The 70,435-nt window shown below is 34.4% G+C and overlaps 2 protein-coding genes and 2 long non-coding RNA genes across 8 annotated transcripts; 1 reads left to right on the top strand and 3 right to left on the bottom strand.

Moving 5' to 3' along the window:
- Nucleotides 1-14,095: 14,095 nt before the first annotated feature.
- On the bottom strand, nucleotides 14,096-15,035 carry LOC114423865. The gene is made up of 3 exons (XR_003668944.1): nucleotides 14,897-15,035; nucleotides 14,676-14,730; nucleotides 14,096-14,604 (listed from the first exon to the last, which is right to left on the bottom strand). It is a non-coding gene; the product is annotated as an uncharacterized LOC114423865 (long non-coding RNA).
- Nucleotides 15,036-15,192: 157 nt separating this feature from the next.
- LOC114421962 lies at nucleotides 15,193-16,995 on the bottom strand. Its single transcript, XR_003668594.1, has 3 exons — nucleotides 16,742-16,995; nucleotides 16,410-16,593; nucleotides 15,193-15,598 (listed from the first exon to the last, which is right to left on the bottom strand). It is a non-coding gene; the product is annotated as an uncharacterized LOC114421962 (long non-coding RNA).
- Nucleotides 16,996-22,582: 5,587 nt separating this feature from the next.
- LOC114423044 (methylmalonate-semialdehyde dehydrogenase [acylating], mitochondrial-like) lies at nucleotides 22,583-52,036 on the bottom strand. Of its 5 annotated transcripts, none has more exons than XM_028389647.1 (21): nucleotides 51,889-52,036; nucleotides 51,562-51,635; nucleotides 49,388-49,943; nucleotides 48,588-48,682; nucleotides 48,390-48,464; nucleotides 48,132-48,293; nucleotides 47,959-48,037; nucleotides 47,689-47,840; nucleotides 45,040-45,103; nucleotides 30,891-30,970; nucleotides 27,118-27,183; nucleotides 26,893-26,937; nucleotides 26,621-26,772; nucleotides 25,996-26,086; nucleotides 25,398-25,478; nucleotides 25,192-25,269; nucleotides 25,035-25,070; nucleotides 24,908-24,951; nucleotides 24,604-24,682; nucleotides 24,035-24,119; nucleotides 22,583-23,952 (listed from the first exon to the last, which is right to left on the bottom strand). In XM_028389647.1, exons 3-21 carry the CDS (start codon nucleotides 49,920-49,922, stop codon nucleotides 22,943-22,945), a joined length of 3,009 nt encoding a protein of 1,002 aa, XP_028245448.1. In that variant the 5' UTR covers nucleotides 49,923-49,943; nucleotides 51,562-51,635; nucleotides 51,889-52,036; the 3' UTR covers nucleotides 22,583-22,942. The 5 variants fall into 5 exon arrangements, with proteins under 5 accessions (XP_028245448.1, XP_028245447.1, XP_028245449.1 ...); XM_028389646.1 differs by having other exon boundaries at nucleotides 47,689-47,843; nucleotides 51,889-52,035; XM_028389648.1 differs by having other exon boundaries at nucleotides 47,689-47,843; nucleotides 49,388-49,900; nucleotides 51,889-52,035.
- A 2,457-nt stretch (nucleotides 52,037-54,493) lies between these two features.
- On the top strand, nucleotides 54,494-56,160 carry LOC114424134 (protein MAIN-LIKE 1-like). The gene is made up of 6 exons (XM_028390995.1): nucleotides 54,494-54,522; nucleotides 54,736-55,222; nucleotides 55,307-55,504; nucleotides 55,730-55,861; nucleotides 55,981-56,015; nucleotides 56,100-56,160. Exons 1-6 carry the CDS (start codon nucleotides 54,494-54,496, stop codon nucleotides 56,158-56,160), a joined length of 942 nt encoding a protein of 313 aa, XP_028246796.1.
- Nucleotides 56,161-70,435: the final 14,275 nt, after the last annotated feature.

Below are 70,435 nucleotides of genomic sequence, written 5' to 3'. Positions count from 1 at the left end.
AAGGGTATGTCAACTTCCATGATTCGATCGACGAAAGGGTGCCAAAGAGTAGTCTACCCTGCATGACGATGCATGTGGGAGAAACTTGGATCATCTTGAGTGTTGATTGTGCGTTAGGAGTGTGATTCCCCTTGGGTGCGCTCAGATAATGTATGAGCAGAGTGTTCGTCACCATAGGGGCGTTTGACACGAGCCTCCAACTGATCGTGGTCAGTCTTCGACTTTTTAAGCTCCTCCTCATGGTGTCACTCCATCTCCACAATGCAGTTTTGGAGTTGTTGGAGAATGTCAATATCCATCATGGTTGTTGGAGGAGGATTGGAGTCTTTGAAAGGGGTCTCGCGTCTGAGGCTAGACTGCATGCTAACCATGGGTGAAAAAGGGAAATTGCGGGGTATGTTTTACCGTGGCCCTACGGTGGACACCAAATGTACCTACCAAAGTTCAGAGTTGGCACACGTAAGGGTAGATGTGGCTAAGGTGGGCTCCTAGACTTCGAGCGTTGGACTGAGAGTAGCCTTTGTTAAGAGGACAAAAGAAGGGACCTGCAAAACAAAGGACATTGACACTCAGGTAAGTATGTGAGTTAGGAGAGTATGAGTGAGCATGAAAAGAATATGAGGGAACCTGGTACTTATAGTGTAGAGTGGAAGTTACGGGTCCTTGTTTGTAAGGGCTGTTACAGTGACATAACAACCCTTGCAGATAGTTTTTGACTTGTAGATAATAGCCAGTAGATAATGGTGGCTTATATATAATGTTATAGATAATGTGTAGCTTAGAGATAATTATTTACCTGCCACGTGATAAGAAGATGACAATATATTCAAATAATAAGAGATTAAAGATAACCTGTCAGTTAAGAGTTTGACAACTAAGGGTAGGATGTTCGTGCTCATGTGCCAGGGCTGACATGAAGGACTAACGTGTGTAAGAGAGTGTCATGTAGCTTGACATATGTATTTTGTGGACCCTAGACAATACAAGAGTATAATTTTATTTTGAACTTTAGTTTTATTGTCTACTAATGTCATGTGATTGAATGTCTCAAGGACCTTATAACAATCTTATCCCACTAGGACATGGACCCTTATACAAGTTATTTGATTGTTAACATTTGTGTTATTGATATACATTTTGTGACCATGAATTTGTACTTGTGTTATGGCCATCATGCTAAATGAATTAGGAGGGGACATATAGACAACATGTAATAAAATCTTTACAACATGAGATATATACAACATTTGATAAAATATTTAAAAAACATGTTAATAATATTTATTCATATTTAATGATATTTTTTAAATATTTAAAAAAAAATTAGCAACATTTTTACTAAGTATTAGATAAAAAAAATATTACTAAAAATCACATGTGTAATAATCTTACTAACCAAACTCTAGAAGCACCATACAACTAGCAACAAAAAAAAAAAGGATTGTAGAGCAAATAAAAGAATGTCTCAAGGTGTGTGAGATTCACTGAAAAAATGACGGGAAGATAAACAAATAAAAGAATGTGACATGTTAGCTTAGATAATTTTTTTACATAATAGTAAATAGAAGTCATAAATATATTAGGACAAAATATATTTTTAATCCTTCAATTATTTAAGGTTCTTTTGTTAATAGTCTCTCAACTAAATGCTTATTAGTCTTGGTCTCTTAATTATTTTTCCGTTTGAATTTTGTCCCTTCCTTCAAATTTTTCCGTTAAATAATTACATGATAATAGATTTGCGATGAATTTTTTTCCTAGCCGATGTTAGCCTCCAGAAATTGTTCGGTGTAAACACTAAAATGTGCTAAATCATCAATCATGTTCCACTAAACCAAGTCCTTCTCAAGCATTTTAACATAAAAACTCCAAGCAAACTCGACCCCTTCTTCCCACCTCACATACCCTTCACTTATCGAATTCCAAGTAATCAAATTTCTCTCCTCTATCAAACACTTGGCGTGCAAGTTCAACACACCCATATCTCACAAAAAATCCAATCAAACTATTTTGCAAAAGCACATCAAACCCAAAATTCATCTTCCACAACAACCCATGAACCTGCATTCCCTTCCTCACCAAATCCACTCTAGCACAACCCTTCAGAACCAACACAAATGAGTACCCATCCAAACGCACCCCATTTTCGAGCATCAAGCAGAGCAGCGCCAAAAAAATGATGGTTTTGGAGGACAAAGGTTACCAAAACCTCATCATGCCTTGCCACCCTCTGCGGCGGTGATGACTCCATCTTTGCAATCTTCTCTGGTGGAACACGCATCTGTGGGGCTGACGCAGTGCGTAGGGACTTAACTTGGAGAAGATCCCCGTGGCACGAAGGTGATGGTGTGGTTGAGCACCGCAAGACACAGCGACAAGTTTGAGAGCGTGCAACCCTTCTCGCTTTCTTCGTAAACCCTTATTTCCCCCCTTTTTCTCCATCACTCAAAAATTCGGAAATTCCTCATATGGAACAGAGATCTGAATGTGTTAGAGTCAAATCTGCTCGTAGGTAAGGTGCCATAGGTGGCGGTGATGAGTGAGAGCCCACAGTGGTGGTGCCAGCTCAAGCCTCTTCTTAACCTAGTTTTTCACCTTCAAATCAAAAAACCTATTGCGTACTTTTTCTTTTTTCAATTTCTATTTTTGATGTTTGTTGTCTTTTGTTATGATCCTTGTAATGAACTTGGAAATTCATTTAAATTCTTGTTCCCTGTTAGATTTCTTATCATTTTGATTGTATTTGGTTGTTGTTAATTCTTCTAGTAGATATACTTTTATCCTTGATATTAAAGTATAAAAAAAGAGACAATTTCTGACGGTTTTTATGATTAATTTATGAATAATTATGCAAAATAATTTTTGGCGACTTTTGCACTTCTAGTAAAACATGCCGCAAACAAACTATCACGACATCATTTAATAGAGAACTTTAATGACATAAACCAAAAAAACAAACGAAACAAAGTTTAAAGACTAAGACCAACCAACATTTTAGTTGAGACTAAAAACAAAAACTTTGAATAATTGAGGAACTAAAAACATATTTTACCTAATATATTATAATACCTTCTATCAAGAACACTAGGAAAAAATATTGATTAGATCTAGAACTTATTTAAAAATTAAAATTAGAATTTAATATAACCATTGAATCTCTAAAAGATTCATTAAACAAATCGCGTCCTAACATATCTCAATTATCATCAACCCATCATCATCATCATGATTGTCACCACCTCCGCTAGCATGATCATCGTCACCGTCGTTACTGTCACCACCTCTACCGCCATGACTGTCATTACTATCATTGTTGTCACCATCATAGCCGACGACATATATATCTAACATATTATTTAAAAAATTAACATGTCTAAATATGTAATTTACGTATATGTATATATATAGGGTTTGCTAAGATACTCTCACGTTAGGGTATTTTAGCAAGCTACACCATATTATTTGGATAAAAAATTCAACTACTTCTTTTATACTAAATTTATGTAGGAACAATATCACAATTTAATGTTTATATTTTTAAAACTTATTTATTTCTCTCTCCTATCCCTTGTCTCACATAATTTAATGTTTATATAATTTTTAAATTTAAATTAAAAAAATATCCTGGGAGAGGAGAGAGAATGAGTCGGAAAGAGAAATAAATGAGTTAAAAAATACTAAATTATCATATTTTTCCTAAATAAATTTATTATGACAAAAGAAGTAGTTGAATTTTTGGTCCAAATAATTTGATGTAAGTTAGCAACTCCCCACACATTTAATCCTACCAAAGATCATTACATAATACTCATTTATTTTTTATGATATCAGAAAGTCAATACATTTATTTATAATTAATTAATATTTTATTTTCTAAATTATTTTTAAAAAATTATCAAGAAAATTCATAGTGAGAAAATTAAATTATATTTATGCAGTTAATATGTTCAAATCAAATTAGCATTTAAATTATAGTATTTGTTTTTGGTTACAAAATACTATTTTGTTTAGCGTAATATATTTTTTTAACAGACACAATGGGGGAGTATTTCTTTTAATTTTACTTATTGTAATAATATGTTTCAGAAAATTTAGTTAATAAAAAATTAATTTGTGTAAGGGGGTATTGGATTAGGATTTTAAAATACTATTTTTGCATAAAAAAGTCATGTGGATTTTGAAGATTATATAAAAATATTATGACTTATCATATTTTTTTACAAGACTTTTATCATAATTTGGATTTTAATGAGTTTATATCATAAAAATTTAAAGAATTTGAAAGGATTTTGTAGATTCATTAGATTTGAAAGGATTTTGTAAAATTTTTAAAATACATTCAAAATTACAAGAGTTGATAAAAAAATAATAAGAAATTATGATTAGTTTTTTTTTAATCTTTTAATAGCTAAATTAATTCTAGCTTTATGTCTTTCTATACTAACCATTCTTGCAATAATATTTTCTCATTCTTACTTTTGGATTTGAGCAACAGATTTAAAATTATACATTGGTTTTTTTATTTATTTTAAACAATTAGAATTATTGTATGATAAATCCAATGACATGTTTAAATAAGATAGAATGGAATGGTGAAGGTGAAAGTTTTGTAGGAGGATTATTTAGTTATGGGGATGATGAAATAAAGAGGAACAGTCACAAAAATATTGCGTCGAGCAGGTAATGCGCATAGTTAGTATAAAGAAATCATGGTTAGTCTTAGCACATAAGACAAACATTAATTTAGAAAATAAATGGGAAAGTGCAAAGGGGAGGAGTATATTTGATATTTTTTTCTAAGAGAATACAAGAAACATATATGACATACTCATCCTAAAGAATATTAAAGAAAAGAGGGTATACATGATAAGAGAAAAGAAAGTTTGGTAACCAATATAAAAAGAAAGAAAAGAGTCTAATAAAATCTCAATGGTTTGAGTAAGATTGTTTGATAGATGTTTTATACTAAAAAATCTTATGAAATCTATCAAAATTTGTATATTTTTTAATACCCAAAGATTTTTTATAAGTTATAAAAAACCTTGATAAAATACTACCATTAAAAAATTTTAAGTCTTAATTGAATATCACAAAACTTATTTATATCATTTAAAAATCTTGATTGAATATCATACCACTCTTTTCTCATTTAAAAAAAAATCTTTTAAAATCCTTTAAATACACCTCCGTAAATATTTAATCTATTTATTATTAGACAAATGCTAGCCTTAGAATATTATTTAAGGAACTAAAAAGAAAAAATATTTTATTTGGAATGTACTAAATTACATTACACATTTTTTTACCCTTTATGTGATTTTCATAATAAATATTTTTTCATTTTAGTTCTTTAATCAAAAGCACTAGTTAGTAAAACGTAACTCTTATTATTATACTATACTGAGATTAATTACTGGATTTCATCAACGAAATTTCAATTTAAATCTAGATAGTACTATTAAATTCATTATCTTTGTATAATATCTTCAGTCATAAATATAAATATATTATAATATCTTTTGTCAAGAAGACTAAAAAATAAATATGATTAGATCTAGAAATTGGATTTCACCCTTAATTTTATAAATGAAACTCCTCTTTCAGAAAAGAACTTCACAGATTTTTTTTCAACCATATATTGTGTTTCACACAAAGATAAGCATATTTTGATTTTAGGTATTATAAAATATATAATTAAAACATAGTCTCGTATCGGGCTCCCTGACCTATTTTGACCCTATACATTTCAAACAATATATTTTTATTCATTGATCTTTGATGACCTTATATATTAAAAATTATTAAGCTTATTCGTATTTATATTTTACTTGACAAAAATATTATTAAAAGACTTGGCAAGAATTATTACAAAAAGTCAAATGGAAATGATATAAAATTATTCTTTTGGAATAAATACATTTAAATCTTGATAGGATTTTCACATTAATTATTGTTAGCAAACTAAGTCATTATTTTTTAAGGATGCAATCTAAAAAGATTATTTCTTTTATAGTTAACACAAAGGAGCATTACAACTTGTTTCCAACCATTGTGTTGTTTCACACAAAAATATAAATATTTATATTTATATTTTAATTATTATAATATATGTAATCTTATTAAAACAATTCACATGTATAATTATTTAATTTAGTCATTCAAACTTTTATCGGTCAAAGATGAAATATATTATATTTAATTAATTATTAATTAGTTTTATAAAAAAAAAAGTGTTTACAAACCAATGGTCAAGGCCATATATATACAATGTATTTCTTGTCGGTTAAAGATGAAAATATATTAAATAGGGGTAGAAGAGGTACCTCAACCCTTATAAAAAGGTACACACTCTATTGTGTACATAGCTCCTACTCAAAAAAACCCATCATCCATCATACAAACACATATGAGGATCCTGCCAAAATTTTAGATTTGTCCACACAAGGTAGCGAAGTCCAAGTAATTGATTTGCTTAAAAAAAATCATTTGTTCTAGTGACACATCAAGGTGTTAGGGTTTCACGTTATTCCATTTTTTATTTTTTTTGTGACTTCTTTGCTCTTATTTTTATCAGACTATATTTTTATAATATCTATGTATGTGTGTGTTGAGAGAGAGAGAAACTCTGATCAACTTATGAGTCTCATCTTGGGGCACACCATATCAAAGTACATTATTCAATTATGAATGAATAATTAGATAGGTAAAATCAAATACAGTTTATAGAAGTTTGATTTTGATACAATTCATTGCTGTTTAGTTTGAGATCAATCTTATCTTGGATTAGATCTTTTAATTCACACCCCGAAGTTTACTTTCTATATATGTGAGTACGTACAGATATATTATTAAATTTTGAGAGAGAATAGGTCCAATTTAACCATTTATTTGTCTCCGTTACATTAATGTAGGAGGAATTTCAAATTCAACAAATATGACTCGTTCAAGAATGAATGATGATGAAGCAATTCATGCAATTCCAATATCATTTTGCATTCCTGATAACTATTATATTGATTGGGATGATGACATTGATAGTCCAACAAAAGAGGTATATATATTTAATTTCTAAATTATCTTTTTACAAAAGTATTCAATTATCCCATTATAAACTTCTTATCATATATTTTTCACATTTTATAAGAAAAAAGTGTATTTCAAATGTCAAATCACCTCAATTTTAATTTATCTGACTAATATATGGACATATTTGGTCAAATTAAGATGTTTGTTAAACATGTTTATTTTACTGTCTTCTAGGCTAATTAGCTTATAAATTTTAAACAAACTAATCAATTTATAATTCTCAAACATATATATATATATATATATATATATATATATATATATATATATATATATATATATATATGAGTTTTAGGATTACTAGACTATGATACATTAAATTTGTTTTAGACAAATTCCATTTCTTCCAAAAATTCATTTGAAAATGTCATTTAATTTGTTTAATAATGCATGTAAAACACCTCGTCATATATTTTCACACTTTAAATTTTTGTGCTGATTTTCATGAATATCTTTTCAGGCATGTATATTTTATATAACCTTCAATTGTGTATTCTCTTCAATTCATAGATTTATCAGGAAAAACAAAATACATCTCATTTTACTGTGCCAGAAGTCTCGCATCAAACAACGGTATGATTCTTGAAATACTAAAAGGAAATGACATTGTTGCACACTTTAAATTTATGTTTTCATTTTTATCAATATGTGTACCTTATACTTTTTTTTGTATTATTATTAGATTGAAACCCCACATGGGACACAAGCTTCAGGGTCAAAAAGAGAAAGACCCCCGAAACCACAGCCTGAATGTATTAATCAAAATTGGGACGTTGAAAAAAAGAAAGAGAAAAAATAGTGAAAGGATTGATACGATATGCAGTCCAATTCAAAATAAAAATTTGATGTTAATTTGTTTTCTTCCTTATTATATATATCAAGGTAGAATGGTTATTTATAGGTATATTTTCTTAATCCACAATCTTTGGTATGAAACATTTTGAGTGAGAAAGTTAACAAACTTTTGAGTATATAGTTGGAAATTGGAATTATAGATAAATAATATTCATAATGGACATAGTGATTTGTTTCTGAAATATGTTTCTTAGAGTAACTAGTTAGTTTGACCGTATAGTTACGTTGAAGTGTTTCTAATATTTGTAATAAAAAATTATGATCTATCTTGTATTTAAAATATATAATAATAATAATAAATAAATAAATAAAGCAAAATAGATTTTTATATTTGGATGAGCGTTCCTGAAGTAACAAATTTTTTCAGATTATATGTGTATTCACACGGAGATCTATCAACTCTTGAATGAGTGAAACTCTACAAAAAAAAACAAACTCTCTTACTACTTTTCAAGTCTAAAACTAGGCTTGAATTTTTATAGTTTGTACACCTGGTACACTATACCTCATGTAGATGCTTTAAAGAGATATGAATTTGGATTTTTTTTTAAAAGAAAAAAAGGAAAGATTTTATTTAAAATAATTTCATATCTCTTTATCTTTATATAAATAAAATCATCTCATATCTTTAATTCAAGAAGTTTCTTCATATAAGACAAAGATAATTCACATGACTAATTATGATAACTAATCACATGATCTTGATACGTAGCAATAAAATATTATTCTTATTTTATAGACCACTTTCACATTTATAAAATAACATTCTTTGTTTATATTAATTATATTCTTGGTGCTAACAGAGAATATAATAATATTATACTAAAATACTTATTTGATTAAATTAAATTCTCTAATTTAATGATCAAATAAATTATTTTTTTTTGTAAAAATTAAAATATTCGTTTATGTGTGACCCCGTAGGTTAAATATTTAGTAATTAATCATAATTAATTTATTAATCAAGGTAGGTATCTAGCAACACTCCTTAATGTCAGGATGACATGAAATTACATCTTTTACATTCAAGAGCTAATAGAAGAATCATATAATATTTTCTTCCATCATTTACAGCTAAAGGTTAACGCTAGAGTGTAGTATTATTGTCAAACTCTAATAAGTTAACACAATATATTTAATCAATGAATGACTTAAAAAACTATTTTCTTCTTTCATTTAATTGTTGTGACCAAGGTCTTAATTCTAATATAGAGCTCAAACTCATTACTTAGATTTGATAAATTTCTTCTTGATTAATCATTAATTCTACAAGTATTTAATCATATACAATATTCATTCAACTAATGCCCTAAGACATTAGGTATCCGAAATTAAAATATAACAAATAACTTGTTAATTACTATGATAATTTCAAGTCAAAACAAATTATTATATTTCTTCTTGAGAACTTCTCAGTGACATGTCAAAGTAATATTAACTATTAGGAATTCTCAATTGAGTTACTTCAATGATGACATCCACATATACATAATTTATATATGTAATTTAATAAAGGAGATCTATTAATCTTTATCTAATAAACATTATTACATATAGATTGATATATTCAGATTATTGATGTCATATTCACAATAATTCTACTATTAAGAATAATTTAGATTAAAATTATAAAGGACTTGTTTCTCATTATCATAATCTCTATCATGATAACAAGTCTCTAATTTTAATCAATGACTTGTCAAAGTAACAATTTAATAAAACAATAAATATGATAATAAAATAAAAAATAATTATTTACTAAAACTGATAACATGATAGATTGGATCTTGGACGTATATATTTATCCCTCGCATATATGTTGCACATTTACAAAGTAGTTTTTTTCAAATCAGGATGAATAATTTTTATACGAGATTCTTCAAGTAAAAAAAATTATATATTATTCAATAAATTCATGGAGTATACATGTCTTTTTATTCAAAGCACTAAGCTTGTACTATATAAAAGAATTCCATTTAATATATAGTTGAAATTAAATTAGTTTTCATTATAATAGTCTATATATAACAAAAATTAAAATGTTAGTATAAACAATGTGACTTTACACAAAAATTATGATACTCTTATAGATAATATATCTTCATGGTATAAAGAATTTATGTATGTTATCATAAATCAATAGTTAATAAAATGCATCATACTTTTAAGTATAGATCAATAATATCTACTCTAATAATTTAATTTGTTAGACAATGACTTTATCATAAAAGGATAAAGTTGATATATTTTGTGCTTAATAAATGACAAATTATTTTGGTTGTAAACTAATATAACCAAAAAAAAATTATCTAAGAGCAAAGCATTTGATGGACACAAGTTATTAATATCCATGTGGCTATCCAAAATTCACTTGATACACATCTTCCTTCAAGGTGATCTCTTAGTGCCAAAAACTAATTAATTAATAGTATTATTTTAAGAAGCAAAAGAAATTATTGTTGATAGAAAATACAAGGGATACTCAACCTGGAATACAACATAAAGACCAAAGGTTTCTCCTATATATGAAAAAAAACAATTAGAAAATATACTTTAACTTGCTCTACAAATAGAATATGACATAGAAATAGCCTATTTAGACCAAGTAGCAATATGTGCATGAGGGTTAATACACACAATAAGACAAAAAGAGTTCATGCTTCACTTGGCCAAAATCCATCTTACAAGTAGTAACCTAAATTTATATGATAAATTAAGTGCCTATTTGTTCGACTGGACAAAGTGTCATATATTACATTGGTTAGAGTATATGCAAATTAAATCTTTGTTGGTTTGAGGAGGTAGTGGGTAAAATTCATTAGGATGAAAAGTTGTGGAATAGAAAATGACATAGGAACTTATAATGTACTGATTGAGGAATATGAAAGACACAACAATATGTTGAGGTCAGAAAAAATTCTTTGATAACATCAAAGCGACACAAATTTATCCTAATGATCTAACTTACTCAACATTGATTAAATATTTACTAAAGGTAGAATGATGCTGAGGCTATGGATGTTTGTAAACCAAAAGGAAGTAAGACAAGTATTGTGAGTGACTTACAACTCTATTATTGATGTCGACTTTGTAGGGTTGATACTTTTTTATTTGCTGCAATTTTGTGATTTTATTTTCACTAGTTACTAGATAGGTACATCGATCAGTTTTCTTGTCTACTAAATCGATTTTGATTTAGTTTTTGTAAAATTGACTTGAATAATTTTTATAATACTGGATAACTATCAATTATTAATTTAATTTCATAACATTTTCGATCATGTTTACATGGAAAGTTGAATGCAGTTTCTCAACTAAATTTGTTTTAAAACCAACAAACCTAGTGACTATTTAATGTTCATTGTATAAACTATACTTTGATGTGGTAAGAGTCTTTATAAATTACTTACTCCCTATTTCACCTTTCTGAAACCCTAATTACTAAGGACCCCAATGTCCTAAAAGGAGTGTGGTGAAAAATTCTAAGCTACTATATTCATAATCTCATAATCATACCCACTTACCCATTCATTTCTCATTTTGTATTTTCCTATTTGACATGCTATGAATGAAGGAATTGCAACATCAACAGTTTTAACACACGTGCTCTCATCTTTTCTTTTTTATATGATACTAATTTTACTAAAACAACTTGTTTTGTAGTTTTATTATCATAAAGAGAAAGACTTTCAATGCCGATCGTTAATAGAAGTTAAAAGATATGAGAAGCACCAAATTCGTACTCGATGTTACAAAGTGAAATTACAAGGCAAAGAAGAAAGCACAAAAATGAAACAAAAGTGAGTACACTTATTTTTATAAAAATAGAGTAATAGCAACATACTCTCCAACACCTTCTTTCTAATACATGTTTTACTATTGGTTAAAGTTTAATTAGAATAAATTCCAATCAATAACAAAGAGTGTGTTAAAGATGTTGGTGCTAGAATATCTATTTTCAAAATCACAAAAATTTAATTCTCTTTTATTTCTTGAGTACATGTAAAGATTGACACTTTAAATTACAATTCCTTGTTATAATTTAAATTGTACCATCAATATTTTGGAGAAAAAATCTCTCGTTGATGTTTTACATATTCTTTTTAATTTAACTACTAGGATTTTTGGAAAATGATAACTACAATGACTAATGAATGTGCTTATTTTGGGTGTCTGGTATCTTTTTCTTCATTACTTTCAAAATTTTGTTTTAAATATTTCTAATTTTTTGTAAAAAAAATTATGGCTAACAATGAAGTATAAAGCCATGCGAACATACATACTTTGGACATTTTGTATTTTTATTTATTATTCAAGATGTTGTTTTAAAACATTACTAATATTTTTTAGGAAATGATCGTGGCTAAAGAGAAAAACAAAGAAGAAAAAGCTGAAGTGAGTAAACATATTTTTTTAATATTTTTATTTTCTCATTATAATTTAAAATTTTGTTTAAAATATTGCTACCATTTTTTTTGGAAATGATCCTAGCTAATAAGAAAAACAAAGCAAAAACGTGAGTGTATTCATTTTGGAATTTTTTTTCTATTTTTCATTAATTTTAAAAATGTTTTTTCCTCTTAAATATTGCTAAAATTATAAGAATCATTTTATAATAAAAAGAAACAAAAAAAGTGGAAAATGGAGCTTTTTTAAAAGTTTAGTGTATTGTATAGCTATTTAACATGAAAAAATATTTTTTACCGTCAAAGTTACCAGTAAATAGTGTTGTTGAAAAAAAAAGAGTACAAATTGGAAATTAACACAATATTCATCAATATACATGTTTCATGCTTTACTATGAAATTTTTCAGAAAATGTTTGTCTCTCAAAGAAAATCAAAAGCAGAGGATATACGAGCCATTGTTGAAGAGTTTCTTTTGAAAGTATATTAAAATCAGCTTCACATGTTCAATCGATAAATAAAAATTGACTTATTTATATATGGAATGTTCAAACTAAATGAAATTTCATACTTAATTTATTTAATACCTATGTTGACAACCTCCATATGATTTAAGATTTTGATATGATTTTATTTTGACTTTCTATGTTAGATGAGATCGATGAGTTTTAAATTTGGTCTTAATTTTATATATATATATATATATATATATATATATATATATATATATATATATATATATATATATATATATATATATATATATATATATATATATATATATATATATATATGAATGTTATCATTGAGAACAATTATTTTTTCCCATCCTCTTACTTGTCATTATCATTATTTTTTAAAATTTTATGGCATCTAGATTTCCCTTTCTACTTTCTCCCTTATTTTTCTCATCAATGCTTACTACTCCTAATCTTTGTTGGAATTTTGACACCTCTTGTTTGGTCCTTGTTTCTTTGTAGAAATTAAATTAAATATAATAGTGTTAAAATATTATGTCGACATCTAAAAAATATGATAAAATAATTAACTTTTATAATATTTACTTTAACAATTATATTTAAAATAATTTTTTATAAGAAACTTTATTAATCGAAGTGAGTACAAGGGATACTCTAACCCTAATGCAGAGAGTTTTTACATATAATTTTTTTTAAAAAAAAAAGAAAAGAAAAGGCAAGCTACACGATCCAAACAACAATTATAGAAAGAACAATAAACATTGTTCCTCTTGGTCAAACCATGTCCACAATCTAACCTTTATCAAGTTCACAATAGCACTTAAGTCAAAATGAATGCCTTGAAACAAGAATTTTAAGGCATTATCCATAGACCAAACCACATATGTTGGAAAAAGATGATAAGTTGGAACTTTTTCTTATAAAAGAGAGAATCAAACTGAATAAAATGATAAAAAAAGATATAATTAAGTAAAAGTATTGAGTAACCAGGCGGTCCAGGGCAAGCTTTGTAACAATCCAATTTTCACCTTATAGAAATTTATCTTTTATGTTGCCTGGTGTATTTTAAGAGGTTTAATCATTTTAATATTTTTAATAAAATTGAAATTATAATTTTTTTAAAATAAGATTGTTTGGTATGAGGAAATTAAAATGCATGCAATTGTGGTTAGTTTTGTTTGATATTTTAAGCATACTAACTTTTGATGTGATTGCAAAAAATTATACATATCTTCGTCCTTAAATATAACATTATTTTAATTTGGTTTGTCTTTTTTTATAAAAGTCTTTTTAAGTTGTCTTTTGCATTAATTTTTTTACCCAGATATCCTTAGTTATTTTATAGTACATGTTATGTACTAGTGAAAAGATAAATGTATAATATCTCATCACTACTAAAAAAAAGATCTTTTACATCGGTTCTAATGACCTTTCTACATCGGTTATGACGCGTAGTGATAACATAATATCGTTGAATAACAACATTGGTTGAAGGACCGTCTTTGAAGGGCGACTGTTCTACATCGATTGTGTAGTTATAACCGATGTAGAATGCGAGTTTTCTACATCGGTTCTAATGGCTAGGCTCAAGCTAGTGGGCCTCGAGAGTGTAAAATAAATACTATAGATTACTATAATAGCATGTTTGAAATAAATAAGAAAGATATTGCTAAAAAAAATCAACAATGGCATAAAAAATGAAAAATTGAAGAATTGGAAGCATACCTCATGCATGTGCCACAAGGAAGCATGCCAAAGAGCTTTATGAGCCCATCTTGCCTAAAATTCCATAGCCACGTGAAAATTAGACATACCCAATTGAATTCAAGAGGTACAATTAAATTATATACCCGTTATGTTCTGGTACAACACGTTCTTGATTTGGATTGCGGATTTCTTCGAGGGCTACACCAAAAAATCATTAGATACCATAGTGGCAATTAATGGATTAATAAGACTAATTAATGTTACAAATTAATGGATTCTTTAATTTTCTTTTTAGCACATATACAAACCATAGGGGCAATTAATAAGACTAATTGAATTATAAAGTTTAAAATTAATTAATTACCTGTCATGTCTTGATTCTAACTCCATTTTTAGTTCCAAAAATCTTGGCTCTATTCACTCGTATTCCTAAAACAAATTCCTCGGATTTTCCGGACCCTAAGCTTCCAATACTGAAATAAATCATCAATCCAAAGAAAATTCACATACAATAATCAATACAAAATAACATATGGAAAGTTTTTAACAGTATTATAATAATAACAACAAAAATAAAAAAAATAATAATAATAAAAGAATGAAGAAGAAATATTAACTTTAGGTGCAATAGCGTGTGAACCAGATTAATAATAACTTCAGTGTAATCAGACAATTAATCTCTTTCATGAACTTTTCCTCTATCTAGTTTTCCAATTACAATGAGAGCTCTTCATTTCCCCTGGTTTTTGTATTAAAAATCACTTTTATTTTGAAAAGGAAAATCAAAATCTAAAATAATTCATTTTCTACACAACCTTAATCTATTTTCTCAAAAGCTTAAAAAAAAAACAGCCCCTAAATTTCAGTAATCGTCTACGAATCTTGAAGCAACTAGAGAAGTCAATGAATCTTGAAGAAGACAGGTTTGGTTGAATAAATCCCACTAGTACAGGGATCCTTTTCTTGTCACCAGCAGTAATGTCCAGCATTCATCACAGTCTACAAATGTTGTTGCATAACCCATCATCATGGTAGGCATTGCTCGTCTCCCACACTTTGTGTAAATCTTCTCAAAAGCAAGCAAAAGTCAAAAAACAGAGATTTCAAAAGCATAAGACCTACATCTTGCCCAATTCCCATATGTTTAACTAGTTTATGCCCATAGTTTTACAAACTTAAAAATAGTTTGAACCATGTATCTCACACTACATACAAATTAGTCATTTGTCACATAGTACTTAAGCACTTATCTCCTAATTAAAACTTAATAATTTTTCTGAAATTTGAATACCAAAAGATTATTAGCTAAGTTTGATATTGGGGTAAAGTAGTAACATAGATAGTTTTCTTCAATCAATTAGTTTACATGGTAAATTATTAGGTGACAAATGACAAGCAGTAAAGTATTAACATAGATAGCTTTCTTCAATCAATTAGTTTACAGTTACAAACAATGTGTTGAATTTATGGGATATTTTAAGTGTAAGGATGTAAGCAACTTTTCTAATGAATTATTAGTTATACAACTACAATGTTTAAGTTTATGCCAGTGGTATGTATACAAAGAATGAACACATTAACTCGAATGGACTTGATCGATGCACAAGAGATGTTACCAAGATACCAAAAGGTAGAAAACATGTGAGAAAGGTATAGAAGAAATAAATTTTCATAACATTCAAACATGAGGATAAAAGTCTTAAGGAAAACACAACAAAGCTCAATAATACCACGAAAAAAATATTATAAAGGATGTTGGGTACAACTACTACAACTCAACATAGAATCATAACCCATGTCCCACAATATATCAGAAATGTCAACAAAAAAGAGTACTGAAAGAAAACAATGCATATACATGTAGAAAAGCAATTTACCTGCAGACATCCATCTTCACATCCAACTGCCCAAAAATTTCCATTACCAGCTAAAATAGTGACTTTTCCTGATATCCTAGCAGACCAAAGTGTTTGAGGGCCCTTAGAGCACACAATTTCTGTTTCTTGCACTGTTATTTCTCTCTAAAGGGAGGGAAAGAGGACACGGTGGATGCCAAAAACTCTATATGCAATGCCAAAAATAGGTTTTTCTATTAAGGTTTTTGGATTAGCAATATCATTGTCAAGTGTTACAAATAATAAGGCAGGTGGTTGTTTGAAAGAATTGCAAAAGGTAAACAGAGGAAAAAGCCCTATCCTATTAGACATACCTTGGGATCGAAGTGCATTTGCGAAACTTCAACTTCAGAGGGAGGAGCCTTGAGTGTTGCAATGGTGGCGTTGGAATTGACATTGAGGACGCGGACGGAGTTACCAAGGGAGGAGGAGGCGGTGACGAAGGGGGTTGGCGGTGACAGAGACGACACCGAGGCCATGACTAATGTTTCTTCTCTCTCCCTCTCTCTCTCTCTCTATGACGGCAGAAATGAGAATGGAAGAATGAGGGAGCGTAGAAGAAACGCTGAGATTTAGGGTAAGCTAGCTAGTCCAATTAAAACATGCCACCTCATCATGAGAGAGTGGAAAAACACATGCTTTCGAAGGCGGTTTTTAAAAACCAATGTAGTAAAGTATTTTTAAAGTCGTTTTTTCAGAAAACCGCCTTTAAAAGATTATAATTATTTACAAAAATGTCATCGCATTAGATACTACATCGGTTTTTTATAACCGTCGTAAAACTAGTGTCGTAAAAAGCTTTTATTGTAGTAGTGCATATAAGGATCAAATAAAAAGATTAACACACATTGATTAATTAGGTCAAAAATTAATTAAGTAGAAAGAGAGAAATTATGAATCACAATAATTTTAGACAAAATTTTGACAAAATAATACAAATTGTTAACAAATTTAATATTACTAATTATATTAACCAACTTTTTTAAAACGTCTGAATTAGTTAAAAAAAATTATATTTAAGAATGAAAGTCTATGATTTTATGTGGTTGATGTTTCAATAGATTGAATGTCAAACATGAGCGTATTGTTGGACCTTGTTAATAAAATGTTAGTTAGAATTGAAGGAAAGATTAATCGGGCCTTAGTTAAAATAAAATAAAATGTGTCTTGCATGACGAGTTGTATAGAGTAAAACGGATCCTGTAAATAGTAACAGCGAGTTACCTTATGAGTTGGACATCAGTTAGTCAAACAAAGGGGCAATTTTTTTGTGCACTCAGCATTTTTTTTACATCCAATATTTTTTTTTGTTTTTCTCAAAAGTACCCTTGCTAATAAACGGATTTGTAATCCTTAAGAGTAAGCTTACGGATTCGTAATTCATATACAGATTGACAATCCGTATGTACAGACTACAAAAAAATTTTAAAGCTCTAACCAACCGAGCTAATAGATCAATTATATTATGAAATAATTAATGTCATTATATATAATACTAAAATTTCTAATGTATATTTAATGCACATGTAAATTTACATAATAAATTTTGTGACAATTAATTTTGATCAAATAATTAATTTATTTACATATACAAATTTTTTATGAAACTTGTGTGATTTTTATTTAAATTTTGTATTTTTGGCCTTATTACAATTAATTTTGATCTAACAATGTATTTTTTACATATATAAATTTTAAATAAAAATCATAGGTTTCATAAAAATTTATATATGTGAACAAATTAATTATTAGATCAAAATTGATTGTCACAAAATTTATTATGTAAATTTACATGTGCATTAATATACATTAGAAATTTTAGTGTAATATATAGCGGCATTAATTATTTTATAACGTAATTCGCCTATTAGCTTAGTTGGTTAGAGTGTATTGCTAATAATATGAAAGCCATAGGTTTTGAATCTTGCATTAGCCATTAATTTTAAATTAATTAGTAAAACATTTTTAGTTTTTTTTTTAAAAAATGTACATACGGATTGTCAATCCGTATACGAATTACAAGTAAGCCTCTTACGAATTATGAATCTGTAAACTTACTCTTACGGATTACAAATTCATGAGTCTCTTATGGATTATGAATCTATTTATTAGCGGGGTAATTTTGAAAAAAAGATGGATGCACAAAGAAATTCCCAACAAAGGATGTATCTAGTCATGGATTTTTCTTCCTGCACCAGCCCAATCTTAAATACACCTAGCAAAAAGAGTAAAAAACCAAAATTACCCTTCACTTAAAATCTCAAATACGGATTGTCAATCTATCTCTGCTCTCACACCATTAACCTACAATGACAATTGCATTGTGTCGCTGTTGCGAGTCTCTCTTCCTCTTCTCTTCAATCCGTTCATCAATCCCTCCTTCATCTCATCAATCCCTGCTTCCTCAACCCCTCCATCTCATCGTCCCGTTGTCGTCGTCCTCTGTGTGTTTTTCTTTACTGTGTTAAACTCATACGGATTTACAATCCATATGTTTGTTAATTTTAAATATTTTATTTATTTAATAAATATTTTATTTATTATGTAGTTTATTTAAAAATCAATGTATAAACTATGTTTTATTTAATTATTTTATAAATAATTATTTTAATATTTTTGTATATTTAAAATATTTATATATAAAATAATTAAATAACAAAAATTCCAAATTTTTATAATGTATTTATTTTAAAATTTATTTAAACAAAAATAGGTAATATTGTATAAGAAAAATGTTTTTTATTAATATATTTATATAAATATTATTACATTAATACTATTATGTATTTTTATAAATAATGATTTGAAGTATAAAATATAAAAACGAATTTCTTCATTCATTTATAAATATACAAAAGTATTAAAATAGTTATTTATAAAATAATTAAATAGTTATTTATAAAAAATTAAAAATAAAATTATACTTTGATTTTTATCATATATTTTAGTTGGCTAGAAATAGTGATTTGAATTATAATTTTTTTTTTAAAAAATGAATATGTAGATTGATTTATGAATATATAAAGTATTAAAATAATTATTTATAAAATAAGTAAATACTTATTTATGAATTGTTAAATAGTAATTTATAAAATATTTAAAATAAAATTATAGTTTGATTTTGATGATATATTTTAGTTTGCTAGATTAGTAATTTAAAGTTAATTTAAATTTTATTTATTACATTTGTTAAAATATACTACATTTAACAATACATTAGAGTTTCAGAAGATTTATTAGTTACTTTTTTAGTTAGTTTTTTAGTAACAGAATGAAAACATTTTTGTTATGAAATATGAAACTCAACTATTATTTGAACAATGACATTAATTGATATTACTGTTTAAATTTTTATATTATGGTTAAAACCAAAAGATTGTGTTGAACTTTAGGCAGAGTTTTAGGAAGAGCTTTAAGTAGACAGGTTTATGTTGATGAGGATGTTGAGAATGTGGATAATGTTGTTGACGAGCCTCATGAGGAGCCTCAGGATCCAATTACGGAGGATGTAGGAGGTGATTCATAGGATTTTTCAGGCGGGTCCCAAGATACATTAGTGTTGATGTCATATGCCAATCATGTGGCAACCAAAGTGTAGGCAAGAGAGGTAGTTATTTGTTTAATTAAAACTTATTTAAATAAGTATTTTTTATTTAATTTATGTAAATAATTTTAATTATTTTCAGGAACGTACTGAGTTGAAATTAGTCTCTCATGGGAGGAAGGTGAATAAATTTGGAAGGATTACTCTTGAGATTGAATGCATAGTGGCTGCTATAGGATCACGTTCAGTATGCATATCTTGCATTGTAGATTGCTTCATTATTCTACAATTATTGGCATTGTGCTCCTTCAAAGTGAGAAGAATATTCTTTGGTTTGACCATTGATTTTGTCATATCACCAATAATAATTTTCTCATCCTCGGTTAGTTGATCAGCATATGGATGTCTAATGAACGACTTAACCAATGCATGATTATGAGGACCATATATTAAATTGACCATCCTCCCTTCACCTCCCAAGATTGGTTTCGCTCGTAGCTTAAAGGGATACCTACATTTTCTAGTGCTAGTCACCGTTCATATTAAATTTTTCTTGTATGCTCTATATTTTTCACTCCTCTCACAACTAATTAAAATAAATGAGATTCTTTCTCTCTTTCCAATTGATGTGTCTGGCCTCATTATCACAACTACAAAACCAATATCATACGCAATAATAGGAGTCCATTGCAATGAGTTATCACAAGTAGCAAACACCTACAAAAAGGGTAATACATGTTTAGTCTTCTTAGGACATTCATTTACTTACTTTAACCTAGTACAAAATCATATCAATACCTGAGAAGTATTGAAAGTATCAAAACAATCAATATATTCAAACACAACAGGTTCCTCTCCATTGTCTTTATTCATATTAATTTCTTCAGACATAATGCTCTCATATACGCACTCATCTCCATTCATCTTAACAACACATTAAAAAAAATTCAATGACAAACTAACAACAACTAATGAAATTTCATACATATAGCCTATGCAGATTGACATATAATAATTCATACCTCTATATAAATATAATAATAATTTATCTTTTAATAAAATATATGAATTGTTATTACTTTTAATTAATTCTAAGTATTTATAAATAAATCTATTTATTTTAAAAAAATATTCTATACTTGACAAAAACTATTAATGTAACAATCAAAGATACTACTCTAACATTTATGTAGATATATCAATAAATATGTTTTTTAACATATAGTATGACACAATTTTATTATTTTTTTACTACATATACTAATATATTACATTGAAATTGATAAGCATATATATAATGATATATATTTAAATTTTCATATTTTATACACTTGAATAAACTATTTAATGTAATAATATTTATACATATATTAATAAATATAACTAAATTTATATAAAAAAATACATTAAATTTTTTTTTAAACTTATACGGATTGTCAATCCTTATAAACCTTAACGGATTGCCAATCCGCATAGATCATACAGATTGACAATCTATATGATTCATATAGATTGTCAATCTGTATGTTTCTTACGGATTACCAATCTGTATACGGATTCGTCGCAGAAGTAAAAAGCTTACTTTTTCTCTATTGTTTTCATCAAAACACCCACCACGACGACAACCACAACCTCAATGCAACAGTTAACCAACCACCCTGACAATGCACATTGACATAACCAACCACAACGAAATGATGACCTCAACCTCCAATAAGTCAGTGAAGGGTGTAACAATAAAACGAAACAAGAACGAACAAATAAGAAAAAAAAAGATAAACTGGAAATTAATAAAAAAAATAGTTTATGTAGAAGAAATTCACCTGATATAGGAAGGAAAGTCTCACTTTATGGAATTTTGGTGTGTTTAGGCCCTATACACTTAAAACAGAACAAGAAAACAAGTTCAAACATAGTCACCTAACACTATGCCATTGAGAACTTTCTTGAATAAGTTATACAAAGTATATCATAATAACACATGCCACAATTAAAGATAATACATATGAAATGGTAAAAGAGAAACTATGACAATCTCACTCCCTATTGGACTATATAACTAAGATATCCTAATCCTAATTCACTACAGTTGGGAGACCTTTGAAGGATCCTATTGTCCCTCCTCTGGGCTAGGGACACGAACAAGAAGAGATCAAATGTAACACCCTCTATTTTATGATAGAAATTATATTTCTCTGTTGCTATTATCGATTTATTAATATTATTATATTGTTATTGTTTGACATCTGGAATGATTCAAAGTCTAGAAGATATTTGGACTTTCTGAGTATAGTTAACTCAATAACAAATAAAGTATGAATTTTTAATCTTAGTAGGTTTAGTGGTAGTTTAAGTATCTCTTTAACATGGGATAAAGAGAAATAAATAAATAACAAGAAACTATGAATTGGAATTTAATACTTATTGTATAAAAATGAACCTACAGTTCTTAGAAGAAAAATGAATTGATTAGAATAATAAAATAACTTAAAAAGAGACAATAAATGGAAATAATTAATAAATTTTTTTTAAAACATTAGAGAATCATGTATATAAAATATTTCTAAATTGTTGGAATAATTTGCCATTATTTGAAGAGTAAAGCAAAACAGAAGAAAAAATAAATCCCATTTTGCATCATTCAAAGAAGCATAATTAGATCAATAGTGTGTTTAATCAACACATTACTGAATAAGAACAATATTGTTTTGTTACCTCAAGGCTCTCTCTAATAGTATCCCCATTTCACACTTCATGTTTTCCTAGTTACCCTAGAAACGTCCACCAGCTTTGGTGTCCAACAAGATGAGGGCTAAAAAGATTTGTGATGAAATTACTATGTCAAAGCTTTTAAAAACAAATAGTATAACATGGTACAATATCCTATATCCTTTGAGACGATGACAAAGCTTGGCTGGGAAATTCATCCAATGAAATTATTGGGTTTTGATTATACATCCTTCGAGAATTTTTAGGAATATATAACCTCTCTGAAGTTGGTGGTATATTCTGGTACTATAGGAGGCATAAAGACCCTCTCAGAAGTAGGAGCCAAAGTATCATCATCAAGCTGACAAGCTGGACTAATGCTTTTATTTATATGAGATGCTGCAGGGATATAAATTCTCTCTGTAGTTGGAATATCAGTCCTTTGAGATGTTGAGCCAATTTGGTCATTCATGTGCGATGACGTTGAAGGCATGTATATTCTCTCAGAAGTTGGAAACATAGGGTCTGTTCTTTCAAATGTTTGACCAACACTTTTATTCAAATGAGATGCTGCCAGTATGTATGCCTTGTCAGAGTTTGAATGCACAGTAGTATCCATTCTATGAGACCCTGGAGTGATGTTATCACTACTCTCTTGTGATGCTTGAGCAATGCTATCAGTTTTATGTGACGTACACATGTATATCCCCTCTGGTTTCAAAGCTGTAGCAGTATCAGTCGTATGGGGGATAAATAAGTTTCCATTCATCTGAGATGCAGACACAAGACTCCTCTCTGAAGTTGGTAGAATAATTTCACTTCTTTTTGATGTTGCTGGCGAATTTTCATTCCACTGAGATGTTTCAGAGACATACATCCTCTCTGATGACTGTGATGTGGCAACAGATACTCCTTGGCTAGGTAAATTGCTTTGCAATGCAGGTGATAATACCAGTGAAATATCCCGATCTGACATATCCCTCTCAGATGCTGAAGGCAGCAATAGGGAAACATCCTGGCTTCTGTGATCCTTATCAGTTGATGTAGATGCAGATGACATGGTTGTGTTCGGTATATCCACATCAGTGATGGCCACTTGTACTTCATAGGTTGGTGAATCACTTTCAGATTCTACAGGCATGGCTTGTGACAATTGCCTAGGTGAATCTCTCTCAGATGGACATGTAGCAGGGAATAGTGCTTGTCTAGGGAAATCCTTCCATTGGTGAACCACTGTTTTGATTTGGGTATAAAACTGTACTCCAGCTTTTCCTGCAATTCAACAGAGGACAAGTAATATCAAAAACATACTCAATGACTAAGGAAGGTACAAGGAAGGGGGCACAAACAATACCAGAAAAACTATCACCAGCAAATGATGATTTTGACCCATTGGAGGAAAACGGTAATGGAACAGGTACTGGCACATTGATCCCAACCTGTGCAGAAGATTTAATACAGATTATCCTTCAGAGCAAAAATTTCCTACAGTGCATCTATTATATGCTGATCCTCTTTAGCTCTAACAGGCTCAGGAAGTCCAGAAACAAAAATGAGGAGGAAATAAGTAAATAACCCCCACGTGCAAATAAATGAATAATCTACCAATAAATACAACATACAGGAAAAAAAAAAGTGATCTTAAAAAAGATGCAGCTTATTAAGCATTATAGAAGTAGGTTTCAAAACATTAACATATCTGATGTGTCCACATTCTAGCATAGGTTTCAAAGCATTACGGTTCTTGAATAGATTTCAAAACATTAACACATCTGATGTCGACATTCTTGCGTAGGTTTCAAACGTTAATATATCTGATGTGTCCATATAAAAAGGATCAAAGACATCAGAAGAATGTAGCATAAGAAAGCATGCCTGTTTCTAAAAAATTTATGGTTATTTATAAAATAACATAATGCTTACCAGTCCTGCCTCAACTTCATTCTGGAACCTCCTAGCAGCTATACCAGATGTGGTGAATATAGAAGCTCCATTTCTATATCTGTAGAAATAAAGTCTTACATTATAACCAAACACATGCTTTCAAAACTAATGCAAAATGTTGAAGAAAAATCTACACAAGTTTCAACATAATGCAAAATGTACGGCACAAAAGAATCCAAATTCTTGTATGAAGTTTTTGAGAAACTGAAACATTAGTAAATATTATATTGACACACAACACTAAGGATCGTTGGAATAAAGGAGCACAATGTAAAATAAATACCTGTTTTTATTTATTATTGACATAGCCCCATCTATGTTGTCGGCCTATAAATAAACAAGAACATTGGCCCTTTAATATCAACAAGGTGAAAAGGTTAAAAGCAAGACAAGTATTGACTAAACAGCACCTGCATGCAAAGCAGAACTGGTCCAAAACTTTCTTCCTGTCAAAAGAAAAGATAGCAAGGTCACTTTGACTGAGACAGTATCACTAAAATGCCTGTCAATGAGAGAGAGAGAGAGAGAGAGAGAGAGAGAGAATCTGAAACTTGAAATAAGATAAACCTTGTAACATTCCATGCAGGTTGTAACATCACATAAGATAGTAGGACCAACAAAGTTCCCATTTTCATATCCCGGTACCTGTCAAGAAGCTCAGAAAACTCAGTTTCTTCTTCCAAAAGTAAAGTTTAACACCTTTAAAAATAACAGGGAAAATATTTCATTTTGGAACAGTGAACATCAAAGAAATTTGTCAAACAATTTAGTACCACAATATCTCTTCCATCAAGTAGAAGTCTAGCCCCATTTTCAACACTGCTCTGAACTAGTCTACATATCCTCTCCTTTGCCTGTAGTTCAAGAAGACGATTATGATATAAAATAACAAAACCTTAACAAATTATATCCCAGTTCATATATTATCAAAGATGTAATATCTTATAAAGATCATTGATAGGACCAGGAGTATGGGCTTTGACTTAGAGGGAAGGCCCAAGGTCAGGAGGGTGTATGTTAGGAGGAATTGTGGTGAGAAGAGTAAGGGTGAGGTGGCAGCGGGTGTAACAGAATTGCCAAACGAGTGATTAGGGAATTGGGGTATATAGGGAATGTTGAGGAGAGAAAGAGGATCATCTTTGATATTGTGAATTCTGTTATGGGCAGAGGGAAGTAGCCTCTCTGTAGGAGCGTAGCTCTGTGGCAGTTGGATTCATTCCTTCTGTATTTTCCTTTTCATCTGCAAATAATACAAGTCATTCCCTGTTCTGCATTTTCATTTCCATCCTTGTTTTTTGGTCTCTAACAATCATCAAGAAGTGGCATTAAATGAATTTAACACCATGGGAAAACTGAGATAAATGTTTGCACCTCTTTGCTAATAACTGGACCAATGTCTGCACTAGGATTTGTTCCTGCATTTACTCTAAGTAGTTTGGCACGCTGCACTAGTTTTTCCTCCCTGGAAATAGATAAATGCAACAGACTTGATCATGAAGAGCACCTAATATTCTTCCTTGATGGCCAAGTTCATTAAGACTTAACTATTGGTAAATAACAAGTTAGTTTGTAACCTGTAACTGAAACATGATAGATAGGACTCAATAATAATCAATGATTGGTAGAGGTCACAAACGTAAAAATCTTGGAGAGATTTAACGGAGGAAAGGGAAAAAAATGAAAGAGGCATACAAGAACTACTTTCTATGTAAATCTTCGAACGATCCAACTTTCCATTAACTTTTAAAGCTTCTCCTATTCAATTCAAATATTTAACAATTTAGGTTGAAGTTAAACTTAAGATCTGAAAAACTCATCATTATAGTTTCACTGGGTAACACATTAGTACTGAACGGTAGGTATAGGTTCAACTCCTTTAGTACCTACAAAAGACACCAATAAAAAAAAGTAGACTTCTTGAGAATTATACAAGGAATAATCAAACAGAACTCAACAAATAATGAGGTAAATAATAATGCTAAATTGGAGGGAATACCATTGCATTGAACCTCCAACAAAAATAGCTATGCTTGAAGTCATGCACCTCTCTCCTGCAGCACCAAAGCCAGCAGGAACAAGGGCATCTAAAGTCGCATCCAAGCCAGCATCGGGCATTACAAGTACATGATTTGTGCCACCTGCATTTGACTAATGTAGATAATAACCAATTAGCCAGCCAGTACACATCCATATACAAATTCCAACCCAATGGTCAATGCATTTAGAGTGAAGCAAGAACCAAGAGACATAAATATAATAGCAAATAACCTGAACTCGTTTCCCTCTAGCAGAAGCTGTGGCATATATTCCAGCCTTAAAAATAAGTGAACAAGTAAAGGTTTTAAGTAAATATAAAAGTAGCATTTTAATAAAAGTGCAGTGTGCGCACAAAGTACAAAATCACTCTTTAAAATTTACGAAACAGCTATCAATCTGCCAAGACAAAATTGCAAAAATCAGGCAAAAAATAAATAAATTAAAGCACCAACTTACTGTAATTGGACCAACAAACGATACAGCTTTTATATCTTCATCATTGCATATGTAATTAACAATATCCTGATCAAATAAATTCCAAAAGCATGCGTTAATTTTTAATGATCTACACCTAATTTTTTAGTGTTTTGATTGTGATTGCCTAAAATGAGAGAGAAGAGAGGCATCAGCCACAAAAACCATGTCTCAACTATATGAAATTATGAAATATAATAAATACAAAGATGTAATTTTCCTAATTATGATATATATATATATATATATATATTCTAAGTTCTAACCTCCATGTTTGTCACAGATAAACAATCCAAGGACATCTTAAAATATGGTGAAAAGATCAGCAAGTTTATCACTTTGATTGTCAAAACTAGTGGCCATTGTTATGATGTTTCATGCTGTGATACCCACCATTTTGAATGTTTAATTAGTTATTTAGAAATTTTAATCATAAGAATTCTGGTGAGCAAGTGGAACACTGGGTCTCACAAACATGATTTAAGAAAACTAAACTAACATACCTCAATGCTCGGAGGGTCCTCGCTATGCGAAGGTATGGAAGAGGGTCATTGTATGCAGTTTTATCCTAGCAAAGGCAAAGAGGTTGTTTCTAGATTTGAATCTATTGGGAAAAATCCAAGTCCCACATTGGCTAGAGATAAGGCCAACATAAAGTATCTAAGTAGGAGGCAACCCTCACCCTATGAACTAGCTCTTGGGGTTGAGTTAGGCCCAAACCCACATTCTAAGAGAACCCATGACCAACCGGTCACCAAGACACAATTTTACCGTTGTGCCAGGACTCGCCCTCACAAACATGATTTAAATCCATGAAATTTAAGTTTTGGATAAATATTAGAGAAAAAAAAAAGTGTTGCAATCCTAAGAAAGTGTAATTTTGAAAATCAGAACATTGCTAATTTATTAGCATAAGTGCTAATCAACTAGATGATTTAGAAGGACATAAACTGGGTTTACAGAAGGTTCCCAATTGACTAGAAGCACGCTGCTAGTGCTAATCAGTTGGCTAATTTCCAAAGGCTAGGAAATCAATTAGGAAGAGTCTACTAATCAATCAAAAGGATTCAAGTCTAATTGATTGGGTAATTTCTAATCTATTAAGTGTTTCTTAGATGCATGATTCTAACCCGAAAAGCTAGCTTAAGAGATGAGGATTGTCTCCCAACATATGTACACTCTTTGGGATATCTGAGTGGTTGGGTAACAGTTTGATATTGGGTGGCCCAATCGACACAACAACAATCATTAAAATAGACTCTAATATATATACAGAGAAGGGATCAAGTTACTCCAAGAGTAACTCTTTTAAGATTAACTAATGGTTAAGATTAACTACTCATTACAACCATTAAATTTCAAGAAAATGAATGATGAAAATAAGGTGTAACTCGATCCCTCCTTTTATATATATATATATAATACAATCTCTAATCTTCTTTTATAGGGTAAAATACTAAACCCATTAAGAGAAATAGGGAAACTAATATAAAAAGTATAAAAAGGAAAATAGAAAATTATCAAAATGATACATTGAGATATTTACTACACTTCCCTTCAAGTTGGTAAATGGATATTAATATGATGCAATCAAGTTAAGGGACTCCTTTCGAGTAGGAGTAACTCCAGGGGAAAAAAAAAAGGTAAGGAAACAGAGTGTTATTTGGGTGAGTGATATTTTTCATGCCTTTTCATTACTCAATCACAATATTTGTAGTGTGATACAATCCTGAAAATACGGATCTGATGCCAAGTGTAATACTATCATTGGTTCTCAGTCTAACAGAAAATATTCCCTAGTAACAGAATGGAAGTAAACTATTATGAGAATTTGCTTATTTGCCACTAAACGGTTACATGCCTTCAGCGAGGAACTGCTTGTAATCCTTCCACCAATTTGGCCTTTTCTTCACATGTGCAGGTCTTGCCATTTTGGGCCCAACTTCACTTCATGGCCCAAACTCTGCTAACGGGTTCCTTCCTTCTGACTGGGTCACATCACAATCATTCATAACTTGCTAGAAAGTTCTTGGAATCTTGTTGTAGGGAGTTCCTTCGTGAGGTGAATACATCTGCCAATTGGACCTATGAAGGGATATAGTTTGTGACTATAAGACCATTGTTCAATTTCTCTTTGACGAAATGTCTGCCAATCTCTATATGCTTGGTTCTATCAAGTTGTACAGGGCTCTGTCATGAGGAGTTTCCCTAGCATGAAGCCTAATTGATGCTTAAGAAAAAATAGTCAACCAAAGATGATTTTATTGTTAGATTTCAACTTAAAACCAATTGGCACTAAGTGAAGTTGTCCAACAGATATATAAGCTGCACCCCAAGAACTGAGGCAGGCGATGTGGGACTTCCTAACACCCCCCTCCACATATGCCTGCCAATACAGGCGAGCCTACTAGAATAGGCAAGAACTAAGATGGGCTATAGGTTCTGATACGCTAGATTTCAACTTAAAACCAATTGGCACTGAGTGAAGTTGTCCAACAGATATATATAAGCTGCACCCCAAGAACTGAGGCAGGCAATGTGGGACTTCCTAACATTTATATTGTTAGATACTTAGATCGGTCATTCTATCCAAGTACACTTACCCTTGCAAACAACATCATTGCCTCCTCCTTATAAAGCTAGAACATACCTGCCAAATCAGGACATCAAATAACTTTTGATTCCATTGAATTCATTTCAGGTCAAATTCTCATCCTTCTAACCTATCATCAAGGAAGAACCTAACTGCATTATATTTCCCCCTCTCCAGTTTGATTGTGCAAATTTTCTAGACTCTTTCAACCTTTCCTTAATACCTCCCTTAGTAGTTGGACGCAATCATATTTATGCCCCATGGAGTATTGCATAAAATAATAAATAATTAGGCATCATTTAGGATTTGATGGACATTTCATATGAAGTATACCTTTTTTGAGAAGTAATAGTATCTAGGAATGTCCCATTTAGGAAATGGTGCTTTAGGTTTTTCTTACTTTGTTTTGCGGATTTTGACTCTGCTCAAGAGTTAAGACAACCTTGCTAGAAGAACCCAGATAGCTTTGAAAATGAAAATCATCAGCAGGCTTTAGCATTACAATTTAGGTTTATTTCTACATCAGATTCAAGGAATGCTAATTTTTCCTCTCCAAATATCAATCAACTATATCATGGACCATCTATCTTCAATAAATAATCTAGAAAACCATAAAGCATGCACATCAACTCTTTTATGTTGAAGTTGGAAAACATTGTTCATGGATTCTGTTCATAACCCATATAGAAGTCCCTTATTTTATCGATCACCACTAAATCCTATTCCTCTAGTGTGTGAAAAGTATACCATAATCCAAATATTTCTGTTGCTTCTCTCCTCATCTAGGAAACATGAATATGAGGTAAATTCTAACTATTGGGAGCATCCCAAACACATAGTGTTAAATGGCAGTGCCATGGCTGCAATGGCATGTTTATATATGTTTATATGGAGGAATTTTGGCCTTTCGCTATCCGTCATTGATAACACTGCCCCAACTAAACAAATGAAATATCTTGACTTTATCAAAAAATATGGTTAACAAGAGAAGTTGCCAGAAACACCTTTTCTAAGAGCATATGCAAAGATAAAGAATGAGACACTTATAAATATGGCAAACCCAAGCCACAATTCAAAGCATATGATTTACACTAAGCTACAATTACAATCACAATAATGTTAAAGAAAAGATAAGTCCTCACTCTTGAGTAGTATAACATACATGGGTACCATGAACAATATTTAATACACCATCTGGCAAACCAGCTTCTTTTGCTAGTGCTGCAAGTATCGTTGAAACCCCTGAAATTTAATGGAAAACAATATTGTCAACACCTATTCAAGGGAAAAAGGGAAGAATAGAAAGAAAAAGAGGGAGAAACTAGTTAGAAAAGAAAAGAAAAAGAAGAGATAAAATGACGCAATGAAAAATCGTTTTCCTACACATAATTCCATTCCTGCTGCCAACAACTATCAAAAGAAAATACTTCGGTTGAAATTACAGGATTTTAGATATAGAGGAGGAGATTAATACTATGATGTATTACAATGAGATTCGTTTTTAAAATTAAGGGCACTAACTGTTATTTATACTAATAAGCATAATCCTAATATATTAAAAAATAAATCATTATTAAATTTGGAAATATGGTTATCAATCCATAAAGAAAATGAAGAAATACAAAAATTGTTAGATTTCAGTTTAAAACTAATTGACTTTAAGTGAAGTTGTCCAGCAGATATATAAGTTGTCCAGCAGATATATTAAGTGAAGTTGTACTACTTTGAAAAATGACGAATTAAGGAAGTCAACAAAAAATTCGCCATATAAATATGGCAAATGGCATCATGGCAGACAAAACACACACACATATAGGGGACATATCAAGTAAGTGGGCCATTTATAGGGACTTGGGTAATATGGGGTGCCTAAGTCCCACATTGAGTAGTATGGACTGCTGGATGGAGTATTTAAGTGCTCCTCCCCCCTTCCAACTGCTAGCTTTTATTTGCAGTGTAGAAATAAAACTTTAGTACAAATGGCAGAAATAAATAAGGAAAAGTCACAAAAGTAGCAACATATCTCAAGAACCATAAACTAAATAGATAGTAAATATCACAAGTCTCATATTTAAATAGTGAGCCTTATTTATGACCATCAAGTTTTAGACTTTAAATAACAACAAAATGATAAAAGAAAAAACCATCAAGTTCAAGGCTTCAAAATACCAAAAATATGATAAAAACAATAATACAAACACAAAGTAAATGTCTAATCCTCTTCTTCAACCCCAACGTAATTGCTTTCTTAGCCATCTAATGAGGCATATCCCTCTTACTCTCCTTCAAATTCCTGAAAATTAAATGATTCTTCAGAATTCTCCTCTAATTCCAATTCTTCATCTCCACCCATTTTATCTTCCCTTTTGAGGTTGAAGTTGCACCTGGGCCTTCCTTAGAAGCTCTGACAGTTGCAACACCACTTATGATTCCTTTCTTTTCTTGACATTTCTCGCCTAATATGGATTCTAGGCTCTCCAACCCTCAAAGCATTAAAGGACTTTCTGGTCCTGCCACCTTCCTTTTCCGGCATGTTTTCCAGCAATTGCCTTCTACTTGCCACTCATTTTCTGGCTCTAGACTCCTATCTTGCTGCTGTCGTTTTTTAGTGTGTTTTTCAATGACTTTTCTGTGCTTCGCTGGTGCATTTTTGCCATTGTTTTCCTTTCCCGTGGCTATTTATGATGATTTCCTCTCTTTCAAGTTTAAATAATTTTGGGTCTCCACTAATATTGGTTTGAAGCTTCCAAATGTAGTTCTTGAAACTTGCTTTGCTCGCCATAAATCTTCTTAGGCTGATAGTCATTCCAGCTCTCTAGCAATGTTATCTTTCTAGCAATACTTTCCAACTTCGCCAGCACCCCTGAGTTGTCTTTCAAATGTGGCAATTTATGTTTTTATTTACTAGCTGGGGATAAATTTTCTAGTAACAAGCTGAGAGCTTAGTAAGCTCTAGCTTGAGGCGGAGTGTTGAAAATTAGGATAAAATAATGACCACATATATTAATATTAGGGAAGTAGAATATGATTTTGAGGAAACAAAATATGCTCTCATTCCTAGCATTTATTATAATGACCATTATATAATAGAGCATCCTTTGTGTACTCTAACACATGGTTTCAGTCAAATGCCTCTGTTTTATCTTTCTAAACAATTTTTAATCTATTTTTATGGTGAAGCCTATTATTGTTATAGGATGAAACTAATTAACACTTTAATTATATTTGTGTTGCAGATTCATTTAACAGAAATATGTTTGACCACAAAAAGTTGCATGATTTGATTTATGTCTAATATAATCAACAACTCAAATAAAGACATATTGCCAAAAAGTGAGTTATAAGCCTAATTCAATTCTATAAAACCGGCTTGTAAGGTAAGGATTGCTCCCACTTATATAGTTTATCTTGGCACTATCTTTAGTCAATGTAGGATTTCAACATGTCTCCTTTTGCCCACAGCTACCCACCATGGGGGACTTTCAACACACTCCCTCTATTAGGAGTGACCACAATTTAGGTGATTTTTTCAACATCCCCCCTCATGCTCAAGGCTACCTGCCTAGAGCGTGATAGACACAGGGACCCATCTAGGATAGGCTCTGATACCATGTCAGAAAGTGAGTTATGAGTTTAACTCAAACCTACAAAACCGGCTTGTAAGGTAAGAATTTCTCCTCACTTATATAGTTTATCTCGACACTATCTTTAGTCAATGTGGGACTTCAACATGTCCTCTTTTGCCTATCATGTGGGACTTTCAACCCTCTATCTAGGGGTGACCACAATTTAGGTGGCTTTTCCAACAATCATCTTAGACACGAAATTGATCCAATTGCACTCAATGACATTAATTAGTGAAATAAGTGGTTAGTATAAGAGATGGATGATAATAATGAAGATGTTGGGAATGTGTTGGTTTTGATGATAGCACATTGAATTGTCATCAGCAAGCAGAAGGTGATGTTGTGTAGGAGCCATCGTCAAACATTGACAAAAAACGTGTACCAAAAAACCACAAAACAACCAAATTATGTTGTAAAAGAGGGATCTTTGTCAAAAGAGCTCCGATTGGAGCAAGATTGCAGGGGTACGGTCGCGTGGGGGTGGCAACCTCCATGCTGAAAGCACACCCTGAAACGGTGGCTAACATGCTGTCACATGCCAGTGGGCGTTGCTGTTTGGCGCATCAAGGATGATGCGAGTGTGCAGAGATTGATGGGTGTGTGCTGGTTGGATCTGGACAGATTGGGCGAAGGTGAGTCGAAGATAGTCTTCTCCATCTTCGCCCAATTTGAACAGTCGCCGGTGGCTGTTGGAAAAGTCGTCGGTAAGTGTAAAACTAGTCACCAAAAGGACAATGATCAGAAGGGTCCACCAAGGATAATAGGTCCCCAGTGAGGCCCAATTTTTGTAATCCCTCTGCTAGGCTCTAGATACCATGTTAAAAGTAGGTATAGTTGACTGAAAACCGTGTGTTAGAGTACACAGCGGATGCTCTGTTATATAGTGGTCATTACAATAAATACTAATAAAGAGAAGATATTTTGTTTCCTCAAAATCGCATTCTACTTTCCAACATATCCTACTTTCCTACTATTAATAAATGTATATTATTTTATCCTGATTTTCAACAAAAATAATAGTGATTTACGAGTTATGATTATTACTTGGCCAAATACACTCCAATTTCATTCACATCCCAATGCAATATATGTCAAGCTCAAAATCTCAATTGCTAGCTTTTGCAAATATGGAATTGAGTGACCATTCATTCCCCACCAGAGCTACAAAACCAATGAGTGTAACTTAAAATCTAAACATAGTTAAAAAACTTAAATTACTAGGAGATTAGGAGTTGTATTCTTAGTTTCTCACTAGAAATTGTGTTTTTTGTTTCTGATTTTGCAAAATGAAAACTAAAAAGACCACCCCTGCTCTTATATATTGGCAACTATTGTCGCACACATTTTTTTTTTTATCAGCAAAGATAAATATATTATATTGAAATAAAGTACCAGAGGTACTAATTACAAAGGTATGGACTATTATATGTAGTACATAAGTAGTCAAATAGATCTACTTGTGTGGTGTACAAGTATTGCTGAATTATGTGCACTCCCTCTACATAAACAAAAAACTTTGTCTAATATTGCTTGACCACTGATTAAAGTGGACTGTGAAGTCCTTCTCAAATTGTCTAAGCCAAGTCCAAACTATAAAGATAGCATCTTCAAAAAGCTGATTAGTATCAAATTCTGCATTTGCAAACAAAATTCTGTTTCTAAGCTTCCATATAGACCATGTTACCACCAACCACCAATACCTCCATCGCTTAGCCCTTAATCCTTCGATCTGGATAGAGATGTGCTGCATGAAGTGCTGTTTCGGGTTGAAAGGGAAAGCACCTTTGATATTCATCCATGACATCGATTCCCACCAAATTGGTTGGATTATGATGCAATGGATAAATAGGTGAGATTCATCTTCCATAGCTCCATTGCAGAAAGGGCAAAGCATATTGTTGATTTGCATGTGTCTTTTACGCAGATTCTCTTTTGTGGGCAATCTGCCCCTGCATAATCTCCAAGCAAATACCGCAATTTTGCTAGGTATCTTCGTCTTCCATAATTCCATACTCCAATCCTCCTTCTGACCACCAGCAATTTCCTCCCATATCAGATTGTAGGCGCTGCGAGTTTAGTAATTCCCTGATGGATCTCCTAGCCACTCCCAAATGTCAGTTTGCTGTTGCTGTATGCTTTGTCCTTCTACCTCCCTAAGAAAATTGATGGTTGTATCAATTTCATTGTCAAAAAGCAGTCTTCTCCATGAAAATTTCCATTCCCAACCCTTGTCATTGTGAATTCCCATCTGCCTAATGGTGTGATTCTGCTGTGAGGATATGATAAACAGCCTGGGGTACCTTTCTGCTAGTGATTCCTGTTGATTAATCCACTTGTCTTTCCAGAATCTAATTTTCTCTCCATCCCCCACCTTCCACCTCATGTTATTTTGAATAACCACTCCCTGTTGTGATTGATTAAAAGCGTGTTTTAGATCCCTCCACCAAACAGATTGCTTTGCTGAGTTTCCTGTTTCTTCAAGGTTCCTCCATCCACCATATTTCAATTTCAGAACTCTGGTCCACAGCTCACCATTTTCTTGCATTAATTGCCACTTCCATTTTTCAAGTAGTGCGAGGTTGAATGTTTCAATATCCTTGATGCCCAAGCCACCCTTTTCTTTTGGTAAACATACCGATTTCCATTTAATCCATGCAATCCTTTTGTAATCTAGTCCTCCTCCCCATAAAAAACTTCGCTGCAGCTTTATAAATTTATCCGCTACTGATTTTGGCACCCTGAAAAAAGAAAAAAGATAAATTGGAATTGGTGTTAGCACAGCCTGTATGAGTGTCACTCTCCTCCCCCCCCCCCCCATGATATATGACGTTGTTTCCATTTTGCCAATTTCCTCTCACATTTGTGGATAATGGTATTCCACATCTGTTGTCGCCTCGGATTAGCCCCTATAGGTATGCCGAGATACATAAAAGGAAGAGTCAAACAACTGCAATTCAAGTACTTTGCTGCATCATGCTTCCACTGGTCAGAAATCCCGAAAGCTCCAAAGCTACTCTTAGCAAAATTGATTTTCAGCCCCGATACCAGTTCAAATGCCCTTAGAATAGCTTTTAAAGCTATGACATTATCCTTGGTTGCCTCTCCAAAAAAGATGGTATCATCCGCGTACTGCAATAAGCTTATGTTAACACCATCATTCCCCACCAGGTAACCTTTGAACAGATTTTCTTCCATTGCTTTCCTCAACAGCCCCGTTAATCCTTCCGCCACAATGTTAAAAAGGAAAGGAGCTAGTGGGTCTCCTTGCCTTAGTCCCCTTTGAGGAAGGAACTCAGTAGTAGAACTCCCATTCAGTAGAACTGAGATTGAGGCAGATTTTATGCATCCCTCGATCCATTTAACCCACTGGGGTCTGAAATCCATCCTTCTCAGCATATATAACAAGAAATCCCAGGATATGGAGTCATAAGCTTTCTCGTAATCTACTTTGAAGACAAGGCATGATTTGTGACTTGTTCTAGCTTCTTCAATTATCTCATTGGTAATCAAGGCACTTTGCAGTAAATGTCTGCCTTCGATGAACACAGATTGTGTTTCATCTATGATGGTAGGCAAGACTTTCTTCATTCTTTTGGCAAGCAATTTGGAGACTATCTTGTACATGCACCCAATTAAAGAAATGGGTCTATACTCATTTAGGTGTTGTGGATCAGACACCTTAGGGATTAATGCAATAAAGGAAGCATTGCATCCTCGAGGAAAAACCCCGTTAACATGAAATTCGTGGATGAATCTCAGGATATCAGGCTTTAAAGTGTCCCAAAACTGCTTGATGAACTTAAAATTCATATCGTCAGGACCCAGGCTTTTATCATTGCCACATTCCCAAATTGCCTTCTGAATTTCTTCCTCCATGAAAGGTGCTACAAGCTCAATATTCTGCTGTTGATTAACAGTTTTAAACCTGATTCCATCAATCTTGGGTCGCTGACCAATTGGTTCTTGGAACCTATGGAAGAAAAATGATTTCACCTCTTCCTTCACCTTGTGTGGGTCATCAGTCCATGAACCATCAATGAATACCCCCCTGATAGAATTTCTATTTCGGTTAGCATTCATCAATAGGTGGAAAAAACGTGTGTTACAATCGCCTTCTTTTAACCATCTTGATCTGGATTTCTGCCTAAGTAAGGATTCATGGGGTTGGGCAACAATCCAAAGAGATTCCTATAGCTGCTTCCTCTCCAATTTTTCTTGCTCCGTTAACTGTCTATGCATTGAGTCCTCCTCCAGTTTATTTAAATCTGATTCCAGCTTTGTGACCTTTTTGAATGTATCTCCAAACTGCTCTTGATTCCATTTCTTTAGCCTTATCTTTAACCTTTTGAATTTTTCTTTTAAAATATAAGCTCCCCATCCTACTGGCTGATGTGGCTGATCTGACTTCCAGCTTTGAAGAACAGTTGCTTTGAATGATTTATCTGTGAGCCAACAGTCTAAGATCCTAAAAGATTTAGGACCCCAGTCAACAGACTTGGCTCTGAGGAGAATAGGACAGTGATCTGAGAAGTTCCTTGGTAAGGTAAGCTGCAAACTTCCAGGCCATTTATCCAGCCATTCAGGGGAGACTAAGAACCTGTCTAGTCTGCTTTTGGACTCCCCATTTGGCCTAAACCAGGTGAATTGTTTACCCAGGCAAGGTATCTCCAGAACCTCCAAATCATCAATCCAGTCATTGAATTCTTTAATGTTGCTGACGCCTGATCCCCTGTCACTAGTGCCAATTCTCTCTGCTGGTGCTCTTATGCTGTTAAAATCACCTAACACGCACCATAACCCCCTTTGGGATGATGCTTTCAGCTGCCTCACTGACTCCCATAGGATTCTTTTGTTGTGCATATCACATGGTGAATAAATGGAAATGATTTTCACTTGTTGTGCCTCTTTGGTCCACTCCCCTTCCAGAAAAATGAAGCCATTACCAACAACCTTGTTCTGTAATTTAAATGCATTGTTGTTCCACATGCAGAGAATGCCACCTGCTGAGTTAGTAGCAGGTTGCAATTCCCAGGAAACATCAGCACTCCCCCAAATAGCCTGACACATGCCTTTATCAATGCTCTCTTTCTTAGTTTCTTGAAGACAAATAAAATCAACATTTTCCTTTATCAACCTCCTCACTGCTGCCCATTTCACCCCCTCCCCAGCCCTCTAACATTATAAGACACTATATTCATGGGTTATTTGTCATGACTCCCAACCTTTCAGCCTCTCTACTATCTCTGTCCTCCATGCATCTAATTTGTTCTATGACTCTGGTTTCCTGGTCTTCTTTTTCATTCTCCATTGTTACCCCCAACTGTTTGATCATTGACCACATCTTAGCTGCCTGTTGATGATGTGCTGAAATAATTTCTAGGACTGCATTTATCTCCTTATTCGTGTCATCCCCACTAGAAATTATGTCAGTAATCTGTGCTGTATCTCTGCCATGTGAATATTTATCAATGTCTACAGCATAATTGTCTCTCTTTTGGATTGCACCCAAGCAGTTCTTTGTTTTTGACCAGCTCCCTCGGGAGTAAACTTGCCATGTATTAACCTTTTCCACATGGTTTAGTGGAGTGTGGCCCGAGTTTGTTTCAGACTCATAAAATGAGTGGCTTGTAAGGCCCAATTGAGGCCCATATTGCACATTGGGCTGTTTATCTTTGTTTTCCCCTTTTTTATTTGCCACATCAGCTCCCCCTTGCTTCTGATATACATCCCTCTTCCCCGCTAGAGGTGTGTCATCTTCATAGTCACGTGGATGCACCAGCACTTGTTTTTGAATTCCACTGGACTCTCCCTTCTCTCTCATGCTATTTTCGTGGAATTTACAATCACGAAGGTCATGGATGGTCAGCTGGTGATTCTCACAGGCCTCATTAATGTCATCTTCCTCGGGGCTTGAGTTGACCGTTTGTTTGGTTTTACCAGTAGTCAATACCCGCGAGTCACTGTTGTTAACTCGCGGACGTTCGTCTTCCACGGATTGACCACTGTGTAAAACGTTGCCCCACCATTTTCCGGCATCGACAATTGCCGCGGGTAGTAGGTGATGGCCAGTGGCGGTGTCGCGTCCCTGGTCGTCGGCGGCGACAGCTTGGTGTGACGGAGCTGGAGACCGTAGGCGAAAGGAGCTTTCATCATCAGATGCAGTCTCCTCCGACGAGCCTTGGTAAATACTGTCGCTACTATGGTTATCGCATGTGGTCACACCGCACTCCTCGATAGCATGCACAGAGAAGATGTCGCCGCTGATATGGACATCTATGATGTGTTTGATCATAGGCTTCCATGGAGTTTTGATGAGCACTCTGGCTCTGTCCAGTCGCCGTTTAACAATTACGTCCTCGTCGACATTCATCAGTTCCCCCATCACCGCGACGATCTTCCCTATGTGCTTCTTATCCCATGCTTGGATTGGAATTCCCCAGCATTGGATCCACACCAACCTGTTTCCGGTGCGAATGCTTGGGTTCCATCTCTCTAACGAGTGAAAGAAAGATTCGTTCCCGTGAGCTCTGCCATTCATGATTGCTTCTGCTCCCTCCTTACTCAGTTCCGGAAAGAGCACTAGGTCGTCCCCTAGGTATTTAGGAGAAATGTCAAAGCCCAACTCCCACTGAAGGTCGTCCTCCACCCTGTCGAACATGGCTGGGTTCTTCAAACGCCCTACCCACGCCTCCTCCAACCATTTAGTATCTTCTGCACTTAATTCCAAGTGTATTGATGAACTGGGGTTGTCAGAACCTTGAAAATTGCGAGGAATGCCCTTTGATTGTCGCTGAGTGTTGCCTTTACGTCTAACGATTTCCGCGTAGGATAGCAATTGCTTTTGGAGGTCGTAAGTTGTTCGTTGGGTTTCTGCTTCTACCTGAGATTGTCTCCATGTATAATCCTGTGCTTGCCTTTCTCTGTTATGCTTAGGAACGTTCACGTACAGTTTCAGTCCACCAATGGCAATCTTGTCCAGCTGGTTTGCCAAGTGTCTGGTATCTGATACCCCTTTGAATCGCACAAAACCAAACCTTCTGCCTTGATAGTTCCGTCGTCTGGGTATGAAGATTTCTCTGGCATCTCCCCATTTTTTGAAATGCTGCCATAACTCAGTCTCGGTGATATCATCCGCGAGCCTTGTGAAGTAAAATGATGAAATATCTTCGCGATCCCTCCAGTTTAGTTTGGTAGCTTGCTGTTCGACTCTTCCTCTGGTCTCGACATAGTCCCGTCGGGACTTCTCTCCGGTACCTAGATGTGTGCTCTCAGCTCTCTCACCTCTACGCCTAACTCTCACCCACCCAGAGTTTCTCTCTCTACTCTCTCTATTCATTCTCTCTCTTCATAAACACCTATACTTGCCACCAACCTCCTGATGGAATTTTACAAACCCATCAATAACCTCCAAATAATCCAACTTTGGGTTGGCATAGAAGAACCCTGGGTTTAAAAAGTGACAAGCCGCAAGTGATGGACAATGCAGTTGACAATTCTGTCTAACATCAATGATTGCAAACACATCTTTGTATTTGCTTTCATTGTTATTGAAAGACTTCATAAATCACAATTGCTTATTTGGCCTTCTCCATTGCTTCATAAATATAGCTCATGACTAAATGTCTTTCAACATTAACAAGACAAAGCACTTGGACAAGAGGAGCCATGACTTTGAGAGTAAAAACTGCATGGCTAAAACAAAGACAATTTTTATTGCTTGCCTCCCCTTAGTCTCCTTAGAAAAGATTTTTTCCCTAAAAACTTATTTTTTTCCCTAATCATCATAATTAAACATTCTCAAATTCTCTATTGTGGCCTTATCTCTAGCAGATGTGGCATTTGAGTTTTTCTCAACAGACCCTTTAACGCCCAACATTATTGGGCTTGGTGCATGGATGACATGGTGGGTGACCCATTTATTCAATTTAGTCCAGCGCATACTTCCTTTGAGAGATCACGACACCATCTTCAAATTGAGCCACCTCAATACCAAGAAAATACTTCAAATGTCCCAGATCTTTTGTTTGAAAATGGCTGAATAAGTGTTCTTTTAGCTGGACAATCTTAGTAGTGTCATTCCCTGTAATTACTATATCATCAACATAAATCATTAGATAAACACACTTTCCAAGAGATGTATGACAATAAAATATAGAATGATCAGCTTCACTTCGTTTCAGCCCAAAAAGCTGAACAACATGACTAAATTTGCCAAACCAGGCTCGAGGAGATTGCTTCAACCTATAGAGAGATCGGTGAAGCTTACACATAAGACCATACTCCCCTTGAGCAACAACCCCAGGAGGTTGCTCCATATAAATATCCTCCTCAAGATCACCATGGAGGAAGACATTTTTAATATCAAGCTAATGAAGAGGCCAGTGACGCATGGCAGCCATAGCAAGAAACAGGCGAACATAAGTGATTTTGGCTACAGGAGAAAAAGTATCACAATAATCAAGACCATATATCTGTGTGTAGCCTTTGGCTACCAAGCGAGCCTTAAGCCGATCTACCTCACCATTGGGCCCAACTTTAACAGTATAGATCCATCTACAATCCACAGTTGTCTTGCCAGGAGGAAGGGGAACAAGTTCTCAAGTATCATTATCCTCAAGAGCCTGCATTTCATCAACCATGGCCTGTCACCATCCAAGATGATTAAGTGCGTCATGAACAATAGACGGAATAGTGAGTGACGACAATGAAAAAACAAAGGAAGTATATGTAGGAGACAAACGGTGATAACTTAAGAAATTATAAATAGGATGGGAATTACGAGTAGAACGAGTACCTTTCCTGATGGCAATGGGCCAGTCTGAGTCAGAATTATGCGAAGAAGTGGAAGGAGAAGGAGGATCCATGAGTTGAGGACTGGTTGAAGAAGGATGTGGATCACGAGAAGAAACTTCAGGTACAGTAGATCCAACTTGCCTTGTCCTGCTTTGATGTGAGACTTCAGGTGAATTTGGTGGAGAAGATGGGACAACCCTAACATTTTGGTCTGAATTACCTGGAGGACAATGAGAAGGAATTGGAAGAACTTCCTGGAGAGAAGAGGAATGATCCATGGAAAGTGAAAAGAAGGGTGTGTCTTTAAAGAAGGTTACATCTGCAGACATATAGTATCGTCTGGTGATAGGAGGATAGCACTTGTAATCCTTTTGAAGACGAGAATATCCCAAAAAGACACACTTGACTGACCTAGCAAAAAGTTTATCTAAGCCAGGAAAAAGATCATGGACAAAACAAGTACAACCAAACACTTTGGAAGAAACATGAAATAGTGGATCATGAGAAAAAATAATCGAATGAGGAACTTGGTTTTCAAGAGAAGAAGAGGGCATCCTGTTAATTAAGAAACAAGCAGTAAGTACTGCATCTCCCCAATGGTGGGTAGGAACATTAGAGTTTAACATTAGGGAACGTGCAGTTTCAAGAAGATGACGATTCTTCCTTTCTGCTATACCATTTTGTTGAGGTGTATGAGGACATGTAGACTGATGCAAAATACCTTTTGAAGATAAAAAGGAAGAGAGATCATGAGAGAAATACTCTTTAGCATTATCACTTTTGAAAATCTTAATTGATTTGCCAAATTGATTCTCAATCTCATTAAAGAACAACATGAATATAGGCAAAAGTTCAGATCTGTCTTTCATTAAATAAACCCAAGTACATCTGAAAAATTCATCAATGAAGGTTACAAAATACTGAAAATCAAAAGATGTAACCCTACTTGGTCCCCAAATATCAGAGTGAATGGTAGAGAAAGCAGAGTTACATCTTTGTACAGTTTGAGGAAATGATGACCTAACATGTTTTCCTAGTTGGCAAGACTCACAATCTAAGACTCTAAGATTCTTGAGATTAGGAACCATCATTTTCAATTTTGATAAGCTTGGATGACCCAGACGATCATGCAAAAGCTTGGGCTTTGAGGATGCAAAACAGGACACTGGAAAGCTGGACTCTAAATAATAAAGTCCTCGTGATTCACGTCCTTCTCCAATCAGTCGACCCGTCCCATGTTCTTGAATAACAAAAGAATTAGCGATAAAGGTTACTGAGCAATTTAAAGAGCAAGTCAACTGACTTAATGAGATTAGATTATATGGACACTGAGGAACAAATAATACAGAATTTAATTTCAATGAAGGAGATAATGAGACTTGACCACTTCCTTGAGACGCAACTTTGGAGCCATTAACTACGGTAACAAGGTGAGAAATTTTTGGAAAAGAAATGGATGAAAAAGAAGACTTGTTAACAGAGATATGATCAGAGGCACCTGAGTCAAGTATCCAAGGACTAGGACTTCCAATGGACTGAGAAATGCAAGCTGTCGAGAAACATGGTACCGATGAAGATGATACTTGATTGCTAGATTTCTTTGACTTGAGCTTCAAATACTCCTGATACTCCTCATCAGAGAATCTAGACTCTGGTTTCTCTGACTTAGACACCTGTGCTACTTTTTCAGGAAAACCATGCAATGAGTAACAATTCATAGTCGCATCAAACAGACTTTGGATGTCATTGGCAAAGATATCTTGGGCCTTTTTCCAGAAAGAACGACATGTTTTGAATGATCTAAGGATCTCCAAAACATCTGGCTCAATTGATTGCCATAAAACAGCAGAGTTGATAATCCAGCTTTTCCCACACAGGTCTGTTATCATTTGGGACAGCATCAACACTTTTCTCCAAGTGGTCGTGGTGGCCTTGGCCGAGAAACCACAGCTCCACTGAGGCAGACCAAGATAAATAATTCTTCCAATTGAGTTTTGTTGTTGTGATGGTTGGAGTTCCAGAGAAGGAGAGCACAGGTCTAGACGAAGTCATTTCCACTCAAAAAACACAAACCCTAGCGGAGAAAATGGGAGAAGAACCAGGTCGACACGTTCCAAGTGTCAAAACTGGAAAATGAAGGCTGGAATGGGCTCAGAAGGGTCCGACGAGTCGAATGGCGTCGGTGTGGCAGGAGTCCGACGCCGGGAGGGTGGCGCGTGGCGGCCACGCGCGAGAACTAGCGGTGGACGACGACGGCGCGTGAATGGCCGGTTGACCACGCGAATTGTGGGGTTAGGTTGCGCTTCTCGAGGCACACCAAACCCTGTTGTCGTCGGAGAAAAACAGCGGCGGACAGGCGGCGCGGACAGCGACGCTGGGTGAACCTGGCTCTGATGCCAAGTTGAAGCTAGAGATATTTAGTGAGGAAAAGTTCTCTCACTTAGCTTAACTTTATTGCTTTCAAAATGGCATATATATATATAGTACAAGAGAGGAGAGAGACAACTCACACAAATAACCTAACCCTACTGTCTCTCTATAAGCAGAGCAAGATACCAAAAAATAAAACAATATTCAACAAAGTCTAAGCAATAGGCCATCAGATTGAGTTTAGTAATGATGAGGCTTTATTCTTCCAACATCCTATCAAATAAAACATAATTGATTCCATTATCTATATAATAACTTTAAGTCCTGAACAACTTTTCTTCTCTGATCTCCACAATGGAATCAAGTAACTCAGCTTTCAACCAAATCTTATTGAATAATCTGGGTTTGAAATTCAAATTTTAAATAAAAGTACATATAGCTGTCAACAATGACCCTCATTGCACAATTTTGATTATTAAAAAAAATATTATTCAGTTCTTAATCTCCTTTTTCAAGTTATACCTGGATTTTTCTCACATGGCTTAAGAATATAAGTGTTGCCACATGTAATTGCAATAGGGAACATCTGAAAAATTAAGGAAATAATTTTATTAGAAACATACAACCAATGCATGTAATTTGCAAAAGCTTAGCATAGACAAATTTTAATGTAAAAGATAGGAGTTCAAGGATGAAAGGGTTCAGATGAATAAGACTATAGGAGCAACAATACATACTATTATCCAATGGGTTTATGTTACAAACCAAGAATAGACAACTATGCCCATTTGGTTGAGCATCGCATATGACCCATTGTTGGAAGGTTCCACATTGTCTGCCTCAATTCTTGAGACGCAACTTATTTCTCAATTGGTCAACTTCACTTGATGCCAATTGGTTTTAAGATGAAATTCAACACCCATTTTGTATTTCAGCCTATAGTGCTTTTCCCATAGGTTTGGGCTTGGCCCATTAGCTCAAAAAAATGAAATTGGCTGACCGACATTCCTAACCTTTCTTTTTCCATGAATTCAATTATTAAAACTCACTTGGGTTTGGCTCATCAGATGAAAACTTAGACCCACATTATAGAATTCCAATTTAGCCGTTGCCTCTTTCTCCTCCAGATGTCCATAGTTTACTCTAGGCAGAGTTGTCAAAATGAACCGCCTGACCTAGCACCGCCTGGAAGGCGAATGTGTGAAAAACAGTTTGAGACGATTTTCATATCGACCATTGATTTGCTGGCCTGTCTGACCCATTTTCTTTTTTGCATTAATTTATATGTATTTTATAAGAAAAAATATACACTGGGCCAAATAGGCCCGATAGCTTTTTGAGCTGCATTTCAGCAGCCTTGCCTGCTCCATTTGGTCCATCATACCAAGCCAAATGGGCCCAGTTCTTTTTGAGTCACTAATTAAAGAGCCTAGCCCGAGCTGGCCCATCGGACTGGGCCATTTTTTTACAGCTTTAACTGCATCGTAGAAACCATGAACAATGGTTATATATCCACACACATCTTTTGCCCTAATCTCCTCCACCATATTCTTGACCTCAAGCATCTATATCACTGGATCATGTTTTGATTTTGTCGCTGTATTTGCTTCTTCCTATGCTTCCTCCAAAGGCTTCGTCAAGTGCACATCCAAGAGTTTTTCCAGCTAAGTGACCTATCTCAAAGAATTGGTCCCTCCAAAGGTGGGTAGCTCCACCTTTCTTGCCCAAGGGCAGGCCATCCACTCTCCTGGACATTCTCCTCATGCTTCATGGAGTGGAGTTGAGTTGCTCATTATTGCCCCCCGACCTTCAATTCTATACCTTCCTTCTCCCTTGGCTCCATTGTCATGCTATCAACCACTGAAACATCAAAGTTCAACCATAAAGGCTCACCCAGCAAGTTTGAATTCCTAGAGTCCAACACCATTGATGTTCCACCCACATTCATGTCAAATCTGGATCCAACAGTGATTATTGTTTCATTGTAATAAGCTTTTTCTGAAATCTGGGTTTTGAAAACAATAAGCCTTGGTTGCATCTCCACCATCAACTTTCCTCTCAATCTCCTCTACTACTAGGTTATCCTAAAAATGGTATTTTCCGTCCACATTCTCCAATCTATTTTCCACGTGTTTCTCCCTTTCCCTTGATGGATCAACTTCTTCCTCCCATGTAACTATTTTAATTTAATCCGTGTTTCTCTTGCTTTATTTGCTCCACTTTTGGTTTCTTTGCCCAACAAGGTGTGGTTCTTGATCACTAAACCTTCCTCTTTACTTCTAATTTCTGACTTCAAGAATTGCAATCGGTCACCATCACTACTACCCTTTGAGTTAATTCCCCCTTTTATGCTTCCAGCAAAGGTGGGTCACTCCACCTTTCTTGTCCAAGAGATAGCCTCTACTTCACCACATTCCCTCCGTGTTGTTCTTGTCCTCGGGATAGGGATCAGCCTCCAGAAAATGTCAGTCTTGCAAGAATGATGCTTCACAAATGCCTCCTTCCATGACCCATCTAGCGCTAGTTTGGTTTCTTGTTTCTTCACCAACCACTGCAACATTTTCTTAAAGCTCAGATAGACTGTTTGTTGGTCTTGTCTTTCAAGAACACTCTGGAAGTCTCTATTTCTTTTTCTTCGGCAACAAATTGGGGAGTTTCTTCTCGGGATTTGGATATAGCATGTCAGACCAATTGTTTGGAACCAAGAATAGAAATGGGAAAGAAAAGAAAGGTTTTATTGAATAGGATGAAAATAACAAAGAATAGGACAGGAATCTATCCTCCAAGGGTTCTCTCCCTTCACAAAGAGCTAATGCTCAATTTAGAAATGACAACAGCTAATGCTCAATTTAGAAATGACAACACATCTAAATGAATCCTTCTTCCTTCTCCTACTTATATCAAATATTAACTAACTAACTAATCTCTCCTCCTTATATCCTGACAGTTTACTATTCATCTAATTGTTTAATGACGAGGTTTTTCTACAAAAAGTAAACACAGGATAACCCCCTCTCCCAATCAGTTAATTTCAGGATCCATTCCTACACAAAGGAGCATGTCTATGACTCTATATGCATAACAAAGTTATCTCCTCCATTTACAAAAAAATGAAGTGAAATGAATCTTGAAAATAACTACAAATCAGAAGGTCTAGCATGAAAGACATACCCACAATGGTATCGTTGCTGGAAAGTTAAAGGCACATATTCCAGCACAAACTCCAAGGGGCTCTCTAATGCAGTACGTATCAATCCCATTGTAGGCATTGGGGACAAATTCCCCCATTTGCAGGTTTGCCATCCCACAAACATGCTCCACCACTTCTGTAGAAAAGATAGCAAATTCATTACTTCATTTTGAAATAACTATGAAAACAAATACACAGAATTTTAGCGAGAAACATGTGCTTTTCACAGTAAATGAGGAAAAGAAACTAACCTAAACCATAAAGCACATCTCTTTTTGCACCTTTTAATGTCTTGCCCTGTTCTATGGTGATGTTCATGGCAAGCTTATCCTTAAATAAGAAAAAGTATCCCTCCCATCAAATCCAAAGTTTGATAAAAAAAAAAAAAGAAAAAACATTGCTGTTTCAATAGCAATATCCTTACAATATCTCTGCGGATAAGCTCCTGAAGTTTAAACATAATGCGTTGACGAGTGGTGATAGGAGTATTTTTCCATGAAGGAAAAGCTTGCTTGGCTGCACTAACTGCAGCTTTAAACTCTTCATATATAGTTAAATGAACTTGAGATACAACTTCTTGCGTTGCCTGAGTAAAGATAAATATTCAAATTACTTTTTACATAAACCATCACAATGCTAAGAAAATTTCAAGCAAATATCATTGAAAAACATATCAACTTACGGGATTTATAACATCAATGATTACAGAACCCTGAGAATCTACAAATTTCCCCCCAATAAAATTTGAGACCTTCAGCTACATACCAATAAAAAAGGTCATAAATTCACTGTTTGATAATTATGATTAACAAGAAAGAGAAAGATAAATATATAAACAATATATAGAGTAAAAATATTGTCCTTGGACTTTCAACCCTACCAGCTGATAGTTTCGGTTTAATGAACCATCAGATGAATTACTGTTTATCTCAACATGGATAGATCTATTTGGTCTCCATGACTTAAATGTTTTCTCTGCAAGATATAGTTAAGCATAGTTATGTTGAGAGTATAGTTTTTCTACAACCATTTTGACAGTGCAGTAAGGACTAGCGAAAATACAATTAGCATATTGCACTCAAGTATCAAATACTCTTTATCAACAGAGAACTTTGCCTTATCACCCACAAAAAAGAACAGGAAAACCAAATAAACCTCTTCTTAACTCGAAGAAATCATTATATGCCAGTTTCTAAAAAGAAATTATTAAGAATTCCCACTTCTAGATATCCCTAACCAATCAATTGTTAGAAATGGCTGATTCCCAGTTATATAGTGGAGCAACAACTTGATTCTCTTTCTGTTATAATTCTTTCAGAGTCTTGCTTTGCTAAAAGGTATATATAAGCATAACAATTAACATATATAATACATAACCAGCCACAAAGTGGCATAATTCTGTATTTCTGTGTGGGCTCATAAAAGAACAACTAATAACAAATTATTGTCAACACAATCAACTCCAACAAAAAATATATGAAGAATTCAAAATCAATTTAAGTTTTTTACTCTTGCAAACTAACATTTCAGTTCTGGGGTAGCAAAAATTACTCCTCACAACAATTATCTAAAGTTATCATAATGATATCAATATAAACTTCTACTTTGTAGAAATTAAACCAATGGCACTCTAGCTGCTAGATCAACTGATTGACAAGGAGCAGAAGAATGATGTAAAACCTGATAGATTTCCCTGACGAATCTTTGCTTTGAGGTTGTACAAATGCCTTGGTGTTGACTGCAATTCAGGATTACTATGCTTGAGAGCTTTAAGCACTTGACGAGGTTTTATACCAGCTTCAGTCATTTGTTTGATTTGTCTAACTTCTTCCTCAGTGAAACGTCGACTATAAGGATGTTCTGACATGTCTTTCAACGGTTCATGATTGTGATCTCCATTTTTTACAGTAAGTACCCATGCATCATCTTCCTTTTTACCTATGGCTTCAAAAGGACAGTTTATAAGGCGTGAAGTTGCTTTCCTTTTGCGCTTACTTTCATCAATTTTTCGTCTATTACGATAGACACCTCCTCTGTCACAGCCAAGGATGACTCTTCTATCCTTTCTGGACTTCTTGATGGTGACAACATATCCTTGATTAGCTCCGAAATCACGAACATGTTTAATAAGGTCTTCACGGTCTTGGAAACTTCCAGGCGGTGGAGGAAGCATCCTTTTTAATCCTGCAGGATCTGATTGATTTTGAGTCTCCATGAGTATGCCAAAACCAAGATCCTAAGTAAAAATTAACAAAGTACAAATGAAAATATCAATCAGCAATTAGAGCAATATGCTGACAATAATAATAATAATAATAATAAAAGCAATAAGAACAATACAAAATTACTGTTGTTTTAGCTTAAGATGCCATATGTTCCTAGCATACAAGGCAACAGAATGACAGATGTCTCTTACAATAGAAGGGCAACCTAAGGATTAGAGTATGATGGCCATCTGAAGGAAACAAACATAACATGAAAACCATACAGGTGAACATTGATACCCCCATCTAATATTTATTGACACCCCAACATCATTAGCATCAGAGCATTGCAAAGAATCAAAACCTTTGCATGTATCAGTCTTGAAGTGCATAAATGCCTAAGAGCTAAGACAATTCCACTTCCACACAATTTCATTTTAGTATAAAAAATGAAGTTTATGGTGTTAGTTAGCACTTTAACTCACTGGAGTTGTTAACAAGATAAGATACAGTTATATATGTTTGTGTAGTGTGCACCAAAACCTTCTAAGAAAGAAAAATTGTGCAGCACAACAATACAAAAAAGTACATGTACATGCAAGAGTACAGATTGCAGATTTCAAATAATAAACTCATTAATAGTCTACTAGTTGAAATTCTTAGAAGGTGAAACAAGCAGCAATGAAGACCAGAACCCATATTCAAAGATCTACCGATGTAACTAGTTTGGTATAATTTTGAAACTGAGGTTAGTTGAAATACTTTCAATCCTAGGAATAACTAACTAACGTACCCCAATGTCAGAGGCTCCTTTTTCGCAAAGGTATGGGGGAAGGTAATTGTACGTAGCCTTGTCCTTGCACAGGCAAAGAGGTAATTTCCAGATTCCAGCCCATGACAAACTGGTCACCAAAGTTTAACTTCCAATCCAAGGAATATTTGGAAATATTTACTTGGTCAAAAAAGTCTGGTACATATTTAATTGAGTACAACTATGGACGGGCTTCAGTTTCCTTAAATTATTACTGTTCTCAAGGAAAAATTATAAGCAAAATAGATACTCATCCTTTATCATAAAAGTCAGCCCTGCTACCATATTTTTTATGAGATTTCAATTACCACATTTATAATATAACTTCCCAAGACTGGATTCCTTATGTTTAATCCAATGCCTTCTGATATCCTACACAAGAACCGGGAACCAAAAAACATTTGATGTCCAGCATTATTTATCTTTAATAATATTCTTATTGGGTAATTATAGATTACCACCTTCAACTTTGTTCTTGGTGCAATTACACCTTCGACTTTGCTAACATTTCTCATCTGATATTTCCAAATTATTCAGGTAACAAAGAACTAACAAGTTTGCTTAATGATCCATTAATCAGCGTAGAACATTCTTGTGAGTACCCAATCAGGCAATCACTTTCTTAATTGAAACTCTAGCATCTTGGCAAAAAGACTCCAGACACATAACAAATTCAAATTCTTGGAATCTTAAGCAACAGCCATCTTCAAAAACCCCACACCAAAACATAAAGAAAGAAGGAACAGTATGTGATCAAGGTTAACCAAATACACAGCCTCACAGTTGAAAGAGCAACATTAACAGAAAGTGACAGCTAAAAAGAGAGTGATATGTGTCACCTGATTACCAAAGAGACCAACTTGGAAGTTCCACCCCAAGATTGCTCCTCAAAGCCCCAACATAGGAACCATACCTAGGAAGAGAGTCAGATTACAAGAAGGAAAAAAAATCAACCCCATTAATCAGAATCAAATGTTTAAACAGGAAATAATCCTCAAAATCAAGAAACAGATAAACAATGATGCCCAACTGAAGTTCCTTCCTTGACACACACCAAAAGGGTATAAAAATCATCACTTTGAATTAAATAATCCAATCCAATACATAAATGCTGCCAATCATGTTTTTTATTTTTATTTTATTTTGTGACAGAGTGAGTGGCATACCTTTGAGTGATGAGAAAATATATTTGTACGGAAAGAAAGTGAGGGAAAAAATTTGAAGGTGTTGTTTTGTTGCCCACGAAAAAATGGATCGGGACGCCCACTAGTTTTGATAATCAGCAACAACCCCTTTATTGTCTCTGTCTCTCACTCTTACTACTTGGTTAAGTATATTTTTTTTGGAAGCACCATGCGCGTAAGTGTGAGTCACGCGTTCTGCTGTTGAGAATGCACTTCGGTTGAGTGGCGTCGTTTTCGAATGGATTTGTTGCACGCGTCGTGTAGTGCGTGGGGTGGAGGTTTTGTGTGGTAGAAGGGAGTGGCAGTATTGGTAGTATATTGATTTGGGATATGCTAAGTGCACCCAGCAATTTTAGTGAATGGGTCATTTTGTCCTTTAAGTAAAAATTTAAAAAACACGCTCCTCCTCCTGGAACCACTTCGTGCTGCTTCTTTTCCTTGTCCCGGAACACCACTTGGTGCTACTTCTTTTCTTCTTCCTGCATGCTTCTTCTTCTCCACGAGACCAGCGAGCCCGGCTACTTCTTCTTCTTCGCGAACCACGCCTTTTGCCTTCCAGGTAGGTGTCTCTAACTTGCCTTTGCCTTTATTATGCAGTGTAGTTATAGCATTTAGGGTAGGATAGTGGAACTTTAGGTTAGTGGAACCTTAGGGTAGAAGACGCCGAAAAAATTGGGGAAATGAGTGGTTACGGTGGCAGCTTCCGGAAGATCCGTGAAGGGTTCTTCCGAAAGTAACCAAAGGGCATCCGAAAGAACACATCTTCCGGAACACCTCTTCCGGAAACTTTCCAGAAGAAGTAGTTCTTCCGGAAATTTCCGGAAGAAGGGTTCTTCCGGATGACCTCTGAGTTTTCCGGAATAACCCTTCTTCCGAAAATTTTCCGGAAGAACTATTTCTTTCGGAAGTTTGTTTTTTTTTTTTAAATATTGTTTTGTTTTTTTTTTAATGAATGATTATTTTGTTTTTAAAATTTTATAAAAAAATGAGGTTTGGCTTATTCATGACAAATGAAGATGTTTTTTTTATAATTTAAATTGTGTATTTTTACTAAATATTAATTTTAAATTATTTGTGTTTTTGTTTATAAATGAAGTTGTTTATTGTTATAAACTAAGTTGTGTCTGTTTTTGTTTATTGTTTTTTTAAAATTAGTGTATTTTATTTATAAATAAAGTTGATTATTTGTATAAATTAAGTTGTGTATGTTTTGAAATTTTTGTTAATTGGTTTTGTTTATTTTTTAATTGATTTTAGTTGAGTATTTTACTAATTATGTAATTTTAAATTAGTTATGTTTTTTGTTAATAAATGAAGTTGTTTATTTTTATAAATTAAGTTGCGTGTGTTTTGAAAAAAAAATTAAAATACTATTTTTTTTATAAATGATATAAATTAAGTTGTGTATGTTTTGAAAATTTTTTCTCCCATTTTCGTTTTATTTTTATATATAATTTTAGTTGTGTATGTTTACTAATTAATTATTTGTACATTAGTTGTGTTTTTTTTATAAATGAACTTGTTTATTTTTTTTTAAATTAAGTTGTGGATGTTTACTAATTAATTATTTTTACATTAGTTGTGTTTTTTTTTATAAATGAAGTTGTTTATTTTTTTAAAATTAAGTTGTGGATGTTTACTAATTAATTATTTTTACATTAGTTGTGTTTTTTTTTTATAAATGAAGTTGTTTATTTTTTTTTAAATTAAGTTGTGGATGTTTACTAATTAATTATTTTTACATTAGTTGTGTTTTTTTATAAATGAAGTTGTTTATTTTTTTTAAATTAAGTTGTGGATGTTTACTAATTAATTATTTTTACATTAGTTGTGTTTTTTTTTATAAATGAAGTTGTTTATTTTTTTAAAATTAAGTTGTGGATGTTTACTAATTAATTATTTTTACATTAGTTGTGTTTTTTTTTTATAAATGAAGTTGTTTATTTTTTTTTAAATTAAGTTGTGGATGTTTACTAATTAATTATTTTTACATTAGTTGTGTTTTTTTTATAAATGAAGTTGTTTATTTTTTTTAAATTAAGTTGTGGATGTTTACTAATTAATTATTTTTACATTAGTTGTGTTTTTTTATAAATGAATTTGTTTATTTTTTTTTAAATTATCTTGTGTGTGTTTTCAAATAATGTTATTTAAATTAGTCTTATTTTTTTTATAAATAAACTTGTTTTATTTTTATAAAGAAAGTTGTGTATGTTTTGACCGAAAAAAATACGTGTTCCACATGATTTGCAGATCATGGCTAGAACACGAGGTTTAGGTCGTGCTATAGGTAGAGTTATAGGCAGAGATACACAGGATGATCATGATGCAGTTGATGTTTCCGAGAGGCGTAGGCCTACTGCATCAGCCCTTAGGCAACGGGTTCATCAGATGACTGCGGATGCACCTGATATGGCTGAGGATGTTCCTGACATGACTGAGGATGTCCCTGATATGGCTGACGATGCACCTAAGATGACTGACGACGTATAGGGTGATAATGGTGCTGAGGAGTCACATGCTGATGATGCTGAGGGATTCCCAGGTGGGCCACGTGACCCATCATTGCTGACATCATTTGCGGACCATGTTGCACACGCCGTTTGGAGTTGACAGGTATTTTAATTTGTTAATTATTTATCATTGTTGATTTGTTTGTCATTAATTTTTTTTTTATAATTGTATAATTTGTACTTCAAATCAGAAACGTCCTGATTTGAAGTTGGTGTCACATGGGAGGAAGGTGACATTGATTGGGAGGTCAGTGCCTGAGATTGAATAACTGGTTGGTGCCACAGGATTAAGTCCACTGATCGATTGTTCACACAGCGAGACCAACACCTTCCACCTTCCGGTAGGAGAGTTGACGATCACATTGGATGATGTGTCGTCACTCCTCCATTTGCCTATCACTGGCGCGTTGCACAGCTTTCATGCTCTTTCTGTGGAGGAGACGATATTTTTGTTGACCGAGTTGCTTGAGGTGTCTGCTGAGGAGGCTAGAGCCGAGACAGCACGATCACATGGGGCATACGTACGGCTGGGATGGGTTCGAGACATCTATGAGATGAGATGTCAGGCCCGGCGGTGGATTGTAGCAGCTCGTGCTTATCTGCTGCACCTAGTCGGTTGCACTCTTTTTGCTAATAAAAGTGCAATATATGTTCATGTGGTGCACCTAGACGCTTTTCGCGACTTGGGTCAGAGTGGTGGTTATGCTTGGGGAGTTGTCGCGCTGGTTCATATGTATGACCAGTTAGATGAGGCTTCTAGGACCACTACACGACAGATTGCGGGGTACCTGACTCTATTACAGGTAAATTTTGTGTTTTTAAATATGTTACGTTCGATTATGATTTAAACATGTTTTTATGTTATGTTAACCTCATTTTTTTTGTAGTGTTGGATCTATGAGCACTTTCCTAGTGTGCATCAGTGCGTCACAGATGATGCATACCAGGAGACGTCCCCACGTGCTTCCCGGTGGCTGACGTCGAAGGCGCATATGAAGGGAATAACAGGAGCACCTTACAGGGCACATTGTAATGCTTTGACCATCACAGATGTGTCTTGGTTGCCTTACACTGAGCATCGGGGGGTTAGGGCCTTTGAGCTGATTTCATCATTCTAGGGTCAGCTGAGATGGGGTCCTATGGTGGTCACAGCTCGACCGGAGAGGGTGCTACGACAGTTTGGTTACATTTAGAGCATCCCTCTGCCGCCTGTTAGTGCGCGATTGTCACATGATGATATAGATGACAGGTGGATGCATTTCGCGGACCACGTACTAGCTGTGGGTGAGCTTTGTCTAGTGCCTGGGCAGGTATCTGCGGATTACATGGAGTGGTTTTTTCGGATATCTCACCCATTCGTGATACCGACCCAGGCAGGTGACCAGCCCAGAGATGCACCTGCCGCAGACCCTGAGGAGTACATGCAGCCGCCCAGCCCCCAGGTTCCAGTGGCATTTGACCCCCCTCCACATGCAGTGGTAAGATTTTTTGCGCGTTTAATGTTTGATGAGTTGTTATTTATTTTAAATTTTATAATAAATGTTTTTAATGACTGTCATAGGATGATTACGACGGCTATGAGGCGATTGCACAGAGGTTGGAGCGTGTGCTTAACCTTAGGATAGTCACTGCAGGCACAGAGTTATATGATATTATCCAGGATTGTCTGACGATCGCCAGAGGGGGAGCCAGTGCTGATGGAAGTGTCAGGGCTCGACAGAGACGATGCATAGATCATTGATTATTGTATTTATTTTTTTGTTTTGTAGTTGACATGATTTTATGTATTTGTTACACTTTTTAGTTTAATATAGTTGACTTGTTTTGCACAGTTTATTATTTTATGATATTAACTGACGTATCGATTTTGATTCTGATCGTGGTCCTTAAGCGAAGTTTTGGACTGTTTTAATTTATTTTTTTAAAAAAAGTGAAGCTAAAATCATGAGTTTTGTTCATAAGAATTACATTAAAAATAAATTTTTTTAGAAAAGAGGCAGAAAATCCAAAAAAATAGGAATCAAATCTTTTTTTTTATGTTTAAGTACCCATGTTTGGGGTTTTTTTCGTGGGTGTGCGAGTGGCCTATGACATTGGAGGGGTGCTATTTGTCATGTTTGGACGTCAAAGAACCCAAAAAAATTATTGCCGTTCCCTGGTTCCATCAAATAACACCTAAAAAAAGAGGCAGAAAATCCAAAAAAATAGGAATCCGACCCTTTTTTATGTTTAAGTACCCATGTTTGGGGGTTTTTTTCGTGGGTGTGCGAGTGGCGTAAGACATTGGAGGGGCACTATTTGTCATGTTTGGACGTCAAAGAACCCAAAAAAATTATTGTCGTTCCCTGGTTCCATCAAATAACACCTAAAAAAAGAGGCAGAAAATCCAAAAAAATAGGAATCTGACCCTTTTTTATGTTTAAGTACCCATGTTTGGGATTTTTTTCGTGGGTGTGTGAGTGGCGTAAGACATTGGAGGGGCACTATTTGTCATGTTTGGACATCAAAGAACCCAAAAAAGTTATTCTCGTTCCCTGGTTCCATCAAATAACACCTAAAAAGAGAGGCAGAAAATCCAAAAAAATAGGAATCCGACCCTTTTTTATGTTTAAGTACCCATGTTTGGGGTTTTTTTTCGTGGGTGTGCAAGTGGTGTAAGACATTGGAGGGGCGCTATTTGTCATGTTTGGTCGTCAAAGAACCCAAAAAAATTATTGTCGTTCCCTGGTTCCATCAAATAACACCTAAAAAAAGAGGCAGAAAATCTAAAAAAATAGGAATCCGACCCTTCTAAGTATGCGTAAGGTTTGAAGGTGAAACAATTAAAATAAATTATCTTTGGACCATTGAAATAACACATTGAACTTTATTATGAGATTTAAACACGCCATAAACAGATAAAGGTTACATCAATGAAAAAGCAAAAAAATAAACATTGCATTCAGTTGTTTAGCGATGTCGCAATGACCTCGTCTTCGAATTTCACAACATATTTAGTAAAGACAGCTAAAATTTCTATTGGTCCATATTTTTTTCAGTAGTTAGATTGTACTAACACCTTCAGCAATTCTTCCTTGGTCTTTAGCTCATTAATTTCATATTTTATAAGTGTATCTGAATACTCAAAGTGACCTGGTTGGTGGAAAAATAATCGTCTTACCGTTTGTGATTCGTGAATTCCAAGAGAGGGAATCCCTTTAGGTGCAGCTTGCTTTATTAAATCCTTTAGTTCATCGATGGTACATGTTGAAGGAATTTGAAATTTCTTAGGATTTTTTCTTGTGAATGCCCATCCAACAAATTTGTTCTGCGGTGGCATGTTCCATTTCCCGTTGTAATACAAGATCGCGTCATGAGTATGGGGCATAGTGCATTGAAGTAAGTTTATTATTTCATCTGGTGTTCTTCCAACGGTGCATAATAACTCAATCAGACCAACACAAGAAAATTGATCATTACACATTAACATTGTGTTGACATCGTCATCATTTATCAATTTCATACACTGAAAGCGAATTTGGTTACCTATATGGGTGAATGGCTTCCGGTAGTGAATTTCATCCAAAAATTGTTTGTCGGATAGCTGAAGGGTATTGTGTATTCTGATTTTTAGGCTTGCAAAATCACAGCTGTTTGGTACTCGAATGGGCACCGGAGTCAAAGTTTGGAAATAAACCCCAGTATCATTGTGAATAATAGATCCATTTGGAAAAATGAAAGCCAACCTTGAGTTGACAATCGTCTGACTGCTAGTTTCTCCTAAAAATGTCATACTTTGTGTATCAATTGGGAGACTATGTGAAAGCAAGATAATGTGTGATTTATTAGCCGTGTCTGCTATATATATACATGGATGTCACCGACAGATTGCTTCACTTTGTTTACAAAAAAATAGACACGCGTGAACATGTTTCGTGTTTATGTTTCCTTCAGAATGTGTAGTCAAGTCAGTCAATGTGGTGTCGCGCTCAAACTTTAATACGCATGCATGTCATTATGTGTTGTCAATTATGACAATGATGTATCCTACACTCTTAAATGATTTTTGTTGGACCAACAATTTTTTTGCTTAACGAAACGAGTACTTAATAATATTAATTGGTTATTAATGACTTACAACAAATTATATCGCATAATGAATACAATTACATAAACAATGCATGTTTAGTCTTCATTTAGGTCGACATAGTGTCTTTTGAATGACATCAAGCTTGTGTATTGTTGCATTCTACTAATATATGGAGTTGTCCACTGCTTTGCCTGAGAATAACAATTGCTTGACCACAACAACGCTGGAGGCAGTAAGGGACAATGGTCTTTCAAATAAACCTGTTGTACATGAACAAAGATTATATCATGCGGTGACCGACTCAAATGAACCAGGGAAGTCATTGCATAATTGTTATACTAACTATATTCAATGTACCTGAACAAAATGATTTCCAAACACGTGACCGATACATATCATGTGGTGCCCAAAAGAATCATGTGGTGGTTGACTTCTAAGAGGAAAAAATGTCATGCTTTGTTGTCAGGACAACGATACAAGGATTACGTTATACCGTGATGTAATCACATATCCCATCTCCGTTATATCCATTCACTTGTCCACACTAACCTGAATCAACCAAACATACACATGTAAGTAATTTAAAGTTTGTTATTAAAAAAATTAACCTAAAAACATACCTTCGAAAACCCATCAACAAGTAGGGATAACTTTAATTGTTCAAATCTCTCTGTGCCACCGAAGAGGTTCATGTACTCATGTGACCACCTGTCAAGTTCTTTAATCAATTCACTATGCACTAACGGCCACGAATCTTCCCCCATACCTAATAAAGCGGCAATGGACCAATATCCACGGTTACCGTCCGCTTTCACATCCACAACGTCACGAATGAAACCTTGAATGAATGGCGCAAATTGATTCCACATCGGGATGATCCTTGTTGGCTGAGGTGATTCAGAACATGATGCACTGCGTTTGACTGGAGAGTTACTGCTTTGAACAGAATGAAAAGCATCAACATACTCCCAGTAAGACGGATCACGCTTTGTGGATCTTTGACTTCTTTTCATCAGTTTCTTCGATGCACCTTTAGTGTTGACCTTTGACGGAGGAGGGCACATAGAGTTCTGATCAGGGTATGTAATTTCTCGAAGTTTACTCTTCAGAGTTACTTTGCCAAAGACATCAAGTTCGTCAAACCTTTTAGATATGGTCTCTATCTCTTCCTTGATACTGACTTCCGCCTCACATAACCCTTGGTCTGAAAAGTAAAGTCTCCTCTAGAAAATCTGGACTAACTCCACTGGGATGCTGGCAACAGTATACCTAGAAAGCTCACATGCACAAGGAAAATCGTGCGTGCTTCTCATCACACAACCACAAGAAGAGGGATTGTTGCCGAGATAACGTAGACGGTCAACCTCAGAAGCAATCTGATTTAAAGCGTCCCTTGAAACCATCCCAAGAAGCCTCTTGTATAAGGTTTTTTTAAATACATGCCCAACCACATACGTACTGGTTTCAAAGGATGCTATAATTTCAACGTGTTACAGCGTGATCATGTTGTTCATGGCATCCCAAACACTACATAGGTTTCCAAGGCTATTTTGTAGTACTCTTTTGAGAGCCCAATGAGCTGATTCAACCCTACATTTAAAATACACAACAAACATGAAAAATATACAATAATTAAATACCATTTATTAATAATCATTACTAACAAATAAAATTAGTTCTTAATACCTGTTTGTTGTTGTGTTGCCTAGGTGCATGACCTTATTCGTCCATGCTGTAATAAATTTTTCCTTGTGAGGGATAATCCATGTGTTGTTAACATAGTCAATGAACATCGGCCAAGGCGAACAAGCAATTTGAAACTTCTGAAGTGACTCAGCGAACTGGTGTTCGGACGGACAATCAACCAAAGTACCCCAGTTATCCATTACATAGTCCCAGACATTTTTTTCACCGATTAAAGATTTGCACTTCGCCTTCACATTCTTATCGATATGAAACCTGCACAACAAATTTGTACACTTCGGGAACACAGTTTCACTGCATTCATCAGTGCTAGGTCTCTGTCAGTGACAATAACAACAGGGAGGCGATCGTTTCTTAAAAATAGGCCTCGAAATCGTTCCAAAGCCCATACAATATTATTAACACGCTCAGCCTCCAGATATGCAAACCCAGCAGAGAATGTCATCGTCGTTGGTGTCACCCCAACAAAGTCAAGTAGTGAGAGTCTGTACCTGTTTGTTTTGTAGGTACTACCAGATGACATGCATTGCATAACTTTACTGCATCTAGGTGACACCAAAACAGATCACGCACCATAACTTCATCCTTCAATCTATGCCAATGAATGTATTGATCACGTTCGAGAAGCTTCATCAAATGTTGCATTTCGGTATCAGCTCCTCTTATTGAAGAACGATATGCACTTCTTGCATTGTAAATTTGCTTTATCGTGGTGCAACTGTTGGCATTGTGTTCCTTCAACGTTAGCAAGATGTTTTTTGGTTTCACCATCGACTTTGTCATATCAGCAATAATTTTCTTTTCATCCTTAGTCAATCGCCCAACGTATGGATGTCCAACTAAGGACTTGGCCAATTCATGATTGTGAATCCCACAAATCAACTTCACCATCCAACCTTCCCCTCCATGCACTGGTTTCCCACGAAGCCTGAAAGGACAACCACATTTCCTACTCCCAGTGTCTTTTCTAACGAATTCTTTATTCCTACACTTGTACGTACCACTCCTTTCACACCCAATTAAGACAAATGAACTTCTTCCTCTGCTACCGGTATCTGTGTCAGACCTCATAATCACTGCAACAAATTCATTTTCATGGGCAACTGTTCGAGCCCACTGCAAAACATCATCTCGAGTACCAAATACCTACAATGCAACCCCAACATATTTATTTTTATACAAAACATCAATTCAACCAAATGACTCAAACTAATCAACATGATTACCTGAGACGTATTAAAAGCATTTGAACAATCGACATGTGGTTCATTCACACCATATTCTTCTTCATTATCATAATCATAATCCATATGAACTTCTTGTGGCATCGCATAGTCATACGTCCATTGATCTTCGTCCATCTTAAGGACATATGCATCATACACAAGTACATTCAAATTATCATATAACCACATCCAAAAATTTACTACATATTAACTAACAAACATATTAACAGGACATATGCATCATACAGAAGTATATTCAAATTATCATATAACCACATCCACAAATTGACTACATATTAACTAACAAACATATTAACAACTAATACAAATACATTCTAAATTTATAACTACATTATTTACTTAAACTAAACTTAACACTATAATAAACAACTAATAAAACAATTTTCTACTACAACAAAATACAATTATGTTACCTAAATAATTTAATATTATACCAAAATCATTATACCTAATTAAACCAATTACCCACAATTGAAAATACAGATATTATAAATGATAATATTCATATATATATATATATATATATATATATATATATATATATATATATATATATATATATATATATATATATATAAAACAGAATTAAAAAAATTTGTTAATAAACTAACATTCCGGAAGTTAATATCATCAATTCCGGATAAAGTGGTTCCGGAAGCATTGTAACTTTCGGAAGAAGTTCTTCCGGAAATTCAACATTCTCATTCCGGAACTACTTCCTCCTGTAGTTAAAAGTTATTCCAGGAATAGCTTTTTTACTGTTCATCTTCTCTAAACAACTACCCAGAAAACGCAAAAAAAAAACAATAAATGTGTACCTCCGACAAAATAGGAATAGCAACGACTAACACAACTTCAAATACGGAACAGCTGCTTCACGGGACCACCAAATCTTCAAATACTGAACAATTACTTCACGGGACCACCAAATCATCAAAGCTTTTTACGGAAAAGGATAGCAATAGCAAGAAGACAGGAATGAAGGTGAAATGGAAGGGTGTAAAATGAAAAAGCAGCACAGTAAATTTAAAGAAAACAACAAAGGGGCAAAATTGTCATTATATATGCATTAAATATTATTTTATTTTTAGTTATTATTATAAAATGAAATTTATTTTTACTTCACGTTGTTATAAAATTATAATTATTTTTTTATTATATATTAAGTTTTGTAATACAAATTAAATGTTATCATAATAAATATTTTATATTTTTTTATAAAATATAATAATTAATTAATTTTTATGATTTAAATTATACTAAATTGTCACACAAATTATTATTTACATTTACATGTGCGTAAAAAAGGAATTACAAATATTAGTCATAATTATGTTCACTAAAAATTTATGTATAATAATATTATTTATTTTATAACGTAATTTATTTATTAAAATTAAATAATTAGAAAAATACAACATTTTAAAAAAAGCTAACAAAATAACTTCTGGAAGACCCTTCTTTCGAAAAAATTTCGGAACACATCCTTCCGGAACGTATTCCGGAGTTCTTCTGGAAGTCCACCTTATTCTTCCGGATGTTTTCCGGAGTGACGTCTTCCGGAAATTTTTCTGGAAGAAGGGTCTTCTGGAACAGCCTTCGCAAAAGGGAAAAATTGCCCATTCACTATTTGTTGGGTGCACGTAGCAACTCCCTATTGATTTTGGATTGAATGTTTAGATAATGTCCCCTTTAAATAAAGAAGACAATTACATGAAGAATTGTATGTAGGGCTTAATATCAATTTAGTTGTTAAATTATTTTAAATGAGTTAATTTGATTTTTAAATTTTTTAAAATTTTAATTTGGTCTCTTTCGTCAAATTGGTGGTGATGATATTAATATGAAAATTTTGGCGATTTCATTAATAAATAGTGACAGAGGTGACTAAAAATTGTCATTGTATTTTATTTCCTTCTTTTCCTTTCCTTCTCCTTCTCCCCATATTTGTTCCTAGATAATCTACATGGCCAACACCTGCCTCATATTCTCCATCCCCGACCTCCTCACTCACTCCTTCATCCAACCAATCCACATTTACCTTCACGCGCAGGACGTCACGCACCCAATCATGTTAGTGTTCCTCATCAAAATCTTCTTTCTCTACCCTTCAACTACCTCCTCGTCACATGCCTTAGCCTCATCAACATCATGGCTTTCAATCTCTCCATCCTCCTCTTCCTCAGAGTCAACATGTGCCTTACCAACTTACACTGCGTCATGCCGAGCTGAGACTATTTTTTTTTATCTCATCCAACTTTCCCAAATCGACCCACAAAAATTAAAATCATGTGTATGCGACTTGAGGAACGGGATCAGGGCAATAGATATTTTATTCAAATCAGGTTGCAAAATTTGACCCAATAGGTTTTGAGGCTCAAAATCACTGGGGGTTTACAAGTTTCCCTATCAATCCTAGTCCAATTCAAGTGGCAATCCTACATTGGCTTGAGCATGGAGAAGCAAGAGAAATAGCATAATGGTCCAATCCTATGTGCAAAATCATGATCTTCACATCCTTTCAACGATGTTTTAATGAAGGAAAGGGGGAAAAAAGAGCACAATGTTAGTTTTTAGCCGCCTCTATTAGCAAATGTTAAGAACTAAAGGACCAAATTGGAGGTTTTAAAATTTTGGGGACCAAATTGAATCATTTAGAATAATTTGGGGACCCAATTAATAATTGAGTTTGAATTTTATTGTGTTCATGTTTAGTATTGTATTATCTATGGTTTGGATTTTTTTTTTGTTCTTCATGTTGAAGTGGATTTGTTTTTAATAAGCACCATTTTATTTTTATTTTTAACGATGGTGTTGAGCTTTTTGCACCACTTTGTTAAGGGTGCATCGATGCAATAAGTGTATGTGGTTGTAAACAGTAGATGTTGCATACAATAGAATGACAGTTTGTAATTATTATTAATTATTAATCATTAATTAATTAATTTTAATTTATAAGAACTTACTCAACTAGTAAAAGTATGCATTTGAAAATGAGTTGATCATTTGAGCCGAATTGTTTAACAACCGACCTTGTTTTAATTAGGCTCAAGTTGCATTTGACAATAGGGATTGTAATTGACACCCCATTTATGTCTAAAGGCACCCCTACTTTACTAAATCAACTTGAAATTATTAAGGGTAAACTATGTTTTTTTCCTTAAACTTTTTGGCATTTATGATTTTTTCTGTAAACCTTTTGATGATTAGTCAATATCCTCAAAATTTTTTTCCATCTTATGTTTTAATCGTTATCTATTATGGATATTAAGTGATGGCATGACGCTAATTGTATTATTATTTTATTAGATTATGTTTTGTAACGATTAAAATTTGCCAAAAATTGTGTTTTTGAAAGGCTTAAATAATTTGTTGAGGCTTTTAGCCACCACAAATTGCTTCAGATCAAACTATTTCTAAACATTAAAAAGTCATATAACAAAATCAACATCATACACAACAGAACCCAAAATCAAATTGATTTCCATTTGCAAAGCATTTCAATTTACCCATGAAAATTATATCTTAAACTTAAAATCATTCCTAGTTTCCTTCAAACTTTGGGTTAGCCATGACAAAATGATACATTATCATCACTAAAAGGCGAAGGCACCAAGAAAATGTGTAAAGAAACCCAGATCTTGATCATTGGTGGTAATGATAGTATCTTGTACCTGAATCAGTGGCTCATTTTTTTTAAGTAATTGGAAAGAGGGCCAAAATATGCCACTGAAAGACTCTACTGAGACAAAGATAGGTTGTCAAGAATGTTGAGGAGGTGGGATAGGCAATTGATAAGATCTAGTATGGATCGTACATGGAAAGTAGTTGGAGTCGATGCTTTCCTAAGGTTTCCTTATTTGGGATCCTAGGGAAGAGGATCAAGTTGGCCTTGATGCACGGTCTCCCTTCAACCCTTTAAGTGAAATGTGTCAAAAGGAAAAAGAATCCATGGATCGATCCCATTGCCTCCACCTTGTAGGAACTACGAGATCACCCCAAGGATGCCTTTAGCATCTAGGGGTCGTGGACCAATCATAGAACCCTTCTCAAAAAGAGGAATGCATTAGTTATCTGCTATTTGGTTGGACAATAAAAGTCGAAGAAGGGCAATCGCTCATTCTTAAAAACCAATATTTTTAAGAGCAAAGAGTTGGGCGAAAAAAAAGGGTAAGGGAAGCTCTTCATTCCTGGTTCTCTTATAGTTGGATTCTATGGAACCACAATAATCCTTAGTAAGAATGTGATTCCACCTCAGGGCCTTTTGAGATTTTGATAGGAGTTGCTCTTTTGGAAAGCACAATACAATGAAAGTTGTGAGCTATTTCAAGGGGGAATTATTGTCTACTGTTGGCCTTTATGATAGAATTAATCAAGGCCTGAGAAATGATGGTTTACCCTGTGGCGGGTGTCAGCGGTTCGAGTCTGCTTATCTCCAACTTGTGAATTTAGTCAATACAAAGCTATATGATAACACTTAAATTTTTCCGATTCGACAGTTTGATCTATATTATGATTAATCATTCATGGATATTGGTAAGATCCTTCCATCTAGTAGCACCTTAGGATGGCATAACCTTAAAGTTAAGGGCAAGGTTCAAGTGAAGAAAGGCTTATGGTGGATACCTAGGCACCCAAAGATGAGGAAGGGCATAGTAAGTGACGAAATGCTTCGGGGAGTTGAAAATAAACATAGATCTGGGGATTCTCGATATAGGTCAACTTTTCAAATTGCTGTTAAATCCACAGGTTGGCAAGAGACAACTTGGTGAACTAAAATATCTTAGTAACTGTCGCAACCTGCCCTTCGGCGGAAGGGCGACGCGGGGCTCACGGGTGCGTCTTCCATGGGAGGAAAATGCGCGGAGTCGGCACCAACGTTTATTTGAGGAAAACGTCGGAAAAACCGAAAAGGTGTGGTCTACGAACTTTAATCGTGAAAGGTTCGGGAGATGTTTTTACGCACGGGAAATGTATTAGCACCCCACGTGTTCGTCACAAGGGACGACAACCTATAACCAAGTGTGCAATATCATGTATTCGATTTGTTTTATTTTCCCTTTTTTATGTTTTTATGTCTTTTTATGCCTTTTGTATTTTTTATCTTTTTGTGGTCGACAAGGGTGTTTCCCTCGCTCCTACGTATCCTTAATTGTGATGAGTAAATCAGACGTACGTAGTTCTTTCAAAAGCGGTAAAGTTATGGGTTGATTTTATGCTTTTGAATGGTCCATGTTAACCGAAAAAAAGCAAAGAGGACCATTTAAGGCGTTGGACCTTAAAACGGTTTTTAGTGATTTTTGCAGACAAAACTTGATTTATGAGTTGATTTTAGCTTAGCTTAACTTTGGTTATTAGTCAATTCATTCAAGGAAACTTTCAAAAGAAAAACGTCCGATTGATTTTTCTTGATTATTTTTTTTTTCAAGATACTATGATTATTTTTTTATTATTTTGCTTTTTTTGGTTTAATCGAGGTTATAGCGTGAACGATCGATTAGATTTTGTTTTAACGGTGATTAAACGAGATTACAACATAAATTATCGGTTGAAATTCATTTTATCATTTATTAGGTGAGAAAATGGCTTAAATAAACAGTTAAAAGCTCATTAAAGCGGAAGAAAAGAAAACTGAAAGTAAGCGAAATTAAAGTGAAAGTACACAAAATAAGTAGGGACCATTAAGGGAGCATAGAATGAATTGAAAGATTTGATTCGAAATCTCACGAAACTTTACGGATTCTGTAATGACATCCATTTTGTTTCCGAAATGTTGCAAAACTTTACGGATTACGCAACAATGCTCTTTTTGACTTTCGGAATGTTGCGAAACTTTACAGATTATGCAACAATGCTTCTTTTTAACTTCCGGAATGTCGCGGAACTTTACGGATTACCTAACGATGGGTTTTAAGTACCTCGAGGCGGTCAAGAGAAGGTTCACCAAACAATGGTCCTCGGATGAAATTAGGGTATGAAAGTTGCCCCTCTTTACTTATCTTTTATTGGAGATAAAAGCGAAGTAAAGATAAGACTCTAATTTTGTTCGAGCGGAACATCATTCGGCCGATCAATATCCCAACCAGCGGAACCTATCATTCAGAAAGAAAGAAAAGGCATCAGAAGCGTCAACAAAACTTCAGTGTCTTGAAAGCGATAAAATGGGATAGCCATGACATTTCCACGTGCTATCGCACTTGATTGTCCCCGCCCAGCAGAGAAAAATCTCATGCGTCATTGGGCTTGAATGTCTCCGGATGACTAGAGTAAACCTGCAAAAATTTTGAAAATAATCAGAATCGAACAACCAACATCATCCTATTACCGTCGAATTTGTTCGCCTCGGTTGACGAAAGGTGCGGATGACCATAAGGTATCTCCGCCTACCACCTGACTTCCCAGGTCATGGTTAACAGAAAATGTTCGTGCGGATAACCACTTGGGTATCTCCGCATGTTATCGGACTCACTGTCTCGGGATGACAAAAGGTGCGGATAACCATACGGTACCCCCGCATGTCATCGAACTTGCCATCTCTAGATGACAAAAGGTGAGGATAACCATACGATACTCCCGCATGTCATCGAACTCGCCGTCTCTAGATGACAAAAGGTGTGGATAACCATACGGTACCCCTGCATGTCATCGGACTTGCCATCTCTTGATGACAAAAGGTGCAGAAGACGATGTTAGTCTCTGCGTGTCAACGGGCTTGCTTGCCCCTGGTTGACAAAGGGTGTAGATGACGATGTTAGTCTCTGTGCGTCAATGGGCTTGTTTGCCCCTGGTTGACGAAAGGTGCAGATAACCATACGGTACCCCCCACATGTCATCAGACTCTTCGTCTCGGGATGACAAAAGGTGCGGATAACCATACGGTACCCCCCGCATGTCATCAGACTTGTCATCTCTAGATGACAAAAGGTACAGAAGACGACGTTAGTCTCTACGCGTCAATGGGCTTGTTTGCCCTTGGTTGACGAAAGGTGCGGATAACCATACGGTACCCCCGCATGTCATTGGACTCACCGTCTCGGGATGACAAAAGGTGCGGATAACCATACGGTATCCTCGCATGTCATCGGACTTGTCATCTCTAGATGACAAAAGGTGCAGAAGACGACGTTAGTCTCTGCGCGTCAATGGGCTTGTTTGCCCCTGGTTGACGAAAGGTGCGGATAACCATGTGTACCCCCGCATGTCATCGGACTTGCCGTCTCTAGATGACCAAAGGTGCGGATAACCATACGATACCCTCGCATGTCATCGGACTTGCTGTCTCTAGATGACAAAAGGTGCAGAAGATGATGTTAGTCTCTGCACGTCAACGAGCTTGTTTGCCCCTGGTTGACGAAATGTGCGGATAACCATACGGTACCCTCACATGTCATCGGACTTGCCGTTTCTTGATGACAATAGGTGCAGAAGACGACGTTAGTCTCTACGTGTCAACAGGCTTGTTTGCCCCTGCTTGACAAAGGGTACAGATGACGACGTTAGTCTCTGCGTGCTATTGGACTCTGAGTCTGACGGATAACAAAAGAGTGTGTGCGGGTTACCGTATAGGGCGTCTCCGCGTGCCAACAGACTCACAGGTCACGATAGTGAAAGGTGGGGCAGTTGACAAAAGCGGGGCTTTTGCTCCTACCTATCCTCAATCGCGATGAGGAATTCAGACCAACGTAGTTCTTGCTTTGTGAGACTAAAATAGTCTCGGTATTCTCTCACTAAAATACGAACATGCTTTAGTAAAGAAACAGAACCTCCAACTGATCAGAGAAACATATGATTCTTGATGAAAAACAATATGTCTATTGGGGAAGGAGAGTATGATGATGAAATTTTCTCATAACCATAAATGAGATTTGGGATGTTAGTGTTTCGTTTCTAAACGACCATTTAGAGGAAACACTGAGTCCAACAAAATAGAAGAAAATCACTCAAAGTGTATCAATCTCACACAGGTAAGTGTTTTATCCTAATTCCGAACCATAGATATGTCATGACTTAATTTTGCAAATCATTTCCTATCAAATCAAAGATTGTGTGCGTGATCATGGATCAATAGGACTTTTTCGGGAATGCTGTTTTGGTGAGGAATTTGGCTCTGAGTGTTTGGGCCTTTTCCTTTTCTGTTTTTGTTTAGTGCGGGGCGAGAAAGTCGCTAGCGCACAAGATTTTGGTTGGCAATCAAAGGGAGGGGACCACTTCAAGTTGTGGTTTTCTTTCTTTTCTTGTTTACTTGTGACAATTCTGTATTGTTCAGATATTGTCTGGTCCAAAGACCTTTCTGTATATTTTGTTTTCTTCCGATCTTTGATCGAGAATTTTTTTTTTTTTTTTTGCTTTCTTTCAATCTTGATTGGGAATTTTCTTCTTTTTCTTTCTTCCGATCTTTGATCGGGAACTTTCTTTTCTTTGTTTTCTTCCGAGGGCAAGGATGGACATTCTCACCCTGGGTCAAGGTTTATGGTAAGGTGGGATTTTGGCTCAAGGCTTGTAGAACGGCTGGACATGATATATGTCAGGGTGTGGGTTTGGCTAGTGGTTCAGGGATAAAAGGGATGTCCCACAATATTTCCATGACACACATGCAACAATGATGATTTGAAAATTTTATGCAAAACTAGTCATGCACACACCCATGTGGACACTCAAGCATCAAGTTTTTATGGTCACATGACACTAAGGCTCAGGATTAATTTTCCCTATTAAGTGAACCCAGTGTTTCCAAAACATGTTCTTTTATCAATTCATGCATTCATCCAAGTCCATTTTGGGTGTTCGGGAAAATTTTCACAGCATTCACCCTTCAGGTGTATACACATTTTTTTCAAAAAAACCCTTTGTTTTGATCGGTGAATCGTTTTCAAAGAAAAGCTGGAAGTTATTTCTTTTCAAAAGCGTGCTGGCTTTTCAGCCGAAAGATATATTTTTTTTCTTGTTTTTTTTTGTTTGTTTTTTTTTTTGAGGTATTTTGCTACCTAAACATATGT

Source organism: Glycine soja, chromosome 8 (genome assembly GCF_004193775.1).
Source record: "Glycine soja cultivar W05 chromosome 8, ASM419377v2, whole genome shotgun sequence".
Classification (NCBI taxonomy): Eukaryota; Viridiplantae; Streptophyta; class Magnoliopsida; order Fabales; family Fabaceae; genus Glycine; species Glycine soja.
This window is presented reverse-complemented; position numbering and strand designations above follow the sequence as displayed.

Coding starts and splice junctions, on each gene's coding strand:
- LOC114423044 (XM_028389646.1), bottom strand. CDS start 49,922: ATGGAGACTCAAAATCAATCAGATCCTGCAGGATTAAAAAGGATGCTT. Junction 25,479..25,995: donor GTCCAGTTATTAGCAAAGAG/GTGCAAACATTT, acceptor CTTGAACTACAG/GCAAAGGAGAGGATATGTAG. Junction 24,683..24,907: donor TCAATAATAAATAAAAACAG/GTATTTATTTTA, acceptor TTATTTCTACAG/ATATAGAAATGGAGCTTCTA.
- LOC114424134 (XM_028390995.1), top strand. CDS start 54,494: ATGTTGCACACGCCGTTTGGAGTTGACAG. Junction 54,523..54,735: donor ACGCCGTTTGGAGTTGACAG/GTATTTTAATTT, acceptor TTGTTCACACAG/CGAGACCAACACCTTCCACC. Junction 56,016..56,099: donor TATGAGGCGATTGCACAGAG/GTTGGAGCGTGT, acceptor GACGATCGCCAG/AGGGGGAGCCAGTGCTGATG.